Source organism: Haemaphysalis longicornis, unplaced genomic scaffold (genome assembly GCF_048455015.1).
Source record: "Haemaphysalis longicornis isolate Haplotype H1 unplaced genomic scaffold, Haemaphysalis longicornis Haplotype H1 scaffold_5, whole genome shotgun sequence".
Classification (NCBI taxonomy): domain Eukaryota; kingdom Metazoa; phylum Arthropoda; class Arachnida; order Ixodida; family Ixodidae; genus Haemaphysalis; species Haemaphysalis longicornis.
This window is the reverse complement of record NW_027526385.1, coordinates 71,919,372-71,991,460: the sequence shown is the minus strand read 5'-3', so window position 1 is coordinate 71,991,460 and position 72,089 is coordinate 71,919,372. Positions and strand designations below refer to the sequence as shown.

At 48.4% G+C, this 72,089-nt stretch overlaps 1 protein-coding gene across 1 annotated transcript; it reads left to right on the top strand.

The window, feature by feature from the left end:
• Positions 1-15,087: 15,087 nt before the first annotated feature.
• LOC144139761 (uncharacterized) lies at positions 15,088-26,031 on the top strand. The gene is made up of 5 exons (XM_077672024.1): positions 15,088-15,123; positions 16,721-16,783; positions 17,801-17,869; positions 24,051-24,140; positions 25,570-26,031. Exons 1-5 carry the CDS (start codon positions 15,088-15,090, stop codon positions 25,768-25,770), a joined length of 459 nt encoding a protein of 152 aa, XP_077528150.1. The 3' UTR covers positions 25,771-26,031.
• Positions 26,032-72,089: the final 46,058 nt, after the last annotated feature.

Below are 72,089 nucleotides of genomic sequence, written 5' to 3'. Positions count from 1 at the left end.
TGCATGTATGTATGTATTCGTGCGTGTAAGATTTCGAATTTCAGTTAGTATTCGGCGATCGCGAGATCTTGGCTGGCGAGCACCTTTTTCTGCATCTGTTTCCCTCTAGATCTCGATTGTTTATTTGAAGTTTGCGATAAAATCGGCATTACTGCTATTCGAAAAAAGCCGTTTTCTAAATGAACCGAACTTGTATTATATCTTCATGGCTGCTTTAAATGGAAGCCTCATAAAGAATTATGATAGTGGAGCGGCCCTCGTAACAAACATCTGTACAACACCACTGCTCTACAGTATTGTCGAGCGCAAAAGAACACCCCGAAATATCTATAAATGTCTTCAAATGGCGCTATCAGTGCAGTCACCGCAGCAGAACGAGCATAGCGGACGGGTACGCTCTGTAGAAGACATAAATAAGCGTGCGTGCACTTTGCGTTGACACGCGAACCATCGCGTGCGCTGCAAAAGCTTTCGATGAATGCTCTCCACCGAGGATCGATAAATATTCCTGGCAGCTCGAGAAGCTTTCGCCCACAGACTAGGGCAGAAAAACAGTTTTGTTGGCTGAATTTTTGTTTACCAAGGCTGAAAAACGGTACGGGAAGAGGAGTTCCGGGTTTTCGACGTAGATAAAGTAGTTGTGTTCCAGCACGAACGCCAGGTGTGCCCTTCAGAAGTTTCAAGTGTGCATCTGACGTATTTCTAAAGCATCCTATCGGATGCGTGTGGCGTGCTTTTAAGCCACTGCTTTTCTGTTGTCTACAGGTGCACAGTGTGGTTCACCTGAAACGTTTTAACGCTGCGTTGCCTGATTATTTGAAGTGTTAGCCCTTATGGAAAGGTGTCGTGCGTTCATGTCCGCTCGCATATCGTGGTTGGGCGCAGCTACTAGGGATCCTGTCACTACTGCCGTAGCGCCACGTAAGAATGTTAACATCATTGATTTAATGATAAGATGGTTTGGGTGCCTCGCAAGGTCTGTTTATGATGCGGGAAGGGTCGCTGTTGAGTTCGGGCACCTCAATTATTAATTAAACCCGCCCGTCAACTATAGTTCGTACCAGAAGCTACATGCAGCACTGTGGACGGTACATTGTTGTCAACAGGGACGCCTAACGCACCATGAAGGAGGCCCTGGAAGGACATTTCTGTATCCCCTCTCGGCAGGTGGAACCGCAAGGCCCCGGCGCCTTTTGTCGCTTCCTTCGGTGTGAGTTAGGCGCCCTCAGTGGGCGCACTGTTGACAGCAATGTAGCCTCCACAGTACTGCACGTAGCTTGTGGTATGAACTGTCCTTCGCTGGGGTTTGCTTGTTTACTTATATGTTGTTTGCTTTCACACCGGCCGGGCTGACTTGGGCACGAGGGGGGTGGGGAGAAATTGCGGAAGCTTCTTTTTTGTTCACCGCGCTATTGTGTTCACCCGACGAGTGGGCCCGGACAGGACTTATACGAATGCGTCGGTCACCCCAGAATAGTTGAAAGCGATGTTAGCTTTCGAAGGAGGATTCCCTTTCTTTCGTTTGGAAAACTGGAGAAGGGACAGAGAGCGGCGAGCCCCGCTGGACGCGGGCCTTGCTCGACCTGTTTTGTGCGATCATGAGCCTTGAGATGTTGCACATCCTGCTTTTGCTTGGAGTAGACCGTCGTCGGCTACGCGCCGTCGGCCAACGAGCCAACCAGTCACCGTTTCCGCGATCATCTCTTCGTTCATCGCTCGACCGATCCTCCTGTTTTAACTGTCGCAAAGGCGAGTTACCAGTAATAAAAACCGCGTTAGCTGATAAACATCATTAAAATTTACAATAATTATATTGATAATTTACTACTGCTTCTGTCCTAGAAGGCAGAAACTGCAGGAGTTTACAATGCAGAGAAATCTCGTTGGGTTCGTTTAATCATCTGGTAATATTTTTATGTCTGTGGCTAACACACCCTTTAGTAATGCAGTCTCTAAGCTTGTGTATATTATTTAAATTTACGTTATCTTAATCTATGTAATCTGAAGTATCATCTGAATTTTATTTATATTATCCGAACAATACTTAAAAGACGTCATAATCATCTAGGCATTCACGGGCTACTTCAGATTTCCAATGCGCACCCGAGATCGTTTAGAATTTTTTCATGAAGGAGCGCATGCTCATTCGGCGATGATTACGTCTTTCGAATATAAATTGTTATGCGCAGTATTTTTTTGCGTACTTGCTGCGTGTGCATAAGCAGCCATGACAAGCGCGCCCATTTACAGTTTATTGTAATTAGTGCACGCGCTCACGAATTTTAGCGAATTAATTTCCCATGTGAACGAAGAAACCGAATTGGGCTGGGCGCATAATGAGAAGGGACAACCGATGGATGCCATCACGGTAACAGAGTGGCTACCGAGAGACCGGACTGGAAGCATAAAGGAAGACCGCTAGCCTTATGGGAAATGAAATGAGGGAATTCGGAGGCAAAGAATGGACTACGGCATCGCTACCCCTTTCAGCCCTGATCTTTTTGTTTGAAGCAAAAGAATGTTTCCTTCCTGTGTGTGTTCTTAAATTTTAGGGTCCCACAACTCCTAAACAAAAATATAGCTGTAAGTGTAAGTAATTACAGGTTTATTAATGAGGCAATTAATTAAGGCATCTCGCATTTAGCCGTTTCAGCCTGAATTTTTTTATTTCAAACAAAAACGTTTTCTGTTTGTCTTCCGTAACTTGTGAACCCTATGAGCTCACAAAATAAGAAATTGAGAATGTGGTGCAAGTAATTAGCAATTTACAGGCATACCATCTAATTGAGCCATCAAATAATTAAAATTTGGAATTGCAACAAAATTATTTTTTGCTTGTTTTCCTATTTTTTTAGAAAGCACTGAGCCCACTTACAAACAAGAAAGCCGGTAGTGCAAGTATTTTTAGATTTACAGCCACGTCGTCAAACTAGGCCTTCGGTCCACGCGGTCACCCTGACGTCAGCATGGTCTTCACTGCAACGCCTTCCTGTTTCTAGCGTTCTGATGTAGGGAAAAAACGAAGAATGGCGATATATATCCCAAGAGGCATCCTTGAAGAACTATTTCCCAGAATATTAGCTGTTCTGGTTTTGTTCTCGATGTGCTTGCAGAATTTTCGGTAAAGTGCTCAATAAAGGACACCATGGCCGGAAGGGTTACTCCCTTTTGAAAGGGAGTGCACGTAAGAAAAAAAAAAGAGAAATATGTTAACACAAATCTACGCACAGCTAAAATGACTTGTTCCTGTCTTTTATTTTTGTGCCCATACTCAGGATGTTTTGCGCACGAGAGAACTGTGTCGGCTAATGCTGCCGGTTGACGTCACCTGCACGCAAATGGCATATTATCTGCACGCGAAGCCTTTTGACGACGCGAGGCGGGACCGAGGATTCTCAGACGCTCAGCTGGAATGCATGCTTCAAGTTGAAGTTAAAGTTTATTCATCAAAAGTAAACGGTTACAAAGAAAGTTTACAGACAAGGGTCCCGAAGTCAGCGACTACGCTGGGACCCTCGATGATGAAGTACACGAAAAAGGTTACAGAAGCAGCAGTGGAAGCGAAAACAAGTACAATAAAACATTAGTGAAGGAAACAAATAAGCAAAAACATGTAGTGCATGGTTTTCATATGGAGTTTACTCAAATATTAAGCTATGTACATAAAAACGGCATTTAAAAAGCAAATTATCATTTCACACAATTAAATGCTAACGGTTTACAAAAGTGCACAAAAAAGTACTGCGCAAACAAATGACGAAAGTCAAACCAGCAAAACCAGGAAATTAGGAAACATATCAGGTTAGAAGAAGATTTTTTCGAGATTTTTAAAAGCTGTGATAGAATGTGAAGTTCTAATATTAAGTAGTAGGCGGTTCTACAGATTAATGGCGGCAAAAATGAAATGTTTGCCGGCCATAATTAGTTTTTACCTTAGGTAACAGCAAGTTGTTATTCAAGGCAAATCTAGTAGTGCTATGATTCACTACAGTACCCACGTCAAGAAATTCAAAAAATAATTGGTTGTTGAGTAGTTTGAATAAAAAGTGCTTAGGTATTATCGGACAATGTCCGAAAATAGCAATTAAAGAAAAAAAAATACCATGAAGTTGATAGAAGCGCAAAAAAGCTTTCTCCCATCAAAACTGCGTCAACACCTTCGCGAAAAGTGCTTCCGACTTTCACGGAAAGTACACCCCAATTGATCGTTAAACCTTCCAAGAACCTTATCGCAAACTAAGAGCGAACCCATGCGACGATTTCTCGCACACTAACTGTACGCAGTGATGTTCCGTAGAGGGGAGAAAAATTCCCATTTATCGGTTCAGAAATCCCCTATTTTTAGCCTACTTTCCCCACAGGTTTCTCAAGAAGTCCCTGCAAAATTCCCGGCGTTCTCTTTCCGCACCTGATAGATCTTTACGCGAATTCCTGTTCGGTTTTCGGTGTTAGCCAACACCACCTATGTATACTTTACGTAGCCTTCCGGGCACAGGCAGGCGCCGTTCAGAGAATCAGAGTTTCCATGTGAACTGAATTCCACTACACCTGCCTCCTCAGCAGCCTTTGACTGTGTATCTCACGCTTTGTACCGAACAGCATGCTTAATTTGCATGATAGAGATCTAAGTAAGTACTGCCCGTATGAAAAAGAACAAGACATCGTTGGGTACGCAGGTAATTTTAGCTGAGCGCTGGTACTCTGAAGCCATGCACGCGGACTAAGGCGCACCCGAAATACTTTTTTGTATATTGCGCAGCCCTTTAGCCGCCGCCGCTCCACGCTTTACTAGCTCGTTCTTACAGAGTATTCTTTCCTCTATGCTCCCTCGTGTTTTATGAACTGGATTGGAAGTGTTTGTGGGTGCTTGTGGCTTGCGGTAACACGACTGCTGAAATTTGAACGCAAACCCGCGAATATGCTTTTTTTTTTCTAGTTTCCCTAGGAAAACTTGAAAAAAAAATCAAAGCAATAAAAGATGCGGGGTCCGGTTTGCTGACATTATTTTTCTTTTTTACTCCACGACTCCTAAATTCTCTCAATGTATTAAAGATTCCCTTTTTCCCTTTTAGCTAAAATTACATCCGAAAATTCATACCGATTTAAATGTATACCAATTCGTGGTTTGTCAGATAATAGCGTACTATTCTACTATTTCTCCATGATTGATGCAGGTATTGTTTTATCTGGAACCGCTCCTTTTTCGTCATCTTCGAGTGACCGTTTTAACGCAATGGAAGCACGGTGTCGAGGTCGCGGGTTCGATTCCCGGCCGCGGCGGCCACTTTTCTGATGGAGGCGAAAAGCAAAAACGCCCGTGTGTACGAGATTTCGGCGCACGATAAAGATCCACAGGTGGTCGAAATTAATCCGGAGCCATCCACTACGGCGCGCCTCATCGCCTGCGTTGCGTCGGCGCGTTAAACCCTACAATCAATCAAGCTCGGTGTCACGCTCGGGCCGTGCGTCCAGGGATCTTGTCAGAGCTTTCGGGTCGACCAACTGGTCTATGGGGAAATGCATTAGTTTCTCGACAGAACGCCACCGGTCCCGCTAAGAAAGCTTTCTCTTTAAAATGCAGAACCGTGCAAAAATGTTGTAATTCACTGCACGATCGACTGTTCTGCAACACCAGTGTTCGTTTTCGCGCTGGTTCCAGGACAACTACGCCCTGGTGATGCATCAGTTGGCACAAACCTCTGTACTGAAAAATCAGGTAAGGAAACACTGGTTTCTTGTCCAGTTTATGCTTCTACAAACCAAGAAAAGAATACTCTACAATATGTCATAGCCATGCCATGAATAAAGTAACAGCAAGATCCGCAGGGTATAGTAAACTTGTTTACATGAAATTTATAGACTATAAAAAACGTTTGATTCAATAGACACCCTAGCACGGCTGGAGGCATTAAAGACTATGGTATGGAGGAGACCTTGACGACACATATAAGGATTGTAGGGGCAGGATAAATCTTCACAAGTGAAGCGAAATGTTCGTGTTGCGAAAGGAAGTTCACGAGGGCGATACCATCTTGCCAAAATTGTTCAGAGCATGTCTGAAGGGGGTATTAATGAAGTTTGACGGGGAAAACGGAGGATTACGGATATACGGGAATACTTGAGCCATTTGAGGTTTACAGATGCTATAGTCTTGCTCAGTGAGTCACCAGATCACGTCCGACAAATGCCTAGGGACCTTCCATAGAAAGTCTGGCCGTGGTACTGAAATAAGGTTGAATAAATGTAAAGCAATGTTTAATAAAGATGATAAAAGCAGCCTATTCAGCACAGGAAAAGAAATGCTAGAACAAGTAGGAGGGTTTCACTACCTCGGGAAGTGCGCTGATCCCAATCACGAGAAAGAGATCACGCGCAGAATAGGAACGGTCTGGGGTGCAACCGCCAAGCACTCCTTACTAATGACAAGTAAGCTGTTTTTCTCTCTCAAACGAATAGTATACAAGCAATGCGTTCTGCCCCTCCGCTCGGACGATGAACAGCCAAAGCCAAAACCTAAACTGTTTAATGAACGGCGAGAAGAGGAAGGAATGAGATGGGAAGGAGGAAGTCGAGCGAAGCGGACACTCTGGTGGCATTTGCTATGTTGAGGTTTAGCTATATAGGGGATCTGCTATGTAGAATATTAAATGCAGTGGCACTATCTCTACGTCACAGACTAACGATACACATAACTGGTGAAAAAAAAAATATGAAAACATTTCGGCAGAAATTAAGAGAATTATCTAATAATGCGTAGCATTCTTAGGCCGCTTGTCTTAAGTGTGATTTTATTACGGCCAAACCACCAAATTTTTCGGTTTTCCTAAATCCTGTCCGACCAATTGTTTTCATTTACGCTATTACAATGATCAGGAGTGGAACATTCGCGAAATCTGCAATATTGTGGAAATGCAGTGCGTTATACCGTGTGCCATTTCCTGTAAGTGCTTAATGTTTTCCTTATTTTTTAGTTTATCAAAATTTCGTCCAACCGATTATCTCCATTTACGCTATTATAACGATTACAGGTAGAACTTTCGCGAAATCTGCATTACTGTGGACATGCAGGTCGTTACACGGTCCTGGCTGTGAGAGTACTCGCTAAAGAATGCGACGCATTAATATTATTATAGCGTGGCTACGAAAAACGCGTGCGCCGCAAAGGTGACCACCGAAGAGCGCGGGCCATTGCGCAATGTCAGGAGAGAGAGAGAAACTCCGCGCGTTGCGATTAGACTACACGGCTTCGGAAAGAGGTCGTGGTGGTAGAGATGACTATTAAGTGCGGCTCTAACCCTACTCGCTCCGTAGATGGTCTTACTCCCTCTCTAAATTCCCATGCTTCCCTGTGCAACACAGTGTGAAAAAGTCGGCTTACAAAGACCAAGTGTACACCGATTCAGTGCAGTTCAGCTCAATTTTATCTCCCGGCAGGGAGTAATAAATAGGGGTGTGTCAAAAAATACCCCAGGTGTGTACAAGTTAACATTCCTAAATGTAAGCATTGAGTTCTTCTAAGATTTAATTGGGCAAAGGAAAGATACGTCATCTCGCGGAAGGGAATTTCAGTCACGAGCTGTCCGACGAAAAAAGAAAGCGGCAAAAGTAGTAGCAGAAATACAGGGGCGGGCGACCTGTAAAGAGTGAGAGGTTTTGGTGTCAAAACATCCCCAGAAATTTTCTCCCAGAAATTTTCCCCTCTGGCACCTCCGAATTTCGGCTTCTTTTTCTTTCGTCCACGCTGTTCACACTCCGCATCGGTATATTCGTATGTAAAAACAAATCTGAAAAATCAGACAAGAAAATGAAATGAAATGATCAGTTCGGCCGAAGAGTAGGTGGTTATGTGGGCACGCGCTCGTGAGCTTAAAAAAATAAAAAAGTAGGAACATTAAAAATATTAAAGATAATTAGAAAGGGTGTTTTAAAACCTTAAGCAACATTAAATATGTAAAGGAAATTCAAATTAGTTCAAATTACATTTAAAATGTAAAAAAAAACATAGGTTATATGAATAGAATCAGCATTAAACATAGACGTACTTATAAGGTGCGTTGGAGAAAGCTCAGCCTCAGTCGTAGCTGTGCAATGCATGTTTACATTATGCTTAGCGTGTTTAACGTTTTCGTGTAGGAACAGGACGTTTGATTTCGCAGGATGCCATGACTTCGATCGTTTTTGAACGACTGTTTAAATGTTTCCCCACCACGAAAAATGCATGTCTAATTGCATATATTTTACCGACGATGAGAATTTTTTTTTTGTTTAAGCAACTTTGTGGCGGCAGAAATAGAGTCAAAAGGAGACAGCCGTCTTCATGTTTCATACAGCTGTCCTACTTTGAAAGCTGAACGGCAAACGTCCGTGGCTTTGCTGACATGAAACTAAAGAGCAGCGACGCAGACGGTTGCGGAGAATAGGCCCAGCATTCAGTATGATTCGCATACTCTAGAACAAACTGGCGTATGGCTTTAAAACTCAAATATGCAATATAAATGCCTTTAGCCGCACTTCGATGCAGACGTCTCTTTCACAATTGAGACTGATAGCGAACGCTGACATTCTCTGAACCGTGCCCTCCAGCGAAAAGTATAACATAGCTTTACCGTGATGAACTCAGGCTAGACATTGGAATACAGTTGACGTGATTATGCGAGTGCGTCATGGAGGCTTTCCAAGACATGAGGAGTCGATATTTGTTCAATTTGCAACCCATATTCTACCTCCCGACGTCCCATATGTGAGGTATTTCAATTACGTTACATCGAGAAATCAGGCCCCGCAAATGTAAGCAAAAGCGGAAGAAGCTAGAAGACACCTACCAGACGTAAGAAAACAAATATAACAAATACCATACGTAATAAAACACAACTAAAAGACGTTTTGGCTCCCACACAGGAGAACAAAATGTTCACTACTGGTTTGCGAACAGGGCTCCGATGATGAAACCAAAACGTCTCTTTATTTATGTTTTAGTTATTGGCCGGTGCCCTATAGTTTCTTCAATATACCTCCGTGATCAGACGAGCATTCGTCGAACCCTCGACTTGGGTAAGCAAAAACTACAAGAGAAAGCGACAAATGTCTTAAACGTGGCACAGGTAATATGGAAAACAATAAATACGGTTCTCATTGCGTTCTTCCGCTGCATTCTCCGCCAATTTGTTGTAGCGCTCCGAAACAAAGGAACGGACAAGGACAGTGGCGGAAAACGACAGCAACCTAAGGTGCACCATCAGCCGACGTCTTCCAATATAACGATATGGCAGTTACCGAGTCACCCGGCGGAAATGGCCTCCATTCGTTTCCGCGTCCGTTTGTCGTCGTCGTCGCCGACGGCCAGGCCGTCAGCCGTGTAGAAGCTCGTTACTCTGGCATCGCTTGGCCTGCCCGGCCGGCGGTGACCCAATCAGTGCTGCGAGCTTTTATAGCGCGTAAATTGGCGAAGCTGACGGCGTCCGTATAAGTGAGCCGTTGCGCCATCTTAGCCTCGCCGATCTTGACGCTGGAAAGAACGAAGGTTGCCAGCCTCTCTCGCACGGTGCTACGGTTGAAATATGGCGCTATGACACATTCCTGGCAGTGATGTTGCGTACTGGGGAGAAACATTCCCATTTATAAGTTCAGAAATTCCCTATTTTCATCACTTTATCCCGCAGGTTTCTCAACAATTCCCTGCAAATTTCCCTGCATTCCCTTGTAGCAGCTGGTGGATCTTTACATGAATTCCTGTTCGGTTCTGGGCGTTAGACAGCGCCACCAATATACTTAACGTAGCCACTGTGCTCCTGTTTTATGAACTGGCTGGAAACGGTCTTGGCTGCTTGTGGCTTGCGGGGACACGACTGCGGATATTTTGAACATAAATCAGACGAAGTGTTAAGCGAAATGTTTCAAGGAAAGCAAGGTAATAAATGATGCGAGATCCGGTTTACTGGCATTTTCTTTTTACTCCGCGAGTACTAAAATTTTCTGCATCTAATAAAGATCCCCTTTTTCACTTTTGGCCAGAATTACAGCCGAAAATTCTTCGAAAAGGGAAAATTTCCCGCACGGAACATCCCTGATTCCTCGTTTCCAAGGAAAAGGAATTGCGCTAGGAATTGCAAGGAATTGCAAGGAATTGCAAGGAAGGAATTGCAAGGAATTGCGCTTGAGAGACACCGTGCTCGGCGATAAGTACGTATAGGTGACTCGATAAAAAGGCGGTTGCGGAGGAGAGGAGTATGTAGTGGGGCTGTAACTATGCCCCTTCCATAAATAGACATGCTTCTCTGTGCAGCACAGCTTCGTGTGGGAAAGCCAGATTACAAAGATCAATCTGGCGCCGATTATCTTAAAGTCGGTTTTACTACCTCTTAAACACAAATGCAGGACTACGCAGATGTGTTCACGTGTCTATATAAGCCATCTTTTATCAAAACGTGGAGGCCTTAGGACCTTTTAGGGGCAAATGTCCTTAGGGGCTGGGGCTGTTGGCGTCTCCTGTCGTCGTCGTCGTAATCGTTGTCTCATGTAGTCACGGTACTAAAACACCGGGAAACTCGTTTACGCCTTCAGCTAGAACGTAACACGTGCTAAAAAAAAGAAAAATACCGGGACACTCATTTACGTCTCGCGCTGGAGCGCTTCGTCATGCGTACTAAAAAAACACCGGGCCACTATATTTACGCCTCGCGCTAGAGAGCTTCGTGCTTCAAAGACACAAGAGTTTTACAGCAGAGCTGTATACCTCTAGCCCCCAACGGTTTCATCTCTGTTGGAAAAAAAGACAAGGCGCCAACAATACACTGATACACTGCATGCTTCGCCCTTCTCCAGGTTTCACGTTAGGGGAGATGGCCCGGGATTTTTTTTTCAATTTCGTAGTAAATTTCTTTTTTCACACACTGAAAAGGGTTACTCTACGCTCGTTGAGTATTGCAGCAGACGATCTGCTGGATTCGAGACATAGCGAGCTTCGCTTTAAAAGCATGTCCCAAAGGTTTTACTCAAAGCGGCTAATGTTCCCCAAGCTATTTTAACCAGTGACTTCGCATGCCCTGACCCGCTCAACACGACAGCAGTGCGGCCTGTTGGGCAAAGGAAGTGCTAACACGAAAATATCGACCAAAACAAATCGCGCGATTTTTTTCCATGCAGGTCAAATTGACGCGTGCCTTAGTTATAAAGCAACAAGTTTCGGAAATGTGGCGTTTCAAATGTAGCAACACCGCGTCATTATTTGACCCCCACGAACAGCAGTTTTCAATTATGTGTGTTCTGGTTGATGTTTTCGTATTCCCATTTCATTTGCCTAAAACCGCCCATAACCCAGCCCTCAAGCCTGTTACCGCACCGAAGGTGACCTCCTTCCGCACGAGCGACCTCGACCGCCGTTGCCAGACGCTGACGATAGCAAGGTCGCGCGAGCCCGCCCGCCCGCTCGACGGCCGCCGACAACAACGCGAAGAAATATGTGCTCGTACAAGAAGACAGGTCGGAGTGCTTCGTCGCCCATCTGCGCTGTACTAAAGCAAACAGGTCTGGCTCTCCCTAGCCCAAGGCACACGAAGAACGTTTCCGGCACATCTCCGCATCTCATTGATTGGTTGGCGCTGATGCGATGGAAGTGCAGCGAGATTATGCGAACACAGCGTCGGTAATTTTCAAGCGACTTCGTTCTCACAACGACCATACGGACACGTTCTGACGCAAAATCGGGGGCTAAACAGCGCAAGTAGACAAGCAGGCATGTGTATATATATATATATATATATATATATATATATATATATATATATATATATATATATATATATATATATATATATATATATATATATATATATATATATATAAGGTTAGTAGTAGAGACAGGGACAAACGAGAAAGACGTAGAAAATAAAAATAAGTTTACTGACGTTTACTGAAGAAAGGGAGTCCTCTCCCTGAAACGTCAGTAAACTTATTTTTATTTTCTACGTCTTTCTCGTTTGTCTCTGTCTCTACTAACCTTATTTTTTTCGCGCTCTGTGTGAGTTTTTATCTTTTCAGACTATATATATATATATATATATATATATATATATATATATATATATATATATATATATATATATATATATATATATATATCACTGTGTCGAACCGAAAAAAATACCGGTGGGTCGGTTCGGGTGATTTCATTTCGTTCCGGTTCAGTATCAGTTCCGATTCGACTAAAACCCGTTCGCCAGACGGTTCGGTGAGAAATTATTAGCAAAGTTCGAAAAAAAAAAAGGTTTTGCAGTTTGAAGCGACCACAAAAACTAAATACAATTCTGGAGAATTCGAAATATGAGTTTTTCCAATAAAAGTTCGGCAATTTTAAGAACCACAGTGAGCAATTAGGCCCAATATTTAAAAAAACACTTGCCGTAGTGATGATTTTCAGGCTACTCTCCCGCGCAGCCCTTATGTTGTCCGAGGGAATACTTAAAACCAACAGCTGTCGTAGGTGTGCTGTCTGTGGGATTCCCTTTCTGTCGCTTCCCTTTTCTTGTTGTTGTTGAAATCGGAATCTCCTCTCAGGAATCATCCAGCACACTGAAAGTTAAACTCCTACGGTTAGGCCTGGGTGCCGTCGGGTGCCTTCCCCCCATTAGCAGTCGACGTGTTAAAATCTCAGCGGGATACTTCTTTTCACGAGTTGTAGTGTAAGAAAAATAACCCCACAGCAGCCAGGTAAATGCTACCTATGAATTAGATTGTTTGGCCACCTAGGATAATTTGTTTACAGTCACTACTCGGGGGGGTGTCAGCCCAAAGTTTTGTGAAAAGTCAGCTTTAGTTGACGCTCAGTCACTAATTATTAGTGTCATCACTGGGGTGCATTTTAGAAAACTATTACAGATATGCGCGTCACTATGAATACGTCTCCGTTACAACTGACCACCGGCCCCGTTCCGTTCACTAAGCTCTGGAATCTTATTACAGATTATGCGATCACAAATTAGACTGTCGTTGTTGTCGTGGTTTGTTGGAAAGGGAAAGGAAAGGAAGTGGTCTGGGCATATTTCAAAGCTCAGCAAGGAGTTCACCAGCACACAACGCCGGGAGGAGGAGAGGAGTAGAGGCTAGAGGGAGAGTGGGAAATACTCGTAGTGCACGAGCTGGAACTCTTGAGGAGGCGTTTTTTTTTTTTTTGTCGACACCAGCTCACCCCCCCCCCCCCTCTTCTGGAAACCACAAGAGCAGTATAGTAGCAGAGCAGTGAGTTAGACTAGTACTTGAAGAGCGTATCCGAAAACAAAGAAAACAGCAGAAAAAACGTAAATATTAGGGTTGGTCAAATGGAATAATGCGGTACCGGCCTGCCTTTCTGCGTGTGTCGCCTACTTTTTTACTGCCGTTTTTTATCCGAGAATACGCTGCAAGGTCGGGGATAAAGCCTTGCAAAAGGAGAAAGTGCATGTTATACGCTAATACCTTTCTCTGCTATATCTGTTATTATTTGGATTCACTAAAAATACGGGAAGTTTCCCGCTCTGCGCCTTCCGAAAACTGACTCTTATTGTAGGCACCGCGGCGCTCGCTGCATTCGCCACGATGACACGTTTGGGTATGTTAAAGCTTGGACAAAAGAAGAGATGTGTCGAGAAAAATTAACCTTTTGGTGTTGCGCTTATTCGATGGCTGAATGCAGCAATAAAGAGCATAACTGGTTCGTGTGGGAACTCGGCTCGGAATAATCTCAAACCAAGCGCTGGGCCTGTGGAAACACACTTGTCAGATAATATTAGCGCGTTTTATTCCCTGAAGCAACTCCGGTGCTATGAGGCCGGGCGTATATTGAAGGGCGGCAGAGCAATTTAGACCGCCTGGGGATCATCTTTACGTGCGCCAAAATCTCCACACATGGAAGTTTAAGTTTTTCATTTGCACCAGAAAAGCGGCGGCCGGGTGTGGGGATCGAATCGGCAGCCTTTTGGCCAGAAGCCAACGGCTCACCCACCGAGCAGCTATTGATGGTTACAGTTCTCAAGTATTTACACTCTCCAGGGGTGCGACCATTTTTGAAGAAAAGCATTAAAGGTTACAAGTACGCACATTCCGGGGGTTGGCTTTCGCCTTTGCGCAGTGCAGCAGTCTTTCTGCCCGATTGACATTAGACAGTGCGCAGCTAGGGAAAGGGAACATTGATGTTTCATATCGCCTGCGGGCGGGCGAAAGTGCAACATTTCCTTTGCTCAGCTTTGCACTCTGCTCGCGCTACCTATAGTAGCACACCTTTGCAAAACTGGTGCGCATACTTTTCCTCATGTTGTGACGACGAAGAGAGAGAGAGAGAGAGAGAGAGAGAGAGAGAGAGAGAGAGAGAGAGAGAGAGAGAGAGAGAGAGAGAGAGAATACATTTATTGAGCGTCTAAATTGGGAGTGGTTCCTTATTCACTGGAGCCCATATGATGTCATGGCCGCCTGCGCCCGGTCGACCAGCGATAGCTGGGTCGCCAACGAGGAGCTGGACATCAAAATCTCCCATTGCTCTATAAAAGAGGGGGTGGGGGGATGGAGGAGGGGTGGATTTTCTGAGCTGAAGTCGCACTCCCCAACTATGTGGCGGAGTGATCCTGGTTTTTTACAAAATTTGCATTCGGCCGAGTATTGCTCCGGGAACATGAGGTGTAGCCGTGTTGGGTGGGGGAAGGATCCAGATTGAATGAGGCGAAATACTGTCTGCTGCTCCTTAGAGAGGTTAGGATGAGGTGGAGGGAGTGTCTGTCTTTCTAGCCGGTAGTGCTGCGTGATTTCTCTGAAAGTGATAAGCGGGCAGTACTCCACGCCTTCCTCCGCAGCCTGGGGTGAGAGATAGAGATATTGTTTATTGTGGAAGGAAGAATCTCCGTCAACTGAGGAAGTGGGAGTAGAAGATGGGGCGTTTGTGGATTGGGACGTCTTGAAGGTGGACAGTTCGAACCAAAACAGGTGGGCTCCTTGAAAGGGCGGGAGAGGCCGCGTGGCGGGAGGAGAGCAGGCTCACGGCTCTAAACTGCTCGCACTAAACCGCTTTCTAGGGAAGAGGGTCCAATTAAAGCCAGCATGGAGGGTTCCAGCGTGTGAGAGTCGATGGATAAGGAGGAGGTATTGGGAGGAGGCCTGGAGGTTCGGTAGAGCGCGAATTTTGGACAGTGCCAAATTAGCTGCTGGAAATGGGCGGTTATGAAGGAGGCGCGGAATGTACATCGAGGCGGCAGAAGCGGGGTGTACCATTTACGGTAGGTCCCTCAAGTAAGGCTAGCATTGCCATGAAAATTTCGGCTGATATTTGGAGCGGGGGCAGAGCGTATAAAAAGCCGGTTGGAGTGGCGGCCTTTAGGAAGTCTTTTTTGTAGCGTGAGCTACACTGGCCGAGGTTGAGCAGTTTCGCGTGGCTCCTGGAAAGCCGTGCTGCGCATGCGCAAGGAGCAGTGACGTCACACGACACACAGCTGGCGCGCCGGAGCCGCCGCCGCTCGCGTGCCTCGCCGGTCTGCGCATTCCAGAGGAGTGACGTCATAGCCGCGGCAGACGCACTGGCACCGGCGCGTGCCCAGTTATGCGCCTCCGTTGCGCAGTAGCCAAGTCTGACGCTGTGCCGGAGCCGCTTGATAGCAAAAAAATTACACCATCTTCCCCAGGGGAACCCTGAGGTGATGCAAAGCATCGCGGAGTTCCCTTTATTTTCACTTGCGTTGGTTACCCACATCGCGTGATCATTGTTGGAAACTCCGCGATGCTTCGCATCACCTCAGGGTTCCCTTCTGACAAACGGTCCAACTGGTTGACTGATGCTGATTGAACTTGTGTCAGCCAATTCGCTAGCAGGACTGTCGGTACTCATCAGACGCCGGAGCGAGACTCATCCGACGAAGCAACTGAGGCAGCGGCGCGTGCACGCGGTTATATATAGCGCTGGCGCGAAGAGGAGGACGGAGGGAGAGGCGCGCATGCGCGCGCTGTCGCGCAACTATCGTGCAGAGGGGGACGGAAGGAGCAGCGCCCTATCGCACAGCTGGCGTGGAGAGGAGAACGGAGGGAGTAGCGCTCTCTCACGCAGCTGGCGTGGAGACAAGGACGGAGTGAGAAGCGCATTATCGCACAGCTGGCGCGGAGAGGGGGATGAGGCGGAGAGGTGCGGACGCCAACGGACAATGGACATAGCCCCGAGCAAAAGATGCTTTGCATCTAAAATACCGTAAATATACACGTGTCACATAATGCGTATACCGTGTGTGCGTAATTGAAGTAGCCGTAAGCATGATAAAAACAAGCTAATCCTAGACAACCAGGAAAGCTAAGAATAACCAGCTAAACGTTAGCTAACGCTACGTATATTCTGGCATAGCGGAGTTAAGCCACTGCTAAGTTTTTTTTTTCTTTTTTGTGCCGTAGAAACTGTATTGCTAGCGGTGATGACCCAGAAGGTGGAGGATCCAAGTAGGGCATTAGCAGCGGAGGTCTAGAGGTTATACACTCCCGTGCAGCCGAGTGGGCTGCCTGGTTCCCCGATGATGACACTGCAGAGAATATACGGAAATTCGTCATTGTTTGTGACGGAGTATTGGTTATAACGAATCAAGTATCCTCTCGCAAAAATGTTGCTACAACGAAGGTTTACCTTACAAGCATGTTTAATGGGATGCATTGCCGTGAACACTGGGCTGGTTACGCTGAGTTGCGGCTAAAAAAATCTTTGTTGCGTTTTATTTTCTTGACCCAGAATAAGTCCGTTGCCCTGCTGGCCACGTTGGAACAGGTGCGGCAAGGGTTGAACACTTCTCCCGTAAGCTACATTCATCACTTTGTGTATATTGATAATTTCTCACGGACGTCCCGCCAGCACCGTCCCCTCAGAAACTCGGGCGGGAAGTGTTGAATTGGTCCCCAAATTTTCTTCACAACGTTCTGAGCTGTAGCTTACCTGCGTGGAGGATGGAATACTTACGTTGAATTAAAGGAGTAATAACGCTTCTATAGCTTTCGCTCAAAGGGGTTATGGAGGTAAAATACAAATTCGGTTCCTTGAATAGACTGAGTTGTCGCAAATGGGGAGGTGTGAATTTCAATGCGTGCTTCCAATGCGTAAGCTGGGGGTTGAGAAAGCCAGATTGAAGCAGTTGTGACTCAGCTGCCACTACCTCAATTAACTTGCCCTCACGGCGTGACGAGGACTTGTATTTTCCCTTGGCGTCCGCTGACCAACGTCGCCGTGGCGCGATTGTAGTGGTGCATTGTCTCCCTTTGACTTAACCACTTTCAGCGCTAGCGTGCAAATAACAAAACGATAACCTTGTTAATGATTTCTCCTGTTGCATGCCGAGTGACGTCGTGCCGCCAAAATTTGAAAGTTTTTCAACACTTCTGGGGCGGTATTCTAGAGTTTTGTTCCTTTTGCGTCCCTTTCAAAAGTGTCCCTTTTGGCAAACCCTGATTGGCTAAAAGCAAACAACCGGAAGTGACGTAACGCAAGCGCAACAAACCCACTGTTAACGCCCACTACTTAACCGGAAGTACGTCACGAGGAACGAGCGCGAAAGGGACGTTTTCAAAACGTGTCCGACAGTTACGAGAATACCGCCCCTGGTCCTTTCTGTTCTGCTTAAAATACGTGTTTCGGGGCTGGATGAGAGTGGAATGAGTTATCAAAATATAGCTTTATCTTCTTATATGAGATGAGGTTGTATCTTGTCTTCGTAGTACTCGAGGAACCCCTTTTATTTATTTCACCGGTGCAAAATTGGCAATGTAGCCTTGTTAAAAGAGTACGTACCGATATACATATTGCCTGTTTTCTTTGCAGTCAGCCGTGTGTCTGAACCAGAGAGCGGAAACCATCTCGAATGAGGTTAACACGAACCTGCGCAACGCGGTAAGAGCCGAGCAGCCACAAAAGCCCTGCTTTATTCCTGCATACTATTGTCACACTACGTCCACAGAAGTTGAGTTGTAAGGCGACAACCCTAAAAGGACTCTGCAACACTTCGATGAACGCTTTCGCTCTTTCTTCCGCGTCTGTAAGCACTGCAAAAGCTACAGTTATCGCCAGCACGGAGCGGCACTGCGTGATTTGCCCGTCGCAGCAGCTACGACTCCCGTTTCTCCTTTGCTTTTGTGGCTTTGTTTTTAAAGTGGCTACCGAATGCGTTCATTTCTGCAACTGAAGGAAAGCCCGCCAATAGCCGGTGCACCGGTGTGATGACGTAATTCCAGCAGTTGAAAAACGCCAAGACTCGGGAAAGAGAGCGAGTTGAAACTGTTGAGCGAGTTTCAAAGTTATCGGATGAGCCTAGAGCAGCAATTGTTGGCTGAGGTAGTTTGTAAGCCCGTATTTTAAAGAATGGATGTGTCTGTTGAGTACGTTCTGAAGCATTTAAGATTTAGAAAAAGTTAAAAGAAGTGTTGCATTGTCTGTTTAAGTGCTGCATTCCCCGAAAAAGCGCCGACGACCGAAAAATTGTTGGTCGTCGTCGTCGTCGTCGTCGTTGTTGTTGTTGTTGTCCGGTCAGAAAAATGGACACCGCTTTAAAGGGTAAAGAAAAAATACATGCGTGATTGCATGGGATTTGAACCGGAGATTGCGCAGTGCTCTGCAACGAAATAATTTTGTATCTACTGCAATACTCCTGGCCGAAACCATCGCTTCTTGTTAGGCCATACTCATCTTCAAAAACGGAATATCCCAAGTATACATCTGAATGAAGAGTCCGCCGAGAAGCAAATAAATTTAGTTTCGTACACATTTACACGGCCTCAACGAATTAGATCGTAAAATATCCTGCAAGCCGTTGTGAATTGTATCAAGTCCAGGTTTGTCCGCATGCCGTATTTTTCTGCTGACGGTTGTGCCAGGGCGATCAATCGGGCCGGAAAGAAGGGAGTGTATGTTTGGAGTTTTATATCGCCTCTCCCAGTTAGGCCGCCCCGCCCGAATGACATCTCAGTACAGACTATTTGTTGCGAACGGCAGCCTTCTCAATGTGTGTACAGGAACTAGGAGCAGACATCCAGACGAACGCTTGCATGTTCGTCCATGAATGGAAACATGAATTGATCTCTTCTGGGCATGCCCGGCGTTGAGCCAAAATCAGAGTGAATGCTTTGGAGAACGGAGCATGTAGTTATCGACATTTCTAGGCTGAAGGCGAGGTATACCCGTTTGAAGACGCTTGTTCACAATGCAAGAGATGGCCTTGTAATTTCTTGAAAACCGGTATTCAGAGACAGGTCACAGCCCACCGTTGTTATAGCGGGGGCAGCGTCTAGAGCAGCGACGTAGGTGGAGTTCCGTTTCCCGAAAGCTACAATACCAATACTTCCTGCACGGCGTACGTCAACTAAGGAACGAAAGGCGGTGATGGAATGGACCTTGCACGGAAAGATAAGCAATATGTATGAGAAAAAAAAAAGAAATAACATTGCAACAAAGCATATGGACTAACTGGACAATGCTTGCAAATCCGCCAGGTGATACTCAGCCCTTACCCCTGGTTGATGATTGATTATAAGGCATAACGTGCCGACGCAACGCTGGCGATGAGGCGCGCCGTAGTGGAGGGCTCCGGATTAATTTTGACCACCTGGGGAACTTTAACGTGCTCCGAAATCTCGAACACACGGGCGTTTTTGCTTGTCGCCTCCATCATAAAAACGGCCGCCCCGGCCGGTAATCGAACCCGTGTCCTTGGGCTCAGCCCCTTGAGTTTGGGGCGAACATGGCGCGGAGGGAGCCTGTAAGGCGTTGTCCAGCTGAACCTAAAGATTCGGGTTCAATCCCGGCCGCTCCGGTGGTTTTTAAATGCAGAGCATTTCAGTAACTCACGATGTCACCCGCGTTGTCCCGTCGTAGTCCGCACCGTCCTTGTCCGCACCCCTCCACCTGCACTATATAAAAGAAAATACTAACCGGCGCCAGGTTTCGATCCCTCGACCCTGCGGGCGGAACGCAATGTGCATGGTGCTCTACCGACTGCGCCACAAAGCCGACACAGAACGGGACGCTGTGAACGCGCCTTATATCGCTAACTCATTCAAATTACTGCTGCGCTCTCTCGTCAGCAGTTGCCCCAAGTGCAACTACATTAACGTAACGCAAACTACTTAACGTCGTGCGCCCCCGGAAATGCTCTGCATTTGATCGTGCCCCTCGCGAGGGGGATGTTTATACAGGAACTCCTACTTCTAGCGGACTCCTGGCGCCCTCTTTCTGCCATTGTAGACACTATGAGGTGGCCTTCGAAGGGCGCCAAATTTGAATTCTACAAAATCGATTTTTTAAAGGGAGGATTTCTTAGTGGGACCGATGGGGTCCTGTCAAAAAACTAATGCATTCCTCCGTAGACCGTTTGGCCGACCGAAAAGATCTGATAAGATCTTTGGATACACCGTGCGTGCGTGAAGCCGGGCTTCCATTGTGTCTAAACGGTTGCTTGGAAACCACGAATAAAAAAACGGTTCAGGATAAGACAACATTTTGAAAACATCGATCATGAAGAATAAGGAGCACAATAATACACCTTTATCTCATAAACCACGTATCGGTATACATTTTGGTCGTTCGTAGATGCGTTTACTTAGTGCACGAAAAGCCGTCGCATGGGTTATTGGTTCTCTGTTTTGCGATTTCGGTCTTTGAAGGTTTCACGATCGATTGCACCACGCGCTTTCAGTGAAGGTTGCACGCACTTTTAGCGAACTTTTTGACGCACTTTGGCGCAGCTTTGATGTGAGAAAGCTTCTGCGCTTGTCTCAACTTTCTTTAGGAATGGATGGTAACGTTTTTTTTGATGGAGGCGAACAACGCCTACGTGTCGAGACTCCGGCTGTCATAAGATCCCCATCAAAATTAATCGGTAACCGTCCACTACGACATGACTAGGTTTCGGCGCCTAAAACCCTTATGTCTTAACCCGTGGCATGAAGGACCTCGTACCGCAGATTAACCTCCCCGACCTTGTGTCTTACGCCCCTGCAGTTCCATTGAATTAATGTCGTGGTCGCATTTCTGGTTGCCCTTAGTATTCTTCTGCATGTTGGGTGGTAGCATTGTTTTTCGCGGTGGTAACTTCTCGTGGCCTGCCTCTCAGTGCTAATCGAGTCGTTTTCTTCTTAATTACCGTGGCGTGTCTGAGTTTCGCGTCGAATGTCGACATTCTGTTGGATAACCGGTTGTATTTTTCTTCAAGGTTACCCACTCTTGTGGTTGGGTTGCCTACTTGCAGTTAGGTTGCCTACTTGAGTTACTTGGTTGGAAATGTGCGCTACTTGGTTGGTGAGCTGCGACAACACGTTCATGACCGTCTGCATCGTGGGAGTGGCGGTAGTATCAGCGGGTGTAACGACGGCCGCTTCTCCAGCCTTCTCTTCGTCCATTGGTACTACTGCTGTTGTCGGCGGTGCCTCCGGCTCTGACGCCACCGGTGGCGACGGCTGGAGGGTGTCCCTTTTGGCTACCTTTCTCTTGACCTCATTGGCGTCCCCGTTGTTACCACTACTGCTGTTGTTACCGTTCTTGGATTTATCTAACGCCTCGACACGCTCCATTAGCGCTCTGATCCGTTGATTCTGCCTCTCTATCATTTGCTTGAGGTCTGAGCATTGCTTACATTTCTCGCCACTAGGAGGGGTGGTGGGAGGGGTGGGGACGAGGGGAGGGAAGTTGCTGCTGGTAAGAGCGACGGGAGCCCAAGCCGCCCAGCCCACCTGTTTCTCCGCGGCGTTCCCCTTGGTCTTCGACTTGGACCTCGAACGCGACTCGCGTCTGCGGATCCCTGTTGCAATGGCGTCGCGGGCAGGTGCTGTCGCTCTCGAATCACTCCTCGCTGCGCTCGCGCTTCTCCTTCTCCTGGTCAGGGAGCGGCCTCGGCGTCCGAACGACGACCCGTCACACCGCGGTTGCAACTCTTATTTTGCTCTGTGGCGTTCCTATCTTCGCTTGCGTACTACGTACGGCGTCTTGTACCTTGCTTTACATTCTTTGTCCACGGTTAGGTGGTCGCCCCCGCAGAAGCTGCACTTGGGCTTACATTTGTGAATTGCGTCGGGGTTCTGTACGTCGCAGGCGCGGCATATCCGGTTCGTTGAGTTTGGGCATACATCCATGCGGTGGCCGAGGCGGCTGCACTAGTAGCTCATGTCGATCTGCTTGCGGTATAGCGAGCACTCGACCAGCATGTTGCCGTACTTTACGTAGTTCGGTACCTTGGGGCCTTGGAACGCTATGACCACCGACATAGGCTTGCCTATGCGGTTGGCTTGCAGTGCTGTGGGGTTATACTCGTGCACGATGGAGTCGTTGATTTCCTGAGCTGAGTCCGTCAGCGGGACTCCTCGGATCACCTCCTTTACGGTGCCGTGGAAGGGGGGGGGGGGCATTTATATGCACTAACCTCGTGTTTGGCTCCGTAGATGGTGAGGTTACTGACCGCCGCGTATCGGTCGGCGTTCTGCCTTCTCGGGGTGCTGATGATTATAATATTTTGTTGCTTGTTCGGGCATATCACGTCTTGCCTCGCTTCTTCTCCGCTCACGTTCGCTGCGGGGACGATGGCTCTGCTCATCTCGAACCTTGAGACTTAGCTGACATCCAGGCCTCCCCTGGGTCTCATGACGATCTTGATATCGTCCCTCGGTAATTCTGGCATTCTTGCTGCTTGAAGCAGCCTGCTCTTGAAATTATTCAGGCTGTGAATGCCCTCTTCGCCACCGCCGACGTCCGGCTGCGGCTTGGTCGTAGTTAGGTTTAGTTCTCGCGGCTTCGCTTGAGTCTTCTTTTCCCCGGCGACTCGTCATACGAGAGCCTTGAACATTTGATCTGGCTGGATTTCCACTCCCTTCACTCCCTTCACCTCTACACGCATGGCGGACGCCATTTTATTGAAAAACCTCGCAGCTGGAGCGTCGGAAGGTCGGCCACCTTGCCGGGACACGCCTACGCTCAGCAGCTAGGTCAAGCGCCCGTTAGGCTTGACTCGCGATAAATCGGCACTCGCATAAAAAGTCTTTCAAAATCCGAAAAAAATGGCTACCAAAGTTCGAGGTGGGAACCCAATTTTTCCCAGAGAGCGAAGTGGTAACACACTTCTTTTGGTACCAAGAAGATGCAGGTGTGACTGAAACAACTCCCCCGGGACAAGATTTCTCTCTCGCAAGATTTCTCTCTCGCAAGCGGCCCGACCGTCGCCACTAAATAGGGTATTTCCTGTCTCCGACAGTTGGGGCCCAGTTATCGGACCCTATGGGTGAGCGGTAACCCGTGGCAGGGGCCGCATATTTGGCAATTTGGCACTGTCTGATGCCCTCGCTGAGCAATCAGTCTTGGAAGAGAGTCAGACAAAAGGATTTGAGCAAAATTGCTTCCCTCATTCCCACCCTTTTTCCCATAACCCATTCCGATGTCCAAGTTCCCGTTCCCAGCAACCCACCCTATCCGGCTTTTTCCTAGGGGGGACAAGGGGGGTCCCCCCGGGCTCGTCCCCCTGGCGGTGGGTCGCAAGAAAGTCTTTCCCGTTAATTTCTCTCCACCTTCGTGTGGACAAAATTCTCTTTGCCGGTTGGCCTGTTTTTGTACTGTTGCAATTGGGTATAACCGGTTGTACTTCGTGTGGTACGGGGAGCTATTGAAAGCTCCATTTACTCGATGTAGCACCAGGTAGCCGGTCTGTGCTACAGCGTGCGCGCACGTCCTGATGCCCGTGCGCGCATGCGCTGTGGCACTGAGCATCCTGCAAGCGCGCTGCTGAGACCGATTTTCAGGCCTGCTTTACTCTCTGTTAGGAAGTTATAGCAGATCTGGAAATGCATTTCGGCACTGAGCCTGTTGCACGTTCGCTACATGGCAGCATGCGCAGGAGGAGTTGAGGTCGAATGCACTTCTGCTTACACTTCGTAACCACGAGAGTACACTGTAAGCCCAGCGAACACAGTTTCTCGACTCTTTGTTCTGCACTCTTGCACTGAGTGGCATCACTTTATGCTACAAAGACTCGTTTTATGAGCATATGAAATTTCTATGAAACGGTGACGTCGCTGCCTCACCCGCGTTACTTGTGCAGGTGAAGAAGCAGATTGGCCGGTGCGCCTACCTGAGCCAGGCGTACAACTTCTCCACCAACATCGCTTGCGGCAAGATTGTCAACTCCATGGTTCGTATACGAAGACACCAAGAATACCTCTTTTGTGGGGTATGAGCTCACAAACCTGTTTTGGTACTGCTCAAACAGGGTAAGATAGGCACGTGCGATGACGCGGATAAGCCGGTCTCTTATCTGCAGGGGCGTTGTGCAGGTTGCTGTGTGTAATAATTGGAAATATCGCTTTCTGCGATGTGTTTCACGTAAATCACTGCAGTGCAAATGAAGCGAGTCTCCACACTTTTAATGAAGTATAGCTTAGGACGAAGTCTTTGTTAAGCGGGATTCTGTAGCTTCAGCTTGATGAAAGAACACCACGCGCCATTGGTGGCGGCTGCATTAAAAGTTGTGGTGACGTCACACTGCCGTCACGCTGACGTCACACTGAAAATATAGGCTCTGCGCTGGGACAGCAGGTTACAGCCTCCCAAATTTTTAATAATATAGCGGGAGCGATGACTGATCGGCATGTCAGCCCCTTATGATGGTGTTCAGCAGCGAAATTGGCGAGAGTACGCGCACGCGCATAGCGCTATCTGCTGTATGAGTGTCGTCTGCTACGCTGTTTCCTTGAGAGTAGTACACCCCCTGCCACTGCATCTGAATGACTATGTTCACCAGAAACCGTGGTTATATGAAGCGCATGCGCATATAAAACGCGTGTTTGATTTTTCTTCCGGATTACTTGCCCCGCACAGCATGAAGAATGCCACTGGAAAGATAAATAAAAGTAGAACAGGACGGCTTTTTTTTGGCCGGAATGGCCTCAGGCCGCTGCGCGATATAATGCGATCAATAAAAAATCTGATAAAAATGAAATCTTGTGCCCCACGCTGTTTAGCTACCTTTGGCGCTACCGAAAGGGCCTTAAAAGAAAACAACACAGGGGCTGTTCTTGGATAAAACCAGCGCGAATTCAGACGAAGACGAAGGAAGTAACCACAAGGACAGCCGCTGGTTACTTCCTTCGTCTTCGTCTGAATTCGCGCTGGTTTTATCCAAGAATGTCTAAATTCCAACTAGCCCAGCCTGCAACCCTCCTACAGGGGGTGTCTTGCACTGAGGAGAACAGCGGAGCAGACGACGCAGCACAGAGCAGATAGTTCTATGCGCGTGCGCGTACTCTCGCTGTTTTCGCCGGTGAACACCGTGATAAGACGCTGACATGTCGATCGGTTGTCGCCTCCGCTATATTATCAAAAATTTGGGAGGCTGTACGTGCAGACCTTGCGCTGTTGTCTAAGCGCAGAAACGACCAGCATTCTGAACCTCGTCATTCACCTTAAGGTGACGTTCGCACACAAGGTCACGTTCTGGGGCGTTAGGGTTAAACTCACCAGCGGCGATTTCTTAAAGTGTCCGTAGATGTCCTGACACAGCACGGCGGAGTAGAGTAGCCTCGATCCAGGCCAATACACGTCTTCTCTCTCGCGTCGTGCAGAATGCGTTCTGGGCATCGACGTTCCTCTTTTGCCTGGGCTACGTGATGTGCCTTGCGGTCGCGCACGAAGTACAAGCGATGCAGCGTCCCCTTGTGGGTACGAATGAAGGCAACCAGTCCTTCGACTTGGGCGACCCGGCCACCAGGAGGCGCAGTTCATCGGTCAGCGAGTACTCACAGCGGCAACTACAGGCGCCTTAACAAGCATTTCGAGGCAAAGGGGGCTCCACAAGGACCACGACTGCCGCCAGCAGAGGCTTTCCGGCAGGACTGCGGACAGGAGACACAAGAGACCGACTAGACGTGCGGACCCGAGAGCACCCGGCCCTCGCGTTTCATAACTTTTTTTCTACGCCCTGACAATCTTTTTACTTCGATGTTAGAAAAGTTTAAAGTTATTCCTCAGATAAATGGGAATTTTTAGCATTATTTTCACTGATGGCCCCCCATCATAAGAGCAATCCGAACCCAGTTATGTGCACGTCGTTTTAGTTTTCTTAAAAAATAATCAGCGAATAAAATGTGTTGTCAATTCTGGGTTTTGTGGTTTCCGCTGTGCGTGAGGACGATACCTTCTACAGTAAACATCACGCCACTCGGGGTGTTTATTTCGACAGCATTATTAAGCTGCCACTGTTCGATGTGCGTACGGCAAGGCGGCGTCTTGCGACTATCTGTAGTAGGCTTAAAGGGACACTAAAGGCTGAATGAAATTTAGTTTTAGCTGAAAGATCATACGCTTTATAGCTCTCTCGGCTTTCGTTCGACGAGCAAGAACGCGTTATTTGCTGAGAAACGAGCACATAAACTTTAGCTGGCGTTTCTCTCGCTCGCTTCCCTTTTATTTTTTCGTGCCATAGTCATTGCGTCACACAATAGGAGCGAATCCCCGGCGGCGTGCCCACTCTGGGGACTTGGGCGGCGTCGCGGAGCGGCGCGAGCAAACCAGCTACCGGCGGCGGCGCGGCGCGGCGGTGGTTACTCTGGCCAAGCAGGCTGGCTTGGACTGATTTTTCGCCGACGGAATGAGAAACGCGTTTAGATGCTCGAGCGGCCGGTGTGCTTGCATACTCCGGCGTCACAGACCCCATCGAGCCGGCTGCGAGCATTGAGAGCTGCGGTGAAGCCGCTTCTAGAGCAAAAAGCACCGTTTCGAATATCAAGCGCGGCGTCCTGGGCTCCCGGCTGGCGCCGTTCAGGCTGCGCCTTTACATCACCTCTTCTGGCGATCACAGCCAGAAAGCTTTAGCATAGCGGGCACCGTCCGCTAAGCCTACTGCGGCGGGTAGCGGGGCCCGACTCGGCAGATGCGCATTCGTTCCGGTAAGGTGAATTAGTTCCGCGGGCCTGTATTTGCTCCGCTGAGGTCCAACCTCTTCGCCCTACCCGCTCTCAGCTGCGTAGTCGGGTCCCGGTAACCCGATGCCGTAGCGCGAAATAGGCAGCCGTGTTGAGTAGTCGTCGTTGCCCGCGCAGAGCGACGCACGCCTAACGGATGATCAACGGCGGCTCGTGGCGAACGGGCGAATCGGTTAGCTGACCAGTCGCAGTAAGTTCATCTCATGGACGATTTTGTTCGAACCGGGAGCACTTCACCGATAGCAACATATTAAACAAATTGTTACTTCCCCTCCGCCTCCTCTTCCTCCTCCTCCACTGTGCGCGGAGAAGGGAATATTTGAAGCTCGGGCGGCTCGCTTAACCACCTGCAGTGCCTTTTGTTCCTTTGCCAATTCTAATCAAGGGGCTTTAGCTGAGTTCTGCCGGGTGTATTCCTTGTAGAAGCTCGGGCGCTCACCGCCGTAGGTTTTTATTACTGGTAGAAGCTCGGGCGCTCAACGTCGTATGTTATTGACTTCGCTAGTTGCGGACCAATCCTTTCCCAAAACAAAACTGCAAGCATGGTGGCCGAGTGAATATTGAGGAAAGCGGCCCGCCTCGCAGTGCATAAAATCGGTAGTCGGTGTTTTTTAGACGCGATGAGCTCACGGAAAGCTTTGGTTTGCATCTATTTCACGTGCTCCACCACCTAAGAACTGTTTATTCCAGAAAAAAACATCCATGCTTCTCCAATGAGCTCTCGCCGTTCACCACTTATGTGACGTCACACACCGTGGCACCCAAAAGGGTGCGGGGTGTCGTCCCTGTTTTAACGTTTCTGGCATTTTCTCTCTTATTATACAACTGGCAGTTCCGAGAACGGTGTATTTAGGTTCTCGGCACCGTAATCTATCGATACAGGTCAACTTGCTTCTACCTTTTAGTGTCCCTTCATGTCATCATCATCACCATCATCATCATCATCCTATCTATGCCCACTGCAGGGCGAAGGCCTCTCCCATTATTCTCCAATTACCTCGGTCCTGTGCCAACTGTGACCAATTTATCCCCGCAAACTTCTTGATCTCGTCTGCCCATCTAACTTTCTGCCGCCCCCTGCAACGCTTGCCTTCTCTAGGGATCCACTCTGTTACCCTTAATGACCAGCGGTTATCTTGCCTTCGCATTACATGCCCTGCCCACGTCCATTTCTTTTTCTTAATCTCTACTAATATGTCCTTAACACGTGTTTGTTCCCTGACCCACTCCGCTCTCTTCTTGTCCCTTAATGTTACACCTATCATTTTCCGCTCCATTGCACGCTGAGTCGTTCTCAATTTAAGTTGAACCCTCTTAGTGAGCCTCCAGGTTTCTGCCCCGTAGGTGGGTACGGGTAAGATGCAGCTGTCATACACTTTCTTCTTCAGCGACAATATTACTTCGTCCCATTCGTGAATCTGGTCATATTTATTACGCAGAACATAGATATCACACCGGTAACATAACGACGACTACTGCTACATAACAAACTACCCGTCTCAATGATTCATAACAAAGTGTACTGTTGGGTGAGTTGGTAGTTCATTTAAAAAAATATCTACAGCGCGAATAGAAACAAGGACACAAAAAGACGACGGGACGAGCGCTTGTCCTGTCCTCTTTTTGTGTCCTTGTTTCTATTCGCGCTGTAGATATTTATTATGTTTTAATTATTCAATTTCTGGATATTTCTATTTTTTAATGGCAGCCGTTGTGCGTACGTGTGCGTGGGTGCGATGTGTGTGTGTGTGTGTGTGTGTGTGTGTGTGTGTGTGTGTGTGTGTGGGAGGGGGGGTTATACCCAAGCAACCGTAAAAACATAACAGCTTCAATCTTTACTTTTTTGCTTTCAGTTGAACCTGAAACGAAGCAAATAACTCAACCAGCAGGCTTTTTTTTACCTATACTATCAGTACCACTACCATACCACGTTACATGATACAGCGGCGTACTAAGGCAGCCAAATCGCGAGATTAGCGCGCTGGGGTATCTGCGTCTTCTCCAAGGGAATGCTCGGACAGCTACGTACGGTAGAAAAACCTACGTCACCTTTCACAAAATCCCGTGGAGTATACTGACGAGGCTACAAGTTCCAAGTAGCCAATGAAGAGGAAGAACGCACTCACATTAGCCTCTTAACATGTCTGTGTCCCTCTCTCTCTAATGACCTGACCACCATCACTGCTTATCCACGCCCTTTTTCCTCCCACTCATATTCGTACTCTACGATCTTACACCTACTCCTTCATATCATTCCCTTCAAAATCCTTCCCCTTCTTACTGCACTCCTTTGCCATCTTCCTTTCCTTCACCTCCACCTCCTACTCCACCCTTTAGCGCAGCACTATTTAGAGCGAAAGCTCTATTACTCCAGGTACAAACCCTGCAAACGCCTCGCAGCGTCACTATAACCTTCAACTCAGCCAAGGTCAGGCCAGCGCCTCGTGCGGTTTCGCAGTGTAAGCGTCTGATTGCTCGTTCGTTTCCCGGGTTGTGTGTGGAGAGGGAGATGGGAAAAGAGTAAAGGGACGAGACATCCGAAGACGGGGTGCGGCCTGATTCGAAGTCCACTGCGCGTTCCCGCCTAGATCGGTGTCTGCCCCGAGCAGAGCCTGTGTTTTTCTATCTTGCGTTGCAATTGCGTGCGCGTTCAATGCACGCTCTCGGCGCGAAAACCGAGCTTTTGCGCGATAAACCTAGTTTAACCTGGTTAAACCACGATTTCTGTTTCATTTCGCTGTCCACCCTCTTTTTTCTCCTAAGCTTCTACATCCCACTTCCTCTTCTATGCCTTTCTCCCAGTTTAACGATATTTTTTTCCAATCCCATCACCACCGCCAATTTCCTTTCCCTTCTAAATTTCCCTCCCCTAAATTCCCTTAGACTCCAACTGCACTCAGATATGGCAAAACAACACCCTTACCATCATGTTCACAGTGCAAAATCACAAATACCCAAGACCACATTCTTTGGCAGTGCCCCCAATACATCCAAATTAGAAAACAATACACTAGAGAGTGGCTGACCTCACCTAGACGAGAAGAGGAGCAACGGGGCCTGATTGACTTCATTCAAGAAGCCGTCAGCAGAAGCCTGGACCGAGGCCTCTGAATCTCGCAGCGCTCCCTAGAACTCCTCCTCACTTTCTACCTGTGAATAAAATATATATATATATATATCTCTCTCCTTTTACTTCACCTCACCATACTACACCATACTTTCCGAGTCCTCCCCTCGCTGTCTCCTCTCCGAAACTATTCTTTCCACCACTTTACCCTCTCCCTCTTCTAACTTCCCCTTCCCCAACGCCCCCTCTCCTCCCTTGGCTCTCCCCTCCCCAAAAGCCCGTCAATTCCCCGCAGCTCAATTGTCCACTAGCGTGCAGGGTCACCACTGGCCAGGCTGGTTCGAGTGACGGATGGACGGACGGACGGGCGGACGGACGGACGGACGGACGGGCGGACGGGCAGGCAGACAGACAGACAGACAGACAGAGATAGACAGACAGACAGACAGACAGACAGATGGGCGAACAGATGGACAGGCCAGCGCAAGAAAGACTACCGGCTTGAAAATTCCAGTAGGCTGTGGATTCCAGCGAACCGAAATTCAGAACTCGGCCAATTATCTAATTTTTCTTGTTGAAGCCTAATTATCAACTGCTACGTTGTAAACAATCTATTAGGATGATAGGCTTACACAATAATCGAGACAGGCCGGGTGTAACATGGATGACTAAACCAAAAGGGTAAGGCTCTCCGCATGCAATCGAACGCTTGCGGCGGGTACGTCAGTCCGAAAGAACATGACCTTACACATCTCACTCACACACTCCCCATGTCACAAGTGATGTATTAGAAACTCTTTATTAGAAAATTACCCCACCTTCCCGCGAGGGGAACCCTGTGGAGATGCGACGCATCTTGGGGGTTCACTTGGTGTTTCCGCTGGGTTGATTCTCTAATTGCGTGAAACGTGAGGAACGCCTATGATGTATTCTTTATTTAACACGCGGCGTAACGTTAACGATGACGGCCTTGTGGTCGCTGAAGTGTACGGGTAGTGGATGGTGAAGTAACGGGACCACCGTGCAATTTGCAGCGAAGATCAAGTCTATGCACGTGCCGGTGCTGAATCGGAACGCCGGTGCTGGAACGACCGCGGTTATGACGCAACGTGGCGCGGCTATGACGCAACACAATCCACTTTAATCCAATTCAATCCAAATCCAATCCAATCCAATCCAATCCAATCCAAGCCAAGCCAAGCCGAGCCAAGCCAACCCAATCGAATCCAATCCAATGCCTCTCGCGAGATTGTGTTCACTATCGGAGAGGAGAGGGAGTGAGCGGCGGAGAGCGCAGCTCGCGCGGCGAGGAGAATGGGGGAGTGGTGTGGACGGACAACAACAACGCTGTATGGAGGGACAAGGCGAGTGAATGAGATGCAGTCGCATCTAAAAGAATAAACTTTTGGAATACTTATTAAAATGTACTGTTCATTATGGCCTATTCAGTTCAAGTAGGATAGAACAGATAACCTCAACAAGTGCGGTAACGTGCGTGCACTGACGCAGATAGGGTGAATCCAAAAAGGAGGATGGAAGAATGACCTTTAACGATAAGGGGAAGACAGCTTGGCAGCGAGCTTGGTTTTCTACTCCACATGGACACGAAAAGGCGAAAAAAAAAAACCGCCCGCATCTTCCCACGGGGGGAACTCGAGTAATTGCGTCGCAGAGTGGTGGGGGTATCGCGTGAATGTTGCGTAATTGGGTATGGTTTGGGAATGCTTAATTGTTGTTTCGTCTTTATTATTCTTATTTATTGAATGAAGGAGAAGCGAAGGCAAGGAGTGTAAAGTTAAAGTCTGTCTTTATTGCTTGGTGCCGTCAAGCAAACCGTCAAGTCAAGCGAAAGCCAAGCAAAGACGCCCTTGACTGAATTCCGAACGCGCGCTCCGCCGCTTATATACACACCGCCTGCGTTCGAGGGAGAGGAGTACGGGGGAGAGACGCGCATGCGCACACTTCCGTACACAAGTGCGCGAACTTTCCACGCACCCACCACGCCGTTATCACGTGTACACGCCCTGCCGCCGTTACTGTTGAGCGCGACGCAGCGCACGGGTAGCTACGACGCATGCGCGCACAGACGCGCTCCCCCCGCACCGCCGCAGCTGTTGTTGAGAGCGACGGAGCGCACGGGGTACACGCACTCCTCCCGCACCGCCGCATCTGTTGTTGAGAGCGAGGAGGGTACGGGGGAGAGACGCGCACCTGCGCCTCGACGCGACGCGCATGCGCAGTGAGCGTGTGGACGGCATCGACAACATCGACGAGTGACATCGCGAGCCTAAGAAATGCTCCGCATTTAAAACACATTTCTTAAGAAAGGGATGATTGAAACGCGAAGCTTTCTCCGATGCAACCTGAGTCCACGTCCACAATTCAAACTGCTTTGACCGTGTCAGAATGCGAAATCGGATATACGTCGGATTCACAATGCGAGGGACCCAGGAAAGTCTATGACCCGGGGAGGAGGAGAAAGTAACTTTATTGTGTCCAGAGGAAAGGCCTAGGTATGGCCGGTGTGCTTCAGACGACGGCCAGGATGTCTTGGCTTCTAGCGGCGTCTTCGGCCCTGTGGACGGCCCAACGCTGGATGGCAGGGTCCTCGCTAAGCGCTTTTTTTTCTCGGGGTGCCTGATGTACCTTCGCTTATCATCATTACCATCGTTCTGCGAAACCCATTGTGTAAAGTTGGCTTTCCTGCACTGCGTTTTAGTGACGGACGGTCGCCATCAGTGAGACATAAAAATCCTCCCTTTGAGATGGGCGAAACTCGCGAAGACACAAAAGCGCCGATGAACGCTACTAACAAACGCAGAGAAGCACACAAAAACTGACAGACACCCGCCGCGGTGGCTCAATGGCAACGGCGTTGCGCTGCTGAACACGAGGACGCGGGTTCGATTCCCGGCCACGGCGGCCGCTTTTCTAATGGGGGCGAAAAGCAAAACGCCCGTGTGTACGAGGTTTCGGCGCACGTTAAAGATCCCCAGGTGGTCAAAATCAATCCGGAGCCCTCCACTACGGCGCGCCTCATCGCCTGCGTTGCATCGGCGCGTTAAACCCCCACAATCAATCAATCAATCAATCAATCAATCAATCAATCAATCAATCAATCAATCAATCAATCAATCAATCAATCAATCAATCAATCAATCAATCAATCAATCAATCAAAAACTACGGACATGAGTGAAGTTAAGGCCGGAGTCAGGGAGAATTAACACCAAGGTTTTGGTTCCGTGTGATCGTTGCAGGGTAGGGCCACGGACCGATGGCGTCACTTAAGTTTCAGGGGGCACCTAGTTCACGCACTCAACGATTGTCTGCGTTCAACGTGCGCCCGATATTTGGCCACAGTATACATCGCAGTTCCCTGACAACCCTAATACATCAGCACCATGTAGTACCCCATCCTTAACTAAAAAAAACAAAACAATACAGCCTAACACGGGTATATTGAACTCCGGGTGGGACCGCGAAATAGTTCCATACACCGATAATTCCGAATATAAAATATGCTTGTCGGAAGCTTATCTGAAAACTCCGCACGTAACTGAAAATTTTCAAAGTCGCACAAACGGTACCCTCCCGAATTATTTTGCACAGCACAGTTAATTCGAACGTCAGCGCGACGACCACCACACTTTATTTAACATGAAAAAAGTCTGTGAGCCGCACTTGTGAACACTGACGCAATCTCGGCTGCAGTCGGCGGTTGAAAACTTTGTCAGGGCTGCAATAGGGTCCGCTTCTTCGGCGTCGTGGATGTCCGCCACAGCCTGCACCAGAGTTACTCAATATCTACAGTTGCGAAACTCCGCGTCATAATCCGGGCGGCGCTAGCCACGCTGCTCTGGGGAAACTGAGGGGCAAGTCGACGCGCGCGGCACCTAGGAGACAAAAACTGAAATTCGTTAAACTATTATTTTTCAAAATTTTTTGAAAAGTAAACGTTGCTTTTTAAATTACAATACAATAATTAGGTGAAATTTACTTGTGTTCTTGCCGCTTTTTTTTTTATGACTTACGGCAGCAGCCGCAAGCACTTGAGTACTACTTCAATGTTCTGCCGACAGACGACAGGCTAGTCAACTTTCCCCATGCCTGCCCCGGCGTAGGGGGGCAACCGAAGACCGGCTTTCGATACATGGGGCCTATGGGGGGCCTATGTGGAGTTTCGCAACTGGTGTATATTCAGTAATTCCGGCCTGCACATCGTCGTCAGTACTTACGAACTTGTGTGCCATTTTGTCATCTGGAATGGCTCTCTAAATTTACTCTCGAGGCACTCAGCGCCACTGTCTTCGGCATTCGAACAACTCTCGTCTGGAGTCGCACTGCCCGGGCAACAAAGCCACTTTGCACACAACACGTTCCGGGTCGACCGGGCCTTGGCCGTGCAGCAGTATCGCGCTAAAAAATGGTGCGAGAAATTTCGAATGCCTCTGCAGCCGACATCTTTTCACCGGTCCGTGCCAGTCAAGTAATGTGCACTTTTCGTCGCTTAATCGAAATTCTTCCTTTTTTTCGTGACCCTGGGCCCGAAACGCCTGTCGCGGATGAAAAAGCACAAGCCACACCGCATTGGTCCAATTGCACGAGCCACAACTGGCAAGCGCTCAAGTACGCAGAAAAAATGCCAGAAAACGAGCGCTTCCGGTCGGTTTCCCCTCCTCCTTTATTGCCTTTCGCTCCCAATCGCTCCCCGCATTCTCGCTGCCACGCGGCTGGCCCCCGTTCTAACGTGCGCGAAGGTGTTGAAGGTCATCGAAGCGACGCCACCCTGCCTCTTCCTCACCGAGCGTAGCAGCGCCCGCGAGAAGTCATGACCATCCGCCCCGTCAGGTGAAGCGAGCGCACTTTCGGGGCCACTTGAGGCGCAGCGTTCGATGTATCGAATGTTACCGTGATCGAGAGTTCGATACACGCCTACAACAGCGCATAACCGGGCTCCTTAGATTCAGGCAACTGAAACAACAACGCTTCTAGGCACTGACCCCTTCAGGCCACCTCACCTCCTTCCCCACCCTGACCCGAGCACAAAAAATCTCCTTGAACAAGTTCCTGACCAACACCTGTAAGGCACCAGACACCACTCGACAATGGTATTATCCACAGCGCGCCCCCCGATGTCCCCACTGCCACCACTCCATCGCAGCCGATCTCCACCAGCTCATCTGGCACTGGCCCAAGTTTTCTCGCTTTCGTACATTCACTCCCCCTCACCACGACACCTCAACTTACGTCGACCCGACATCCCTCTCACGCGACACACTCTTCGAAATCACTTATGCAATCAAAAAGCGGCCTAGTACGGGCAATTTAGCGGTGGTGTGCACGACTTCTGAAAAGATCCCTTGAAGATGGCGTCCCAAAGACTGTGCTCCGCCCTCCCCATTCCATTCCATCCCCTCCCCCCGGCCTTTAGCCTTCCTTTCTAATAACGTTTACGACAACAACATACTTTTGCACGGGATTTCCAACGGGTCCTTGAGACTACTCGATGTAGACAATAATAATTCGATGTATAAGTGTTCGATACATCCGCGTTCAACTGTATACTGAATCGCAAAACAAACAAATTCGCAATGCAACCGGCTCTGACGCACGCGTGTCTGCACTAACGCACAACCGGAACTGCGGATTCTTTCCACATGCCTGCACTTGGTAAATAGCAGCACTTATCTATCACAGCTTAAGGTCTAGACCAGCCGCTGTGAATAGCTCGCCGTCTTTGTGCGCATCAAGTTCTTGAACATCATCGCCATCATCTTCATCACGTCATCAACTGGCGTAGCAAGTTAGGCATTTTAGCCTAGGTAACATCGCCAGACTTCATTAAAGATTGCGCTCTCTCTCTCTCTACTAGCACTTATAGAAGCATCATCATAATCACCATCCCAACAATTAATCACAATAGCACTCCAGGTACTCATTAAACAGGCAGAACCCTGAAGTGCCACCTCCTGACTAAGTAACAGCGTTTCAGAAATTCTCAGATAGTCGAGGTGTTTTATCGAATATCCGCATCGCCTATAAATCAGTCTTCGAGTCAAAAAGATGCAAGAGATCGAGAGCATCCTTCGTTGACGTCACCATTACGTGGGTACACGGCCATGCTGGGATCCTCGTCGACGTCACCATCACGTGGGTACATGGCCACGCTGGGATCCTCGTCGACGTCACCATTACGTAGTTACACTGCCATTCTGGGATCCTCGGAAACGGGGCAGTCCATCTCGTGGAGCCTCGGAAGAGTTGAAACCTGGGCTGACTGGTACACGACTTTTAAAGAACTTTTAAAGAAAGCGACAGCGCGTCAGACGACACGGGATGGGACGAAACACAAGTGTTTGTCCACTTGTCGTCCCGGCTGGTGGGACGCGCTGTCACTTTCTTTAAAACCCATCTGGCGGCACGTGCATCGCTCACAATCATGCCCAAATCCATGTGGACCTCTTTACACTGGGAATGAATGTGATACGAAAAACGCCAGACTGCCATTTAAGAAAACCGCAGGTGGTTATTGGGCGCCCTTGGTAACTGCAGTCCTATTGCAACATCCTACTTTTGCTTTAAACCGACGTGCCTAAAAAACCGCTTTCTCAAACGAACCTTCACGCTAAAAAAATTTCTCCCACCTCCCCTCGCGGGAACCCCTGTGTAGATGCGACGCATAGAGGGTTCCGTTGTTGTTTCCGTTAGGTTTATTCTCCCATCGCGTGAAACGTGCCGTGAACACCCTGCCGCGGCTATGACGCAACGTGGCGCGGCTATGACGCAACACAATCCACTTTAATCCAATCCAATCCAAATCCAATCCAATCAAAGCCAAGCCAAGCCAAGTCAATCGAATCCAATCCTATGCCCCTCGCGAGAGAGTGTTCGCTATCGGAGAGGAGAGGGGGTGAGCGGCGGAGAGCGCAGCTCGCGCGGCGAGGAGAGTGGGGGAGGGGTGTGGACGGACAACAACAACGCCGTATGGAGGGACAAGGCGAGTGAACGAGATGCAGTCACATCTAAAACGACAGAAGTGTTGTCACACTTCTTCTACGGCATATTTACTAATCGCGACATTCCGAACACAACCGAACATAGCCTTTGGGCGTGCCTTGGAATTGGAAACTAAATACAGATTCTCTTAAAAACAACTCCGCAAACTTGGGACCAAACTATTGAAGCAATATTTTTGTTTCTCCCAGCCTAGCTAAACATATTTTAGTGATAGTGGAGTTTAGTGTAGAAGCTACACCTAGGCTATGAGTCGCTCCGTAGCGGAAGGATGTGGATTAATTTCGACCACCTGGTGATACTCATCGTGCCCCGAAATCTCGACACACGGGTGTTTCCGCTTTTCGCCTCCATGAGGATGGACGCTGGAATGGAGGATGGAGAACAACCCCTTAGCCACTGAGCACCGCGGCGGGTCTATTGTAGCGAAAGCTACTGTACACTACCTCGGGCAGTCTTCGCGGGGTGACCAGTTTTGACCTTGAGAGCTGAGTGGTTAAACCACGCCCCCTTCCGCCAGCGCCCGATGGCGGGGAGCGATAGGCGAGGAGGTAACCGAGAAGCCGCCGGGTACCCGTGCCGCTACCTGGTGGAGGAAGGCGAGGACGCCGCCGTCGCAGCGATAAGTGCGTGCGACGAAGGTAGGCGACGTGCGCGCAGAGCTGTGTGCGATGAAGTAGGACGAACATCCAGCTGTGGTCGCTCGTAGAGCGGCGGCATTTAATGCCATGAGGCGAAAAACAGTAAACACGCTGCTGTTGCGTCCAGCTTCGCTACCTTCAAGTCCTTCGCGTTAGTGTGAGCTTCCTTCATTTTTTTTACTTTTAAATTACTCGTCGGTCTATCTTCGTCCCCTGCAGCGTTGGCTCCTCAGGGTACACCGTAAACCACAGCTTCTCGCTGATGCGTCAGCAAGATATACCCTGGCCTTCTTTATAATATACGAAGCCTCGTTTTCAAGAGAAAGACGGTTAAAACGCGAAGCTTTCTAATATGCAACCTAAGTCAAAGTCCAATATCCAAACTACTTATATCGTGTCGAAATGGCACAGTCAGCCAGCCGTCGGCTTCACAACGCGAGGGACACAGGTTTGGATCCGATCACGGGAACCGTTTTTTGCTAGAGGCGCTTTATGTGCCCTTGCAGAAACCCATTGTGTAGGCTGGCTTTCCTGCAGTGGGTTTTGGGCGTAATATTTAGATTTTGGACTTTGACTTTCGACTTCGAAGACATTGGCTTCGCGTTTCCACCATCTTTCACTTCACTTACGATCATCATCATCGTCAAAGAAAGTTGCCTTTCCCTTAGTGCGTTTTGGTGTGGACGGTCACCGTCAGTGAGGCAGAGAGAGAGCTTCGCTTTAATAATAAACCTTATTACAATATAGCGTTCATCTGGACTATCACCTCTTACAAATCCCTCAATCACCCTTACAGGTATTGTAGTTGTTGAATAACGTTTACCGAAGCCGAAAAGAAAAAGAAATAGAGCAGTCATCACCGTCATTCGAAAGGCATTGTTCTAGAAGCCGGTCGAACGCTCTTCTTGCCAAGGACAGCGACTACTTCCAGCTGGACTCCCCCCGCTTCATAGTCCCCTACGGCTACAGCACCGCTTCAGTCAAGCTCATCCCGCTGCTTCGCTAGCCCGCCGCACGGAGCGGTGAGCGTGCTTTTACCAGATTTTTGTCTGATTTGTAATGAGGTAAGCAATAGCGCGGCATGGTTAGCGGACGTAGCTCATTTCTTCGACGGTGGGTCTTTAGGAATGCGCGAGCATCTTATCCTTCTACCTTTCGAACTTGGGGCTCGGCCCGATGCGTACCCCTTCCTGAGGTCATAGCAGCCTGCAACAAAGCGTCCCCCCATCGTACACCACGCGAATCGTGCTTTTAGCAGCGGAGCTGCTGTAGGTCGGGCCTTTTCGTAAGTGTGCTGAAGGTCGGGGGCGACGCAGGGGCAGGAGCCGGTTCCCGGATCCGCCGTCTGCCTCGACGAAACCGGTTCCCAGCTGCACCGATAGAGGACGCCGTGGTCTCGCAGCCGTTAGGGTGCCTCTGTGCCAGCGCCGCCGTACAGGGTGGGGACACCCTTTGAACGGTCCCGTGCCGCCGCTATTGGGTCAAAGTGCTCAACGCGTTGTTCTTTTCGTTTCCCACAAGACCTAGCAACGCGAAACAGATGACATGATTCAAACTTCGCCAGTAAACTGCGTTGCGGCGATAATTTTAGCGCGGTTTTGATTCAATGACTTGTTGCGGCGGCAGCGAGTGACCCAAAATGGCGGCGCCAGCATATACGTGTCTCCACCCTGTACGGCGCGGGCGCGTGAATCGAGGCACCTTAGCAGCCGCGGGCTTCTGTTCCTCCATCCCCGCCCCTGGCGTTTAGCTGCCGTTTCCTTTGCGCGAACCGTACATTTTGCGCGGCGACGGCGCTGCTGTTCTCGGGCGGATGCCAGAGAACCACTGTCATGAAGTGCCCGTGGACGAGGAAGAAGAGGAGACCGAGCGGGCAGCTGCAAGGAGCGCGTGCAGAAAAATCGAACCAGGCCGGTGATCAGGGGACGCCTGTGACGCGCTGGGCTTGAGAGCGCGGCCCTGTGATCGTTTCGGGGAAGACCCGGAGCGCAACCGCTGCTGTTCCCGAGAGCCGTCCGCCGCTGATCCCGACAACCCGTGGGTTGGCCGTGCCTGGAGCTGGTGACGCGCTGGGCGAGAGAGCGCGGGTCCGGATTCACCTGGAGGTGGAACCCTCCGCTCACACCCGCTGCTACGCCCTCGAGCCGTGACTCATCGGCAAGGTCGACGATGCCTGCCCGACGTCCCGCGCCTGGTTACGACGAGGCCTAGAACCGGTCATCGAGCCAGCCTCGCCGTGCCGTCCTCGTCGACTCCGCGTGCATCGGGACTTCAACACCTCGAGGGGCTGCGACAAAACCCCGTAGGACGTTTACTTTCTTTATTGCGGACATTTCCGTTAGCCTCTTGCTTTTTTAACGCTGATATCTTTCGTCTCGCGTAGTTGCTTTCGTGCCCTAACTTCTGCTTGTTTCGTGTCATGCATAAAGCAACGTTACTTGCGCACGCACTGGCCACTAACTCGTGACTTTCCCGCCAATCCTTGGCCCATTCATTACAACCACAGCTCCGCTGTTTCAGCGGATTTCCCGCTGGGTGGAGCTCAGCTTAATATTTTGTTCTAGAGGACTTAGTGATCCGCTTTGCTCACTTTATCATTGGCCGCCTCTCGCTGATTTTGTTTTGCAATAGTATTACGTCTTCGCTACCACCATTTCCATCCCATCCTCTTTTTGTCCTATTCCACCCGTCGCCTACCCAGCCCTGCACTCGCTAGACACCCAGGTACAGATAGTGACTGGACGAGCTGAGACGCCGTGCGATGGGCACGTCGGGCGGGTGTAGAGTGAAGGCCGTCACCATTTAAGTCTCAAAAAGGGACAGACAACCGATTTTTGTCGCGTATAGGTTCTCCAACTCATAGGAAAGCTAGCGTTTTATTTAGCCCGGTAACCACAGGCAATTTCTAAACAAATCGGCGGAAATAATTTTTATTTGGCAGCAAACTTCCTGAAATCGGAAGGGTAGACGGTTCGTAGTGTCGAAACTTGGCACTACAATATGTGTTCCTGTCACGTGACCTGCAAACCTAGCAGCTACTGTAACTGCTGAAACGTTTATTTACGTATTGAAAACCTTTTAACACAAGTATTTGTACAAGGTTAAATTGTATATGTATTTCTAGACATTATTTTGAAAATCCTAAAGACACGACGCCCGCCGCCGCTGGGTTGCTCTCAATGTGGCTAACCTCCATGCCCAGAATCAACGGCAGCGTTCAGTAAACAGACCTAGTGAAGGAGCTTTGAGGATTCTTCCTGAGGTAGAGGCGTTTGTTCTGCCAAAATATTTGATTTCAGTTTCCAAATACGCCAACGGCAGCTTAAAAAAAAAAGGAAAACGTCGCGCCCGGGGAGAATCGAACCTCCCACCTCCACAACGTGAAGCCAGATTCTACCTATTGCCTATCCCAACAGATGGCGCATTCGTGCACAATAGACCGTTGCATTAAAAACCACATAACGGAACAGGAAAGCCTACGATTCAAACTTTTTTAGCTGGGGACAAGTTTTTAAATATCGTTTTTCATTTCGCATACAGACAAAAGTATGTTGCCGAGTTATGGTATGTTATGTCATGGTTGCCAGCATCATTTTTGAGAGGGACACATACGGCTCGCAGATCTAAAAAATTCGATTTAAAAAGTTCTAGGGCATTATCAGCAAACAGTTTCTCGTCAAGGTGCTATAAGTGATGCCCTTTCGTTTGGGATAGAGAACATATACTCGACAAAAATCGGTTGTCTGTCCCTTTAAGGCAGCAATGCGAACGCAGCGCCACCGCAGCCGATGCTGCCGCCCGGCGGCGTGTTCCCAAACGCTTCGCTGCACAGAGCAACCACGTTACATGTGTTATGTCACTGGGCGGGCTATTCTTTTGAGCTCCTGCTAAAACGTGCCCACCATTCGGGCTCTGTGGTCTCGATGTAGGATACTGAGTACTGGCGCTGACGGCTTGGGTTCTAGCCAGAGCATGTCTATTCCTTAGTTTTTATTTTCGTTGCTTCATTTTTTCTAATTTTTTTCTATACTGAATTCTACGCGTTGTAATGGTGCTTTGGTATGTTTTAGGTCGCTTCATGTTTAAGGCGCAGCCACTGACCACGTAAAATTACTGTTCTTCATCGCGCGAACACACATGTCACGTACGTGTGTGCGCTGTGCGGCGAAGCGTTTGGAAATACGCCGCCTGGCTAGGCTGACGTCACTTCTGCCCGCATGCGCTCTCTCTGTGGTTATCTGTTCTTGTAATACGCTCCTGCGATTTCTCGCTCTGCCTATGCCCAGAAAATGGGTTTTCTCAAACAACAGAGTGAATTTTCAAATGCGAAGGGCCAGTGATAAGCTATAGTGAGAAATTATGGAAGCGTATTTTATCAAGAAGGCAGGTGGCAAGTGTTTCAGCGTACCATCTAATGCCTATAAGAGATAGAGGCCGACTTTTCGGGAAGGGAATCAGAGTTGGCTTCACGTTCCTCTTCTATAAATGCGCTGTTTGCTAAAAAAAATAAAGCTCAGTTGGAAATGGCGCCTCGTCTGTCGTACTCGTTTCTTCTTCCGTTCGTGTTTTCCCGTGCCTTTAAAAGAAGTTTGAGGAAATAAAAAAAAAAACTGTGGCTGATTCCTCGGCCGTAGGAATCGCTAAAACACTAAAAGGAGATGAGCAGCTAAATCTCCAGCTGAGCATGATTTTCAGGTCGGCGGCTGTGTTGTGGGTGTGCTTGGCGAGCGACGTCCTGCTGGCGGGTCACTTCGGCAAAGTGTACTGGCATTATTTCGGTGACGGATATGACATCAGTGAAATCTCTGTGTATCCCGGCATAAAACACTCTCGTGTTAAAATATAAAACCCGAAAACGAGCAACCCGAAGTATAATGCACTCTTTAGTACTAGAGGTTGCTTCCCCGCAAGAAGACCCTGTGTGCAAGGGTGCACCCTTTACAGGCCGCTTGCTTCGTTGTACTGGCGTCACCACCGTGATGGTTGTGACGTGAGTGAAATCTTCGTGAATCCCGAAATAAAACACTTTCGTGTTAAAATGTCTAACTTGTCATTAATTAGCTGTTACTAACAGTGAGAAGTTGCTGGTGCTTGCCTTAGTCTCGCCTTAGAAGTATAGCCCAGCCCCTTAAAGGAGCCATGAAGAGAAAATACAACTTCGTTTAATTTGAAAGAACTAGGATTCAGTATCTCACTCAGCTCCATTACAGCCACAAAAGATGTTTTTTTAACGAAAAAAAGCAAGAAGTATTTAAAAACTTTCAAATTTTGCGCCGCGGTGACGTGTTATGAGCAAGAATGACGTCATACGGGCCAACAATAAAACGTAATTTTCAGCGCGTTAACTGCACGTTAGCATTCAAGTGGTGCGGTAAAATGGAAATAGAGGCCCCATTATAGACGTCCAGTCATGTGTCGTCGCGACAGGTCAGTTAGGCGGCCGCCAATCGCACAAACAAGGTTCCGTGACGTCATAGAAAAGTTGCGGGAAATTGGCTAGGGGGTCGCGACTGCTTCACACGTTTTCTTTAATATCTCCGTTATTTGTTCGAAGATTGCGATGATATTGGTATCATTGTTATCGGCACTAAGCAGTCTTTCTAATAAACACGACTTGTATTTTGTCTTCATGGCTCCTTTAAGGAGACATGAGATAGAATTTATTTTAACTTGTAGAATTTTTAGGTCTAGAATTTCTGTTAGAATCGCACATTTTAACGACTTACGGTCACTCGCAACAGAGAACGCTGAGAATCGCGTCAGGTTTCGTGAGCCAAGCGATTCGCTTTACCGCTAAAAACCTCCATGAAAGAAATCACCACCTTTTTTACTGACTGCAGGGTTGAACACGAGGAAACATGCAGGGAGGGCCCGGAGGCCAGCAGTTTCCACCTGGGATGATGGACCCCGACATGGCCCCCATGGATGGCATGGAACCCCAGGAACCGGAAAACTGCATGTAGGATTCAAAATTTCCTTTCTAACGCGTGCATTCTAGAGGGCCTATTGGGTCTCCGTACACTCAAGGTCATAAATTTCATTTATTTCATTTATTTACACCTTAAAGACCCGAAGGCATTACATAAGGGGGGGGGGCGTACAAGGTATTTTCTGTTCAACCATGAACACAAACAGGTAATAAGAAAAACAGCTAGCTGTTTTTCTTTTGTTGTGCCACTTCATGAAGTGGCACAAAAAGTGTTGCAATAGACGTAACGTAAAAAACATGGCTCCAAAAAGTGATCTACAAGGGCATATGTTAGCTGCATTTACTCAGATTGTGACAAGTGACTGTTAAGTTTATTTCGGAAAATTTGGCGGTTGCCGCACGTGACAATGTTATCAGGCAGGTTGTTCCATAGGGTTATTCCGTTGGGGAAAAAGGAGTTTTCCATGGCTGCGGTGCGGCCGCTGATTGGTGCTATAGGGTGACTGTGGTTAATGCGGGATTAAGTTCTGTGTGATGGTTGTAAGAGACCGGGTGCCGTGATTGTGGGCGATAGAAAAAAGCGTGGATAAGCCAGAGCCGACAAACAATACGACGAGATTCCAGTGACGGCAGGTTCAATGATTCTTTAGTGCGGTGACGCTGATATCGTTAGAATACTGGGAGCAAATAAAACGGGCGGCGCGGTTTTGGATTCTTTCTAGATCGTTAGTGAGACATCATTGCCAGGCGGTGCCAAATTGAACAGGCATAGAAAAATGAAAAAAAAAGTGAGAAAAAAAATGAAAAAAAAACGACAAGGGCGAAACGGGAGCGAGAAGGGCAACTGAACAAGATCATAAAAATAAAACGTTACCATCCCTTCTTAAAATAGTTTGGAGAAGCGCGAAAGGTTTCTCACATCAAAGCTGAGTCAAAGGTGCGCAGAAACCCTCGCTAAAAGTGCGCCTAACTTTCCCTGAAAGGGCTTCCAATCGATCGTTAAACCTTCAGACCCAAATCGCAAGCGAAGAACGAACCAACGCGACGCTTTTTTCGCGCACTGAGTAACCGCGTCTTTGAGCGATTTAAATGTATAGTACCTATACGTGATTCTTCGTGATTGATGGATTTTCGGTTTTCCTTCGCGAAGTTGGCGTTTCAACTGCTGTTATCGTGTTTTGAGCCTGCAGGCGGAAAATTTTCTCGTGACACTTCACTACGGGCTCATTATGATGTCTGCCAGATTGCGCTCTCTTCGTTTTGCGTTTGTGCCTTTCTGACTCAGTTGGTTTTATACACGTTCACTCACGCAGATTTCCTGTTTTCTTTGACACCTCGAGGGAGGGCCGGAGGTTCTGGGGCTTGGACGGAAAGGTATCCAAGCGCGTGCTACAACGACGTGCCAATAGGGTTCCGGGAGGCGAGCAGAAGGTTTTTTTTTCCGGAAAAGTCACTCCTTGTTCTAAGGTGGCAACTACAACATGGTCGTTGCTGGCCGGTTTACAGAAGTTTGAGACAGCTTCTTGGACGACCTCTGTTTTCTTGTTCTCTATCGTTACTTCGTTAGTGTCGGCGCCTATGAGCGGATCATTCGTACACATCGAGTATTGCGGAGGTCGGTCTGCCTGTGGGTAGCGGTTCTCGGCGGGTTGAAAGTGGTGCTTCAAGGTAGCCGTCATGAGGACAGGACTCGAAGTAGCTCCAAAAGGCGCCCTAGTCATTTTCCACGCGCCTAAGTCGGTTAGCGGATGGTCTGGTCGTGGGGATGTCCACTTGTCTTTCTTCGGGGTGTTTTGCTCGCAATTCTGCAGCGCCGAATCGCTGCCCGTCACTCGTCCTTCTTGGGTCTTGACTCCGGTGCTTTCAACGTCTCAGAAATGAGGGAGAAGTTTCGAGACCACTCCATCTTCGACGAACGGTCGCAGCACAACAGCACTGGCACACTGAGTTACGTCGGCTGCTACAGGCAACGGGCCTTGTACGGTCCATCCTAATCTTGTCTCCAGGGCTTTCAACTTTCCGTGCACAGGTTTTACGGTACCGCTTCCAAGCTCCCAGTAATAGTCAGATCCGACGAGGACCGCAATCTGGTTTCCCGGTGCTCCTTGTACAGAGAGGCCATGCGTAACCGGGTGCATCTCATTCATAGCCGTTAAAAGACTCTCTCCTGGTGCGGAACTATTTTCACTGCATACCGTGTCCACGCCAAGCGCTTCGATGGAAATTGGACGCTTCCCGTTCGCAACGAGGAAGAGGACTCGCGCCTTTCTCATTGTTTTACGCGTATTTTGACCTACGAACACGCGTACGGCCTCGCCCAGTGGTTTGCAACCCACTCTTTCAGAAGCACTGGATGTAATGAAGCTCTGCTGGCTTCCTCCATCGAAAAGAACCCAGTAGCGCCCTGATGTTGTCGCGCCTGCTATTGAGGTTGAGATAGTCGTCTGCAGCAGCACGACAGAGCCTGCTTGTTTCGCGACCACGTTGACCAGTGCAGACGTCACGTTCTCGATGTCGTTCTTGGTGCTGTCTGAGGCGCACACGTATGTTGCATGCCTCCTCGAACACTTGTCGCATTTAGGCTGACTTCTGGTAGAACGCCTTATCTAGAGTCCTTCTTTTTTCGCGCTTTTCAAGTAACCCTTTTGACACAGTGGAAGCCATGTTTCAGTACCGCGCACCGTATGTACAGAGATCTTATCAAAGCGTTTGCGTCGACCAACCAGTCTATGGGAAAATTCATCAGTTTTTACACCGAACGCCAGCGGTCCAAGTAAGAAAGCTTTGGCTTTCAAACACAAGCTTAGTTCATACGGAAGATTACTGCGTCAGAATAACAATATTCCAAAGCAAATTTCAAGGGGTTTGGTAATAAGTGAACCAATAAAAGAGCGGCTACCCACCGGTAACTTTCTTGCTCTACCCTCAAAGGGGTTATGAAGAGAAAATACAAGCTGTGTTCGCTAAAAAAGACTTCTTTGTTCAGATTACAATAATAAGAATTTAATCGAAAATTTCAAACAAATAGCGCGCACATTATGCGAAACGTAGGAAGCAGTGACTACTCTCCAGCCGCTCTCCGGCAATTGACGTCACAGAATCGTGACGTCACAGATTTTTGACGCAATTGACGTCACACCATGACGTCACAGAATCTTGTCTGCGCCGCTGGCGGCCGCCGACTTTAGCCGCCGCCAAGAAATACGACTGGGCGATTGCAGCGCGGCCCCTATAGTTCCGTTTGACTGCGTCACTTGATTGCTAACATGCTGTTAACACACTGGGCCTCCTCGATTATCAGTCCCGGATCGTCCGCGGACTGCCCGAGACGCGATCCGGCGCTCGATTTTTCCATGTATTCCTATGGGACTTCCGGTCCGAACGCAGTCCTCGGACAGCCCGCGGACCGTCCAGGACTGGTAAATCGAGGATGCCCAATGTGCTTTCCTGCTGACCCATATTAGGTCAGTTCTGCCCATAATGCGATGCGGCAGCGCGAAACTTGAAACAAATTTCTAGATATTTCTCGTGTTTGTTCGGTTAAAAACGTCTCTGGAGGCAGGAATGGAGTTGAGTGAGTCACCGAAGGGTAGTTTTTTTAAATCGAATGAAGTTGTGTTTGTCTTCATTTCCCCTTTAAGACGTTACGGGGGCTGGGCTATGGCACTGGTGCACGTGCAATGCGAGCCGCCTTCGTGGGTTGAACAGGAGGGGGTGAACAGGAAGCTTTTGACAGTAGCTAGCGAGGGAAACGAGCTCAGGATGCCCCCGGTTTTAGAGCGGAACAAGCTTCACAGGGTGTGGTCCAGGGGTGCTGGTCAAGACGAGTGCGGCCCCAAAGTTTAACGAAGAGTTAAATACCAGGTCAGAAAAGCGTCCAACTAGGCTTTGGTCTTCACGTCCTTAGAAAGTTCTAAACATCTCCCGTAGTTTTAATTGAAAATCTTTCTAGTGGGACTCATAATAGTTCTATCAAAAATCTAACGCATCTTTCCAGAGACCGGTTGGTCGACCGAAGAGATCTGACAGGATCTCCGGAAACACAGCGCGTGTGTGAAACCGGGCGTCCATTGTGCCAAAACGGTTACTCGAAAATCGCGAAAAAGGAGCTGTTCTAGATAGGACTATTGACACGCATCGATCGTGAAGGACTGCAACAGTACAGCTTTATCTGCTAAACCACCTATCGCTTTGCACTTAGATTGTTCGTGGATGCGTTTAGTTAGTGCGGGAAAAATCATTGCTTGGTTTCATTCTTTGTTTGCGAATGGGGTCTTTGAAGGATTGACGATCGATTCGAGGCAATTTCCGCGAAAGCAGGACGCACTTTTAGCGAAGGTTTTTACGCACTTTTGGCGTGGTTTTGATGTGACAAAGCTTTAGCGCTTCTATAGAATTTCTTTAGGAAGGAATGGTAATGTTTCTTTTTTTGTTTTGACTATCACCAAGTATTCATCTGTATACAGTCAAACCTTGATCTAACGAAACCTGATCTTACGAATTTTCCGATGTAACAAACATTTCTCCCGCAAATTATCCCGTAGGTTCACACTAAACTTTTTAACACCCTTTAAGGTGCTAAAAGGGTGCACTCAACATTTTGCACCCTTTTTGCACCTTTTAGGGACCAAAACATTGCTCCGGCACCCAACCATGAGGACGCCACAAATTAAGGGGTGTAACTATTACCATTTTTAACCCTTTAAGGTGCTAAAAGGGTGTACTGACCATTTTGCACCCTTTTTGCACCTTTCAAGCGCCCAAATATTGCTCGGGCACCCCATCTCGAGGGTGCCAAAATTCAGGGGTGTAATCAACAGTTTCAAAGGGTGCTACGGATGAATGCTTTTATGAACTCGAACTAACGAAATAGATTCCGCGACACTTGTGATTTAACGAAGATATTTCGAGTTCCGCAACCCCCAACGCAATCAAGAAGAAGAAATCGCACCCAGTTCTTGGGAATAGCTTCGTCGGCTTAAAGGGGCCATGCACACAACACCCCAGTTTGGTTCATTAAAAAGATTGCATCGCTAGAATCATACTTACGCCACTTTTAACGTTAACTTCGCTCAAATAAGCTACATAATTAGGATAAAAGGGAATTTCCGTGCGACCCAGTAGCTCATTTCTCGCAACAGAACCTACGATGACATATGTGCCCAGCTGCCCGATTGTCTGAAGCCGGCAAAAGCAAACGGAAACTATGCACGGCTTATAAGCTTGCCGAACGAGCTATTTGCGTTTAACTGTGATGCATATTCAGTTTGCAGCAGTAAGAATGGTGGGGTAAACGGTAAACAACGAAAGTTACGAAAATACACGTAAGCATAGAAGCACCGACGTGCACTGCTGTTGGTACTGGGCCGACTGTACTTGTTACAGCTGCACAGCAGCCCGCGGCGCTTTGGGGTTGTCTTACACCCCACTGACCGATTGGCGCAAGCGTTGTGTGATTACGTGACCCTGTTAGTCGAGGATACCCCATGTTTCACGAAACGATGACTTTATACAGTAACAAAAACAAGCCAGGTGCAAGTACGGTCAAAAGCAAAGCAATGGCGGACGATTCGTGGCTGACTATGGTCGCGCCATCTGGGAGGACTGACGGCAAGTAAGGCTGCAAAGCCGAATGACGCAATGGAAGTTCGTTTGAATACGCGCACTTGCGACTTCATTGTTGATGTCACGAAAACACGCAATTTGGTGGTAAAATAAAAATTTTAACCTAAACGGATTAGTTTCTCAGTGAATAAGGCGCCATTTGCTACCGGACAAGCGCTGGGGGCACTATAAAACACGAAATATTTCGAGTAAAATAAACTTGTATTGTGTCTGCATGGCCCTTTTAAGGAGGTGGCAGCATATTTGAGCTTCCACGACTACCTGAGCGCCTACGCAGACGCCGAGGCTGACACGACGGAGGTTTTTGAACCAAGAAGAAATCTGTTTGCTTCTGGCGCACAAGAGCTGTCAGATGATGCTGGCGACCCAGAAACTGCTGAAGCCCCTGTATACCCGCTCCAGGCCAGGGGACGGGAGCTAATGACTTCATATTCGAAAGTTTAACTGCGCGAAAGACGGATACAAGAAAGGACACAGACGAGCGCAGTTAAACTCGTCTAGTCTGTGTCCTTTCTTGTATCCGTCTTTCGCGCAGTTAAGCTTTTGAATATGAACCCCTTCGAACTCGCCCAGCTGTCTCCCAAGCTAATGACTTGCTCAGGCGCTTTGCCCGGGCTCACGAAGGAACCTAGGACGCGTTGAACGCGCTTGCGTGCTACGAAAAGTGTGGCCGCCCCATGCTAACAAGCACACGCAGGCGAAAATCACGGACATTTTTTACCACAAAATAAATTAGTTTTTCCCAGGACCCCTGGCGTATCATTGATATTATTTTCAGCGTGGACTTTAACCTCTTCGCTAAATTATCGGCAGGTGAGCGCCGCGGTTGCCGCAATTAGAGTGTCACGGCAGCTTCTGTGAGGCGCCTCCCTTCGGAAATCGAATTAATGGAATCAACTACTCGCAAAATGACAGTCCCGATTCTACGAAGTTTTCGATTTAGCGAAACAATTCGAGGTTCCCGGTGACTTCGTTAGACCGGGTTTTAACGGTATTACCTTCTACGCAGGGACTACCTGCTGGATCTGAACCCGTACCGGAAGACGCTCGAGGTGTTCCTCATGCTCTCTGTGCTCACCACTTTCATCGCCGTGATCTTCTACTCCGCCCTCTCCTACGTCATCGTCGAGTACTTCTGTGAGTGCCCTTCGCCGAATGGCACGCACTGTCAATGGAACACTGCGGGACACTCGTATAAGTGTATTCTTGGCGCCTTGGCATTTTTGTCCACTGAAATGAAACCGGGGCAGGGAGACGGGGTAGAGGTATACAGCTTTGCTGTTAAAGTATCACGTCTTTAAGCCCGAAGCTCTCTAACACAAGGCGTACAGGAATGTCCCGGTGTATTTTTAGTACGAGGTAACGAACCGCTCCAGCGCGAGGCGAAACGATTGTCCCGGTGTTTTTTTAAAGGAGCCATGAAGAGAAAATACAACTTCGTTTAATTTGAAAGAACTAGGATTCAGCATCTCACTCAGCTCCATTACAGCCACAAAAGATGTTTTTTAACGAAAAAACAGCAAGAAGTATTTAAAAACTTTCAAATTTTGCGCCACAGTGACGTGTTATGAGCAAGAATGACGTCATACGGGCCAACAATAAAACATAATTTTCAGTGCGTTAACTGCCCGTTAGCATTCAAGTGATGCGATCAAATGGAACTAGAGGCCCCATTACAGACGTCCAGTCAGTGTCGTCGCAACAGGTCAGCTAGGCGGCCGCCAATCGCACAAACAAGGTTCCGTGACGTCATGGAAAAGTTGCGGGAAATTGGCTAGGGGGTCGCGGCTGCTTCGCACGTTTTCTTTAATATCTCATTTATTTGTTCGAAGATTGCGATGATATTGGCATCATTGTTATCGGGCCTAAGCTGTCTTTCTAATAAATCCAACTTGTAGTTTGTCTTCATGGCTCCTTTAAGTACGCGTTACGTTCTAGCGCGAGGCGTAAACGAGTTTCCCGGTGTTTTAGCAGCGTGACTACATGAGACGACGCTTTTGACGACGACATGAGGCGCCGACAGCTCCTAAGGGGCTTCTCCCCTAAAAAAAAACATCCCGTCGTTTGACGCTGTTAGACCAAGTTCCGAGAGCGAACGTTCGGTTTTCGGGCCGCGAGCGCCCAGCGCTGGCGCTCACAACTGCACGGCCAGACAAAACACAGACGCTGCTCGGCGCACTATCCGCCTACCTTCGACCGTGCAGTAAACTTGGATGCCCTCCTTGTAACAGTGTTTGATGGGACGTGCCGTCACTATTTCCCCCTGTAGCCGTCTAAGCGCCCGCCCCCTTTGAACGAACGAGCGATTAGACCCTCTTTCCCTCCACGCAAACACACGAGGCGCTGGCTTGACCTTGGCTGAGCTTGAAGGTCGGATTTACTCTACGAACAGTTTTCTTTTTTTGAAGCTAGCTAAAGTTATACAATTAAACCTGGATGTAGGGCTCCTGCACTGCCAAGGGGGCGCTGCGAAACCGGCTTCCGGGCAGTACTTCCGGGTCGTACAGAGCTGCGGGGTCCCATAGGATCCCGTGTTGGCAGAAGCAAAATGAGCTCGATACTGCCGATTGTTTTGCTACACGGTCTCCAACCCATCCCCGACGCGTCCGATCTCGTCCGGCGATCAACATGGCATTAGGGAAAAAAGCGTTGCAGCGCTTAATACGTTTACAGCGTCGACGAAAGTGCTGGGACGGTGACGGCGCTCTGCCACTAGCAGATTTACCGATCGGTGGTCGTATAAAGCGAAATTTGAAGTGAAAGTTTTTTGTTTATACTAATACGCTTAGTGACAAGGACCTTGCAACAACAGCCGATCATCAAGAAGAGTAACGCAATCGGCGATGATCGCACGTAAAAGCCAACGAGTCTCGCGGACCGCAGGCTCGTCCGCTCCGCGAGCCGTACTTCTGCGCACCCGTGCACTTATGCAGCATTTTCAATAAGCACTGCTGGTTTGCGTCATCTTTACGAATACATATTGCAGTGCTAGCTTGCCGTTTTTTCCGTGGCTCAGTCATTCACAAAATGCAGCGAGCGTCATAAGCGTCTAATATGTTTGTGATTCTGAAAGCAGTGGCCGTAAAACAAAGTGGTCGGGTGAACTGAGAGGCCGTTGCGTTTTGTTGATGCTCTCACCGTATTTAATAACGGTCTTGCATCATATATCCCAAGTTAGCTCTTAATAGACTAAAGTAAGGATCGGCAACGTCTCGAGGTGTAGTGCCGAGTTGCATGAAGTCGACACGGCGGAAGGCTGGACGGCAAATCGGGTGGGAGAGGGGGTGGCTTTGAAGGAAAAAGAAAAAAAAAAATCAGCGAATTGCCGATAATATTTGACCATAACCTGGCGAAGTGTGAAGATGGGGGACAATGCAACTGTAAGCGATGAATTGTGATCTGGTATTGTCTCGCCGTCCAATCCCATTTGAGGACAAAACTGGTCTGTCGGCGTTCATATTAGCGACGACCCATGCACTACACGTGCTTCAAGCCTTTGTTACATCAAGTATTGTAACGCTTGCTTTATCTAATCCCCTGCAGAGGTGGCATACGTCTATTCGAACATAAGTGGAAACGTCGTCGAAACCTCGTCAAAACTGGTGGTCGTCCTGTTGTAATCATATTTAGTGCAGGGGTCGTCGCTGTACGTGTACCCCGCCGTTCGCAAACCGTGTGGCGTAAAGTGTTAAGCAAGAATCGCTTAGTTTTCGAAAATACAAAACATTTTTCACTCGTTTTCGAGGTGGTGCCAGGCCATCAGCGTCCGTTGAATCGGCTGTGCTCCTCGCGTCCGCTGGCATGCTCCTGCTGAAGCGAACATTTACAGTTACATCAGGATCAGCAACGTTCTGTTTATGCTACTTGTGAACTTTCCTTTGTCGCCCTCACGCAAGAAGAACGAACGATAATTACCGTCAAGAAGTTAGACCACCCGAACTTGCAATACTGCCCCACGCCGCGACGATCACGACAGCTCGCTCAAAAAAAAAAAAAAGCCCTCGTTGCAGGGGATATTATTTTGTTTAGCCTCTTCAACTACTTTAAGGACTATTTTATTCGGTATGCAGTCAATTAAAGGCACCACAATGTGATTAAACTAAGTACAACCAACTTTCGCTCTGGCTTGTAATTGAAAACACATGGAGGGCGGTGATGGTTGTCTGCTTTTGTACTACCCAGAGGCGTCGGCCACTAGGGGCGCTGTATGTCGCCAAAACTCCAGCGCAGGGGGCCTATAACTAAGTTGACAAAAATTCGCGATTTTTCGTTACGCGCAGGTTTCCAGTTAAGGCTCGCGTGAATGAAACAGAAACGATACCAAAATTCTAGACATCAGTGATGCTGAACCCACCCTCTAAAGTTTTATTTCACAGTGAAAAAACTGCTCGATTTGCCCCTTCTTCTTTCCCACTAACTCAGTCACTACACGGCACTGCAAAGAAGGAAGAAGATCACTTAACCCGGTATTCACAAACGTAAATTAATTATCACTCTTGTCTTTTGACACTTTTCGGCGCCTAACCCGTTTGAAGGACCAAACTCTTGCTGAAAGGGCGCCTTTTCTCAATCTTGATGCTCTTTGCCGCACTCAAAATTGTTGACAGGGTGCCAGCTGGGATGCTGTGGCGGGCGGCGACGTTCCTTCTCGACGGCGGAGATAGCATTTAAAATTGCGAGCTTGCCTTCAAAAAACAAAACTTTTCGTTTTCTGGCAGCAGAACTCATCACCGACGAGCGTATACCACAGATAGCGATGGAAACGCGGGACTACGTGCCGACGGGCAGGCTTAGCACCTATAGCCGACAGCGCACTCACACTGGAAACGCACGGTATTTTGCAGTGCGGGCGAAGTTCGCTAAATTATTGCATTAGACGATTTTCGAAAAAGAGTGCAAAAAATTATGGCTCATCAGGGTAGCGAGTTCGTTACATCAAGGATAATCGTCGCAACGCCTTCGTAACATAGAGATCGCAAACACATGGGTTTCAATGGGGATAGCAATAGGAACTTACGAAATTTCGTTGAATCCAGGAATTTGTTACATAGAGATTCGTTACATCCAGGTTTACTTTCTCTCTAAAATGTGTGTTGCGTTAAAGACGTGCACAAAATGAAACTAGAGGGGACGAATTCGTCATAATTGCTGCTGCCCAAGTTGCAGTTTGTCAATTTTTTTCTAGGCCACGCGTAAAGTGCATAGGCCGCAAAAAAATTCAGCGTACAAGTTTCCGTCTCGAGCGAGGCTGAAACGTCTTATGCCGAAAAGCTGGAAAAAACACCTTTTTTTTATTACTGTGATAAAATTATTTTGTCACAGTTAAAGGTTAAGCTTATTCTTTGAATTCCTTTTGGACCAGAAAGCTTAGGTTCAGCCTAGAAAAGTTTGACGAAGACTCTACATAGTAAAAATGTGTCTTCCTTGAGTGTGCGTCCAGCTCCAAACTCGGCCATTCAGTACATCTTTGGAAGTGCGCCAATTGATGCCTAAGCATTGTGGGGCGAGTACCTAACAGAAAAAGCGTTAGGCTTAGGAATACCAAGTGTATCTGCAAACTAAATGCGGAATTAATCAAGTTAGCGCGTGTAGTGTTTAAAATAGTGCAATGATGGATGTTTGGTGCGTTTAAAATAAATCAGAAGAAATAAATAAAACACCTACAGGACGCGTTACCAATGCATTGATCGTAATATTGGCATCAACTTTAAATGGACTAAGTGTACATAGCGTTCCGTAAGGATACACGGGACCCCAGTAGTACTTTTATTAATACAATACTGCTCACACGGTTACCCGTGAAACTCTCTACTAGCAATCCGCTTGTGTATAATAGTTAAGCAGAGTTTACAAGGGCTTGTCGTACAGGGCTTTCTAGAGGTGCGTAGGTTCTTCATCCTCCGAAATAAGACTGCTTGAATTGACCCAGATGAAACGACTCCGAGCAACACACTTGCGTACAGTAGTGACAACGGATGGATTCTGTGTATAGCGGTCGGCATAAACACGTGTGGCGTTCACACCTCGATGCAGGGTTGCCTGCATTTATTTTGGCAAACGGTCTTTTACGGGCGAAGCACCTTAGAAACTCGCTTTGTCCGGGGCTTGGTGTCCGTGTAAACAGTGTTGCGCATGCGCGAGGAGCAATGGATTGGATTGAATTAGATTTGGATTGGGTTGAGTTGGATTGAAACAAATTCGATTGGATTGGAATAAATTGAATTGTATCGTATTGGATTGGAATTGTTTTTACTGTACACACGCTTTGTCACTCATTTACATGCGCGAGTGGGTAATGCCACAAGTGATTTATGTTGAGAACTATCCCCAGTGCTTCACCCACTGGTCATGATTCACTTCGTGGAGAGCGGTCGGAAGGAACGCTGGGGCGCATTTGCAGGCAATTCTCAAAATCTCTGCGCCATTTCTCTCTTTACCTGCATTTTTAACGTGAGCTGTATTATCTCTATCCGCAGTTGGGAGCGGAGGAATTTTCCACGTCGTCGAAACCGGGCTCGAACTCTGCGTGGACGACGCCTGCCGGGAATACGGTAAACAATCTAATGCTGTGTCTCCCTCTCTCCTCCTCCCCCCTGCCTTCACGAGAAATGACTGCGTATCTGCTTGCTTCAGCGGCAATGTCTTCAAACGTTGAATGTGTCTGCCGTCTCGCCTCCTCCACGTAACCCGCACCCCTCATCTCGCTCTTTCTCCCTCTTGCACCTCTCGTGAGGAATTGAATTCAGGTTAGTTCATGCAGTTCAAATTTCCCGCCTTCGCGCCGCTCGGGCACCACCTGTTGGGAGAGTGCGCATCGTTTTCCTCGTCTTTCCCTTCTTGTTCTGTCTGGGAAGGCACGGGCATGGGCTGCTTTATAGTTGTGCTCGTTAAGTGCGAATGCACTTCTTAAGCGAGCCTGAAGCGTCCGCCGCCGTCCGCATAGCAACAGCTGCGGGTGCGCGCGCTCCTCGTCTTCCTTGGCAACGGGGGGAGATGGGCGCGCGCTGCCTGGCCGCTGACATGGCACATACCCACGTGGGGGATTGGCCAGGAATCTCCTCGTCTTCCTTGGCAACGGGGGGAGATGGGCGCGCGCTGCCTGGCCGCTGACATGGCACATACCCACGTGGGGGATTGGCCAAGAATCGGGCGTGAGAAGGGCTAATGCACCCGCTTAAAGGAGTACTGACACGAAATTTCAAAGCTGAGATCCGCTCTAGCAATCAAGTACAACGACAACACAAATAGGTGTCTGTGAATAAATGCATCTTTCTTTCTTTGTAGTTGTGTGTGTGTGTGTGTGTGTGTGTGTGATCTCTCTTTCGCGAACATTACCGAACCGCGCAAATTCAACTCGTGCATTCGCACTTTCACATTGTTCCCCTCGGGGAAATGCGGGGAATTTTTTTACCTGTTACGAGCTGAAGCCTTTTCCCGCCATTTTTAACGGGTTGTTACTTTCGCCTGCTATCACAAAAACCAACCAAACGCGTATTCTCAGCTAAAAGAATGCCGTTACATCCGGTTATGCATTTACGTTTAACCCTTAAATGTGCCCGAGGCTTTCTTTGTGCTGAATAATGGGTATGTATGACTTACCCCAACAGTTTCGCGTTGTTGAGAACGGTTCTGCCTGCACACACTCATTCTTGATTAATGAGTTCAACTTTTGGCCGCAAGGCTGAATCGACAGACAGACAGACAGACAGACAGACAGACAGACAGACAGACAGACAGACAGACAGACAGATGGACGGACGGATGAAAGAACGGACAGACGGTCGGAAAGACAGACAGACAGACAAACCAAAATTTTCCTGGTTGTGTAGCCCAAGGAAGACAATCGTCTTCAAACGAAACATTATCGTACATTATGACGCCCGTGTAGCTGGCTGCTAACACAGAAATTGTCCGTACGTGCGTCGCCACATATTGTAATAATCCCGACCGGCTGCTCACGTAACCTTTGACCCGCTGACTAATAAGCGAAGACAGGAAAGAGATGCGATACCTCGATCCCTATTTCGCAGCTTGGTTTTGCAGCTTGGGACACATTGCTTTGCGACCAGCCTTAAAGGGACCCTGCAACAGTCTTTGAGCAGTGCAATTAAACCTGCGCAACGTTTAGATTACACTGTCAGGAATACCTGAGCCAAATATTACACGTGCACGTGAAGCGGTGAGCGCGCAAATCGCTGTGAAAGACTCAAAAACCAACCGCGCTCTCTTCAGTTTTCCTCATTATGCACCCCTGGCATGGCCTAAGCGACGTCACTTAGGCCATGGCTGTCCGATCGGCTGTCACTGGTCAACTTCGCGGCTAATTTCTCCAATTTCCGCTGTCGTCAGCGCTGTGTACGAGCCTCTTCTATGCCTGAACCTGTAGGCACAGTTTTGCCGTTTTTTTGTGTGTTTTGAGTGCGTGCATAGTTTGAGTGATGAGCTCAATACTTCCCTTTCAACAGGAACACTCGACAACAAACGTTTATTGCTTCAAAAACGCCCTACCCGCTCGAGCGCGCGCTTGCGAGCTGGTACCCATGCCTGCTTTTTTGTGGCACCGGACCGGAAATAGGCCCCTCCACGTTGCGGAGAAAAGGAGAAAATTCCCCGGCCTGTGATATATCGAAGGCCGCCGAAGAGAACGCCGCGAGCCGCCCCCCTCTCCGGGAGAGAGCGCGCAGCTTTCGTCGCGTTGGCCGCGGTCGAGTTCAGAGGGAACGATTATGCGCGATTTCTCATCGCGCGTAGTTTCGGTGATAGTGAACGGATTTTTATAATTCTTGTGGGAGGATATTGCTGGGACAATAGACTTTACCCCAAAATACATATCTAGTACTCGATGGTAAGTGTTGCAGGGTCTCTTTAACGTGTTCCAATGGCTTTGATCTGTCTCCTGCGCGTTGCGGCGCAGCTCGTTGGTGACGCCGTGTAAAGGGAAAGTTGTCAGCGATGGGGAACAAAAAATAAGGCAAGCAAAAAGCATCCTAAGCGAAATGTTAACACCCAAAACATACCTACAACAAAGAGAACAGCCCCAATTTGAAAAAAAATCATGCATATACGCTTACTGTGGCTGGCCTTTGCTCAGATAAATACGTGATAATAGAAAACGACCTAAAAGGGACAAACCAAGAGCTGGAACTGGCCTAAAAGGAACAGAACCACCCCGAATTTCGTTTATAATGCACAATTCTGCCATAAATAGATGCCACACATGACGAAAATGAATTTGTTTTAGGTAAGACAGACAGTTAAAAGGAAAAGAAAACGGCTCTTGCCGGATTTGAACCTGGTTTATACGAGTGACAGCTAGAAACGTAACTATACCCCAAAACATTTTTTCAGAGCACGAAAGTGTTTTATGCCTGGGTACACCAAGGTCTGACCGGCGTCATATCCATCACGGAAATGGCGTCGCCAGAAAAAGTTGCATTGACGCGGCTGCACCCGAATTCGAGCCACAAACTCTCTCGGCGCAACGGGAGGTACACAGCGCTCTGCCCACTGCTCTACGAATTCAAGCGCAAGTAGGCCTACGAACGCGCCTTATATCTTTCCCCATTACCTCATTCATTCGGATGGCGCTGTCGTCTAGGAGAGGCGAAGCGAAGTAGTTCATTATGACGCTAATGAGCGCCGACAGTTGGCGCTTCGATGCCAGCGTCTTCGTGTACGCGGGACGCCGGTGAATTCAGGCACCGTCCGCCACCTACTGCTTTCGGTTTCGCTTTTGGTTCCGTTTCCCTACGCGATACACATCCCGATACACATTACACGATACATATCCCGTAGACACACAACACTTTCAATGAAGTTCTAGCGCACAGGTCGCGCATTCACACCAGCATGATTCACAGCCATTTCTTGTTTTATTCTATTTATTTTTTATTTTATTTATGGATACTGCAATCCCTACTAGGGATTTTCGCAGAGTGGGTTACATGAATTACATGAATGCTAAATATGCAAACAAACAAATTTTCAAAACAGGCAGATAAAAAAACACACAGAAACAAAACTACGCACAAAGCAACTCAAAATATACCAAAAATTCTAACGTTTGTGGGGACAGAGATTAATTGGCATGTTAGTTTAAACACTGTTGTGGAAGCTAGAAGAAAACAATGTTAAGGATGGCTGCAAAACTTTGGTGTTGGTTAGTTTATTCCAGTCGTTTGTAGTTCGTGGAAAGAAGGAATATTTAAAGCAGTTGTTACGGGTTGCATAAGGTGTTATTGTGCGCTCATGCCTTTGTCGAGTTGCATATCCGGACGAAAATGAAAGAACTTCAGAAATGTCTGTCTTGTAATATCCCTTTACTAGTTGATATAGAAATTTTAGTCTAGATAACCGTTTCTTTCTGTTAGTGTTGGTAGATTAGCTCGAGTTGAAAGTTCCGTAATCGAAGTGCGTCCGAAGCTGTTATAAATAAAACGAATGGCCTTTTTTTGCACTCTTTCTAGCTTGTTGATAGTTGTTTTGGTGAAAGGGTCCCATATAATGGAAGCATAATCCAAAGTCGGTATAACTATTGTTTTATAAGCCAGAAGGCTGACGGAGGGGGTAGAAAGTTTCAATGCTCTTCTGAGGAAGAAAAGCTTACGCATTGCAGTGTTAGTTACTGTAATAATGTGTTTAGTCCAATTCAGGTCATTTGTGATCCATAACCCAAGATACTTGTAATGTGGGACTTCGAAAAGTTTAGTATTGGTAGTAGAGTACTCGTACTTTAATGGATTTTTTTATTAGTTATTTGCATAAACACTTTTTTTTCGAAGTTAATAGCCATTTGCCATTCATCACACCAGGAGGACACTTTTTGTAGAGCATTATTTAACACCTGTTGGTCTGTGGGACAGCATATTTCGTTTAAAGTACACAGTCATCAGCGTAGAGTTTGATTTTAACCGGGGTGCCATCAACAATATTCCATATACAATGGAGACCTAGAACCATGATCATGTCGTATGGGACGCCTCCATCATTCTGCACTGGCAGAAAGCGAATTCCATGGGGCGTGACTGGTAATTTCTTTTTCAGTGTTCACTGTATTATAGCCCAATAAAGCATATGATCCCAGCAATCAATGAATACATGATCAATGGATTCAGGAAACTTACATAGCCTCCAGTTCATGGTCCGTAGCACAAACATGACCTTCTCCTCTAACCAGCTTGCCACTGGTAGAGTGTTACAATGCAGCTTAAAGAAAAAAAGTTTTCATGACTGGTTTTATAACCATTTTTCACCCTCTTAAGGGACGTCCAGACCTGACCATTTAGAGTACATTGATCTGCACAGCGGAATTTGGAGAACATTGTCATATAGATCCTTATACAATTGTGTCTTAGTAACTGAATACAAATATTCATTAGAAAAACGTACGTAAGAAATTGAAAACAAAGTACAACTTCCCGCAAGTATCTTCGTACAGGAGGACATAATGCATCACTTGAGGATTACCACAAACTCGGACAACCCATTTTTCATTGACTTGTATCACTGTACGAAAGAATGGATGTTTTTGATCATGCAGGAAGAAAAACATAGACCCAACTTCGTGACCCCCTAGTCTAAGTACTGGGTGTGTTGGGTGACTACGTTCTACAAGCATTTAATATTTCAAAAAAAGCTGAAAGAAGTGTTGCAGGGTCCCTTTAGGCGCCTTTTGAAATCCCGATGACTGTACGAGTTGTGCCTCTGACCATCGCAGAACACCGTACCATGGGCTTCGTGCAATGGAAGAGCAACCCGTGCGACAGCTACTTCCACTACGCCTGCGCCGGATTCGAGAAAGAGGCCGTCGACCTCAACTTCATGAGCTACGAGCCCTTTCACGAGATCATCGACATCGAGTACCAAATTGTCATGAACAGCTTATTTCACCGTAAGACACTTCCTAGAAAATCGCCCAGGCGCGTTCTTGTACATATTACTGAAACGGGTAACCGATTATAATTACAATTACTCTACTTTACGAAGTAACCGATTGCACTTGCGATTACAGTCCCAGAAAACTCAGGGATAAATTACACTAGAGTAATCTACTAATTACTTCCCACGTTACTTCTCACAAAATTTTTTTGTTTACGTTAGTACATGCATACACATATAGGGGGTCATATATAGCAAAGTCGGCGGTAGATAGAGTCGAAAAACTTGGTATCTGCACGCACGTTCCTCAGATTTTTGTCAAAGGTTATTTTAGTGGCGTTCTAATAATCCTCGAGTTTCCGTCTTTAGTGGTTTCGAAAAAAAAAAAAACTGTTTCTGCACACAACTTAGTGACTCCAGTAAAACTCCCCCCATCGTAAAAAAGGTCACGCGATATTTTAGTCAGTAATTTTGTAATCGATTGCCAAAAAAGTGATTGAATTACAGGATAATTACACCTTAAAGGAAGCAAAGGAAGCGCTACAAAATTTCCGTGAAATGTGGTCTATTATAAGTAACCCATTACTTGTAACACATTATATACAAGTCTTACCAGGCGTACTAAAGTATGGACGAAAAAGGTCGTCGGCCTGCATGCATGGACCAGAGACACACAAATGGATCCCTAGGCCTGCCAATTTCAGGCCGTGATCGGAGGCCGACATTAGCTGGTTCCGGGAGAATTCCTGTATACACACAAAGAGGCAGCAACCACTTCCTCTAAATGCCGTCGTCCTTCTTTACTGTCGTTGTCCAAGTCACGCTCTATTTTTTTTAACCGATAGCCTAGACGTTTCCTGCACAGGTCACGACCTCCTGTAAGTGTACCTCCTAAAATGTTTTCTGATGAAGTCGAAAAGCGAAAACGCTCGTGTGTTCCAGATTTCGGTGCACGTTAAAGATCTACAGGTGGTAAAAGTTAATCCGGAGCCCTCCACTACGGCGCGCCTCACTGCCTGTGTAGCGTCGGCGTGTTAAACCCCACAATTAATCAACCTCCTATATGCTTGTGTTAGACGTTTAAAAGACGTCCTAGGGAAGGTATACGCCAAACGTTCAGAATAGCCTAGTTTCGGTTAGTCTATGCTAGATCTATCACTTCCATTCAGCGTCCAGTGTGGACGTTCCTGTACAGATCACGACCCCCTTTAAGCCTAACCTCTCCTAAATGCTTACGCTAGACACTTAAAAGACGTCTGTACTTGCGTGAGAAAAGTCTTTCAGACATTTCAGAGGTCCCGGTGAAAATGGCCGCATCTCGATTCCGTGGATGATGGCGAGGGTGCGGAGTACGGGGACTCGCAATGATATCCAAGTTGCGCCCCGGGTGACATCCGATTTGCGCCTTGACCGTCATTGGATTTGAGCCGCGAGTTCCACCGTGATTATTCCTTGAATGAAACTGTAACTCACGGCTCAAATCGAATTTCACTTGATTTTCGCGTGATGGTGGTGTGCGCACGGATGGACGCGGACGGACATTTGGTGGTCCTAAGGCACTCCGTACCGTTACAGACGAGGGAGTAAGCCGTTTGGCTCTCGGGTACTAACTCATGGTGGTAGCCCAATGGGTAAGATGACTGACACTAACTCTGTCTGGACTACCAGACACAGGCTCGAATCCTGCCGGTCGCTGTGTGACCTTTTGCGATTGTAATGCTATACGCACGGACGCGGACGGACATTGTGCGCTCCTAAGGTACTCCGCACTCATTATAGCAATTCTCGCAGAGCGAAGAGCAGCTTACGACTGAATTCGGTGGTCTTTGAAGGAACTAAAGTAAGATCCATCGGCGGATCGTCACGAAAACATGAGCATCTCGTTCCCCCCGTTATTGAGCAGTTTCGGGCTACCATCACTGGCAAAGCATTCCCCTTTATTTCCACGTCTATTCAGCCCTGCAGTAGGTACATTTCAGAGTAGCATCAACAGTGACGAACCCCGACAGTATAGATGCCCAGCTCGGCTGCTTAACAGCGGAAGGAGCATGCCGACGGCAACTTCCGAAGGCATGAGAGCTCGGGAAAGCTAGCGATTGGGGAAGGACGGGAAATAGCAACAGAGGACGCGTCTCTTCGGCGACAGCACCCTCTTCCCTCTCCAAGGCAGCTACCTCCGCGCGTGCTCTTTATTTCCGTTCTTTGTTGCCGACTAAGGTGACATAGCGACCCGGCACTGTTGACGGAGCTACGCGCACATTTTGCGACATGCCCACATATTGCCCACGCTATAATAAACATCAAGGTTTGAACTGAAGCGAGTTAGCATGCGGCCGTATAGATGGTGATAGGGTACACCACACGCAGAACTACTCGACGACGCCAACGTGCGTTTATGAAGCGGTCTCGCGCTTTCGTCTGCGCAGAGGCTCCCAGGACCGTGGCTGCCTCCTTAAAAATCATCGACCACCACCTAGTGTTGTACCACGCGTACAGCGCTTGTCGCTCTACCGAAAGTGAGTGAAACCTTCTCGACGCCTTTTCCACTCATCCTCAGCCTTTCACTGTTTCTAGCTCAGTGTGAAATTTCGCCCAATAAGGTGGAGTAATTTCTAATGTTCAAGCGGAACTTGTAACAGCAATACCGACACCTCTGTATCTGCTAGACAATGCGTCCAGGCGGCCATTGTTTGAGAGAGAGTTTGTAACTTCCAGTGATGGTGATCATTTACTCAGAAGCCGATAATTGAATTCGCCTGTACTGGTTTTAGGGACCTTGTTTATTGCGAAAACCGAGGCAGGTAATAAGGGAACTAGTGAATTGAAAAACAAGTAAATCTTGAACCCTTCTGCTAAGGTGAATTCGCTAAAGTGACACATACTTTCTGATAAACTTTCGAACTCGGGGAGAAGACAGATTTCATTTTCTGCTACAGTCGTGATACCACACCGGGCCTGACCGTAGAACGTGGGCCGTCCTGCTGTGAAAATTAGCGGCGACGGCAACAGCGCGGCGCCGCGATCGCGTGCTCGGAAGGCCAAGTTAGTTCGTGCCCCGGCGGACGCCTTCTTCGGCTGCATCCGCCTTTAAGCAAGCAAGCAATCGCGTGAACAAACAAACAAACAAACAAACAAACAAACAAACAAACAAACAAACAAACAAACAAACAAACAAACAAACAAACAAACAAACAAACAAACAAACAAACAAACAAGCAAGCAAGCAAACAAGCAAACAAACAAACAAACAAACAAACAAACAAACAAACAAACAAACAAACAAACAAACAAACAAACAAACAAACAAACAAACAAACAAACAAACAAACAAACAAAACAAACAAACAAACAAACAAGCAAGCAAGCAAGCAAGCAAGCAAACAAGCAAACAAACAAGCAAACAAACAAGCAAACAAACAAACAAACAAACAAACAAACGAACGAACGAACAAACGAGCGAACGAACGAACGAACGAACGAACGAACGAGTGCACATGCCCGAACGCCTCGAGCTTCAAAGACACATATCAGTAAATCAAAACCCCATGATGTCGAATACAGAGTGGAAGATGTTTCATTGCGCCCGTTTTGTCGCGCGCTACCTGGGGTTGTCGTTGTCGGCGTCTATAGCCGCGTAACCGAGTGAGCTAACGAGGCACCGAATGCCCCTTCTCAAGAAGCTCGGCCCTGTGGCCGCCTGTCGACCGTCGACTACCTCCCCCGGCCACGCCGGGCTGCGCTAGGCGTACTAAGCCCAGGGGCACTTTTCACACCGCCGGGCATGGAAAAAGAAACCGGGTGGCGACAACCGGCGCATGGAGGTTGGACGTGCAGCGACGGACAGGCTTCGCCTTCCTCTGCCCGCCTCAGCGCGGCGGTTGTGCCATGGAGGGAGTCGCGGTGGAAGCAGAAACAATATGAAGACGGCGCTGCCTGGCTTCTTACATGCCACCGCCGCAGCAATAGCCGTGCCCTATCGCACCGTGGTTCAACCACGAAAGACTCCGCCGGGCATTCGGCGGCTGGCAGCGGTACGTCCGCGCCTTCACCCCAAGTCAGAAGTCTCACCGACCCCCTAAATGTCCCATGCAACCATGGCTGCCCAAGGAGGGCATCAAAATCGTCATTCGCCCCCACGATGGCCTGGATGTAACCAAAGTGAGCGACGCTCAACCGGGTTCTTAGCGCTGCTGCAATCCCATCTTCCGAAGTCTCGGAGGATATTCTCCGGTCCGACTCCCAGCAATGTGAGTACCCCCGCCTTGGCGAGGGCAGAAAAAATCAGGAAACTCAGGCCACAAGATCAGGGAACAAGATCAGGGAACTCCGAATCGGCGAAGCCTGCTGTGCATCTTCTGCCTACATTGCTCCCCCCGAAGATACCATCAGGGTTGTTATTCATGACATCCCCAGCTGTGACACCGCAGAGGATATTACACGCAGCCTCCTTCACTCAAAGAATCCTACAGTACTCCAGGCCCGTCGCATGGGCAAGACAAACTCTGTGATCATCGTCTTTGAAGGCCAACGGGTCCCTTACTTTTTCTGCTACCGCGGTGCGGAATACCGCTGTTTCTTGCATAAGAAAGAAGACGAAGTGTGCGCAACCTGCGGCAGGGTAGGGCACCGAATGGATGTGTGTCCGCACCCTAATATACAGTGCTAAAACATGCGCCCTCACAAACCCGCCCGAGGATCATACATGTGAAATCAAATTTGCCATATGTGGGAAAGAAAAAGACAAAAAATGTCGTCAAAGATGCAAGACCCCCTATGTGCTCAGCCAGCGCGAATGGTCGCGACAGCAATGAGATCAACGAGGACCTCAGCATCCATCGGACGTCTCCGATCGCCAGCAAGGAGGTTTCACCAGTGCCCAGTGGTGTGACAAGCACGCGAAACAGCACCGAGGTCGCTCCAGCTCCTTCCCCAGGCTCCGCCCTCTACACCCGGGGCCTAACAGCGTTCCGAATTCCGCCGTAAGGGAGGACATAGTGAAGCATCCCGTTCCGCTTCCCGCTCAAGTCCCATTAGAGAGGTTCAGCAGTCCGGCTGTTCCGTCGTGCACGTAGTTACCGTGTTGAACGGGACCTGTCTGGGCCCTTGTGCATTCGTCACGGTAGGGGGATTGGTTCCACAGGCCGGCCTTCGCCATGTCCGCGCATTCGTCACGGTGGGGTGCACCTCCTCGCCATACCTCCTCGCCCTTCCGATCACGCAGGCGCAGTCGCGCCCCGATCAACCCGGTAACTACGTACATGACGGAACAGACGGACTGCTAAAACTCTATTGTCGACGCCTCCGTGCCACCGGCTGGGCATCTCTGGCCTCTCAGCACGCTCAACACAGTGCAAACACACACACACACATCAAAAGCATAACACCCGGCGCAACTCCCTCCTTTGAGGAGGTGATTACACGCATTAAACAATTGCTCGAAGGCGGAAAATGCTCAGCTCCACGCTCGCTTTAATTCCTCCACAGGGCAGTCGCAGCAATCCGCTGCTGCAGCGGACGCACCTGCCTCAGTTGCGTGTTGGCCTCTATCTGTAGCGGTAGTCTGTGCCTCAGAAGAAGACAGTCCCCTTACCAAGCGAAAAGCAGAGTTACCCTTGAGCACTCCGCCTCAACAAGAAAATCTCAGAGAAAGAATCTAAAATAAAAACCGAATTGCCAGGTTGGAAAGTATGAACTCCACACTGGCAGAGACACTCCCCAAACAACACGCGAAACTGCACTACAAAGGTATGGCTCCAGAGAATACATACGCGCTTCCTAGACAAGCCTCTGAGGCTTGTCCCCCTAAATTAAAGCCTTATCTCCGGCCCCCGTCAGCGAAGGACACAAGACCCCTGACCCTCCCGGCAGTCATCCTGGTGCGGACCAGTCATCATAAAGAATGCCGAATCGGGCAGTGGAATTGTCGAGGGTTTTGGCCCAAACGAGGAATCCTTCGGCAATACCTAAACACATTAACCCTTGCAGAAACGGACGTTATTGCACTCCAAGAGTCTGGCGGCCTGGCTAAACTATGTGGCCGTCGCTCTGTCAGAGCTGACCTCCCCGGTATCAAGTAAATTTGGGTTACTACTCTTGTCCAACGCAATATACCGGCCATTCCGCATTCTACCGCTGTCGACACCGTCGAACATGTTGTGCTCGAACTCCCCTCTGACAGGAAGCGCGGGGGGGGGGGGGGGGGGGGGTGTAGTTTCTTTATTTTAAATGTCTACAGTCCCCGTAAGCATCACAATTTCGCACAGCTTTTCTGAAAAACACTAGATATCGCCAAAACCAGACTCTGTTTATTGTAGGTGATTCTAACTCTCAGCACTTTAGAGATAAAAGAGACACCAAAAGGCAGACTTTTATGGCAGGAAGCTCAACAACTCTTCTTACCGATACAACCTACCCAACGAGCATTCGCAACAGTGTCCCCAACGATTATACCCCTTATCTTACTTCCATAAAAAGCTCGCGAAATACCATCTGGCAGAACACGTACCTTTGCAGCGACCATTAGATCTCGTCCATAACGATCCTTTTAGGTCCGCCCGCCATCTCGGAAAGCAGCTTCGAATCGCAAACTGGCATACTTTCCGCCAACTTCGGGAGGTGGCGGCTGAGTTGTATCCCACTAACATTCAGGACATCGAAACTTGGATAGCCGAGCTAAATGACCATGTAAACACTGCCACGAAGATCATTCCCAAGGTGGCTCAGCTCCAGCATAGTCACTAAGCACCTCCATATGTGGGAGGCTATGTATAGTATACAAGCCCGTCTGCAGGAACCAAATCTAAATCGCCCACTACGTCGACGGCTTGCTCGCCTCAACAGGGAAATCGAAGAATATGCTACCCACCTTACGCGACAAAACTGGCACAGAACCTGTAATTGTATGGAAAGCCAAATGGGTGTAGCCAGGACCTAGAACACCCTTAGAAGTCTTCTTGATCCCGAAAACAGCAGGCGTATCCAACGTAGCAACCTTCGAGCTCTGTTGCGCGGTTTCGAGGGCACTGACAGCGACTTATTGCGCGATATCCAGGCACGCTATATTAGCCCCAGCACGCCCGACCCCCTTCCTGAGTACACGGGGAATCCCAATCAATCCTGATTTTGATGGGGCTATCAGGATAGCAGAGGTTCGCGCTGCCATTCAAGGTCTGCGCACTAAATCGGCGCCTGGGCCTGACGGAATTGCTAACAAGATCCTCCGTAACCTTGACGATAGATCGGTAGAGGCCCTAACGAAGTACACGAATAATTGTTGGGAGCAGGGCGCCATTCCCGCCGTATAGAAAAAAGCCAAAATCACAATGATTCCTAAACAAGGAAAAAATCTTCAGTTGGCAACCTCAAGCCAATCTCGATAACATCAAGTGTAGGAAAATTATTTAGGCACGTTGTGCTCGCTCGCCGTAATCCCTGTACGGAAAACACGCTCCTCTATCTACACCCCATGGTTGGCTTTCGTGCCGGACGTTTCACGCAAGACGTCATGTTACGCCTCAAACACGAGATAATCGATGGCTACGGCTTCTCTTCGCTGGACACCAGGGCCGTTCTTACTCTAGATCTAAGACCTTCAACATCGTGCGCCACGACGCTATCCTGGCTAACCTTGCTGTTCGCGTCGTGCTTCAAGGAGTCCACAATTACATCAAAGTTTTTTTCTTTCCAACCGCACAGCCCGACTCGTCGTTGTCGGACTACAATCAGACATTATTAGGATGGGCATTAGGGGAACTCCACAGGGCTCCGTTTTCCCCTTTCCTCTTCATGGTGGCCACGATAAAACTTCCGCAGCTACTTAATTCCTTGCCAGGCCTTCAACATAGTTGATATGCCTATGATGTCACGTTATAGATGTCTCGAGGAGGGAATGGCGACATTCAAGAGACGCTCCAACAAGCTGTTGACATCCTCCGTGATTACGTAACCCCTCAAGGTCTTGCGTGTTTTCTGCAAAAGTCAGTACTCCTCCTCTACCAACCTTGAATTTGCTGGTGCAGACGCCCTAAAGCTACCCCAGATATTCACCTGCAAGTACAAGGGCACACCATTCCTCAACTTCCGTGCACCAGGGTACTAGGCCTCAGAATACAAGCTGACGGCTACAAATCAGAAACCATTCGATCACTACGCTCGAGCGCGACACAAATTAGTTACCTCATTTCTCGCATCGCGAATAGGCCTCATGGCCTCAAAGATGTGATCCTCGTACGGCTTGTGCAGGCATTTATTATCAGCCGAATTACTGATGTCCCGCCGTTTCTGGCTCTCAAAAAAGCTGAACAAGATAGACATAACACATAACTGCATTATTGGAACAGACGGTTGGAATCATCACAACATCTACTGAACATTTCGAAGTAATGGATATCCATAATAGCCTCAAAGAGCTTCTTGAGGCTCAGAGAATAGCACAACTTCAACGGCGCTCCAGAAGCGCAACGGGGCGCACTATCCTTCAACAGCTCCACATTACTTACACCTCCCAGCATGGGGAGAAGATGATGCTTACTGACTCACAGCGGGAGCATATCTGTACATCTCCCATTCCTCGAAATATGCACCCGGTATACAACGTTGATCGTCGCCTAGGCAGGGCGGCGCTCTCCACCGCCGCCTCCGAGAGGAGAAACAAGTGTTTTACGTCGACGCCGCGGAATACCGAGACAGAGCGGCCATGAGAATGCATAGTGGCAGTGGATCAGCAGGGTAATTCAGCTGCCTCTTGTTCAATTTGTACAATTCACCCAGAGACGGGGAGGAAGCCGCCATTGCACTTGCCATATCCTCCACAGCCACAAAAATAATTGTGACTGACTCGAGAACAGCGATTAGAAACTCTGAGAAGGGTAGAATTTCACCCCAAGCGCAGCGCCTTCTTCAACCCTTTGCTGGGTCAAAACTCCGCAAGGTTTTCCTTATATGGACGCCAGCACATTCGTCCTTGCCAGGTAGTGAACATGCTCACGAAGCAGCCCGAGGTTTCAGCTACCGAAACCACCTCATCTTGATGAGCAATCGCTAAATACGGGGGCAGGGACAGGCTTGTGACGTATAGAGATATCACCTCTCCCTATCGCTTAGGCCGCCTGAAATACTCTGCGGCGCATCCCTCCCTCAGTCAGTGTCAATCTGTGGCTTGGCGACTCTTGCAGTCCAACACCTTTCCTAACCCCGTACCCGTTAGCCGCCTGTTCCCAGACCTTTACCAAGAGCCATGAAAATGGTGCTCCGAACGAGCCAACCTACAGCACATCATATGGGCCTGTCCCCAGAAACCACAACACACATCACAGACAATAGGGATAAGTACTCTAGATCAATGGGAGGCCGTGTTGCTCAGCTGCGACCAAGAGACTCAACGCAGCCTTGTCCAACTGGCCGAAGATGCCGCTAGAGCTCACTGGCTCCTGGCCGTCATCTGACGGGGAAGGACCGTCGAACACTCCCTTTCGTCCCCTTTCCTCCCCCAGTTTGGGCAACATAAAGTTTTCTCACCATCATGCAGAAAGAAAATGGAGAGGAGGTACTGGCGAAAGTGTGAGGAGGAGGGCGGCACGCGCTGCTATGGCGTCATATCTAATGATGATGATGATGATGATGATTGCTGTTGGTTTCCCCTTTGAAGCGGGGTGATGACATGTCATCTTACCAAAAAGGACTAATATAACCATGTTTTACACTCTTGGTTTAATACTAGCGCTGCTTAGGGCAGGCACTAAAGCTTATTAGGCCCGAAATACTTTCTTTTCCCTGTTACAGGTTGTAACTGTCCTAGGCAATATTCCCCTCTGCTTTTCGTCCACCAGCATTCTAATCTTCTTTTCGTCCCCTCGACAGCCTTGAAGTTAACTTCCTCTCTGATACCCTTAAATCCTAGGGCTTCTGGAAGCCCAATATTCCCTTCATGTAGATTTGGATGGATACCCTCACATTCTAACATTCATGTGCCGCATAGTTTGTTTCTTTTCCGCAGACCACACATACCCCATCATTTTGTGAGTACTTCCCCACAAAATTCTTAGTTCGCAGGCAACCTGCTCTAGCCTCAAAAAGCAAAGCACTGCCCTGGGAATTATCGTAGAAATTTTCCTTTCTGATGTTCAATTTCTCAGCCCTGTACATCTCTAACGACGTTTTAGCTTCCATTTTTCCCTCCATGTATTCGTTTCAATTTGCCTTGCCTCTTTTTTGGTTACCTTGGCTGTTATCCCCTTCGTTTCCCTCACACTTTTGTCATGCGTCGCGGCCAAGGAGCGCCCTCCCCCTCATAAGTTCGGCAGACGCTCCTCCCCCGTTCGTAGCTCATCTGAACCACGTGACATTTGCGCGGTAGGTTCAAACACAAGTTTGCAACGGCATGCTCTCCGGTGGCAGCGACGCGCTTGCGACATAACGTCACAGCAGCGCGCGCCCCCGTGCGTTCGCTGATCACGCGATCCCTTCCTGAGACGCAGCACATATGCACCGTTACAGAGAAGACGGCAGCTAGCGCTGCGCCCAAATTTCGCGGTAGGAGGCAGCGTAATCGTTTTTACCAAACCGTTGAGTTTTTCGCTCTTTTTGTCGTAACCTTGGAACTGACCGGGTACTGAACGAATTACAGAGAGGGGAGAAGACCAGGCGACGAATGGGTGGGAGCGGGGAGGAGACCGCGACTAGAAATTGAAATCCTTGCTCTCAAATTTTCCCTAAAATTTTCCGGAAATGTTTTGATAGTTTTTCTACTCCTCTTCTTCTCCACGATTACAGCCTGGGACTACGATGTCGTCCGCCTGTTCAGCAAACTGCTCACGGTCTCGAGCATTGGAGCCATGAAAGCAGCTGGCGAGGGCTTGTACCCCATGACGCCGTTCGCCACAGTGACTCGGAGGGGTGCAACGTGTTATGTGAGTTCATAATTCCCGCACTTTTACGTCACGCCGTGTGTTTCACTAGCGGGTGCACCTCCCTCACGAAAGAGTTGACGCTAATCTTCCAGTGGAAGA

Excerpts from the sequence above, each read along its gene's own strand:
- LOC144139761 (XM_077672024.1), top strand. The coding sequence starts at position 15,088 with ATGGATAAGGAGGAGGTATTGGGAGGAGGCCTGGAG. Across the intron at positions 17,870-24,050 it reads ACACGAACCTGCGCAACGCG|GTGAAGAAGCAGATTGGCCG; the intron begins GTAAGAGCCGAG and ends TTACTTGTGCAG. Across the intron at positions 24,141-25,569 it reads GCAAGATTGTCAACTCCATG|AATGCGTTCTGGGCATCGAC; the intron begins GTTCGTATACGA and ends CGCGTCGTGCAG.